Here is a 72,089-nt window from a genome sequence, read left to right as displayed (position 1 = left end):
TAGCAGTATAAAATATAAGTACACATATCCAAATCATGTTCACTTAACTTAAACAAGGCCGCACCCACTTAGGAAATCAGTATACCATTTCATTCCATTGGCGCAGCCTGAAATGCCCTTTTTTTAGTATCCATAATCTATGCCTTATCTTTTCAAGGATGCTGGAACCTTCCCATGATGCAATTTAATTACATCTTTCACTTGCCCCGCCTTTGTCCATGTCAATGCCCATTTCTTTCATTTGTTCTTTATTTTAAAGTAGCAGAATCAGTAGCATCTTGGGAAATTTAGGGACATATGATCAAATGCAGTATATCCTGTAATAGCTGTGTGTCCTATGCCCAGCAAAAAAAAAAATGTTTCCCTTAAATGGACTACTCACACATCTTCTGATCACGCAGTGTGCAGCAACACAGTCAAATAATGCACTTTGTAATCCCAGAGCAAACATGGTCAAAGGTCATGAGTGAAGAGTGTTCATCTCATAAAGCTTAACAACAGTCTTCAATGTATACAAGCAATTTCTAACTGCAACATCATGTCTATAATCAGTTTACATGCCTGTTTTTGTCTTTTATGTAAAGGAATGTCATGGGGACCAGATGTACACCAAGATTAAAGCTGGAATACAGTGACAAAAAGCCCAAAAGTTATAACTGGGAATCCGTTACAATCAACACAAAATGTTCACATAAATGTGAGCAGACTTCAACATGTTTCTTCTTCATGATATCAAATGGTCAATATCTGTATGCTCGGCATGTTTGATGGCCAGGGGTGAAAGAATGACTGATGACATGTAAAATATGACATCATGCCAGCAGGCAGCGTCTTTGAGCCCTGCACCAGTGAGGCCACTGGTCTCCTAATGACTTCCTCGGGGTTCAGAGCCGGCCTCCTCTCCCCATCCACCCAGTGCATGGCCCTCCATACTTCTGCTCATTGTTCCTTATCAATAGTTGAGAGTAAAAAAAAGTGTGTACATTTATGTAGTAATAAAATATTACATTTCCTCTTAGGATTACCTATTTCACACTACATTGGTTGAATTTCTTGAGCTTTTATTATCTAATGTAATGACATGCATCCTTGTATAGGATTAAATTTCCCATTCAACTTCCTGTGAGATACAACTATGATGGTGTTTGCTAGCCAAAACTCTGGTTGCTGGACAAATATGTCCTCAGTATAACCGCCTCACATCTGTATTTGTTCTGCTCTGAATCATAGGTGGCCCAAAGCTGTCTTGATAAATAGCTACTCCAGGCAAGTATGGTGTATGCTCTCTGACACTGTAGGTCACATAACCTTGTTGTCGGGACTAAGACTAATGCAATGTGAAGTGTCAAGTTATTATACTGAAACTAGACTGTGGAGCGGAACTTGTGGTGATAGCAAGTAGGTGAAACAAGGCAAGGTGAATGTAAAAAGGTCATAAAAGGAGGAGATGCTGAGCAAATGAGAGGGTATGGAGGGGGAAATATTCAACACTAAGTGGGTCTTGTTGGTAGTGAAAAGGGGCACTGAGGTTCTTGGTAGTCGACGTAAATCATAATTGGCTGCTCCGAGCTGGAGCGATGCAAAACACAATGCTGACTTGGTAGTCGCACATGATGCCAGGAAGGGAATGTGTTTGTTTATTTCAGGAGAACTAAATAATGCAGTAATAATCCTCCTCACCATGTCTCCTGAGCAAATGCCTCAGCACCTGTCAAGAATTTGCAGTATGTTGTCTATTGAGAGAGTTGCAAGAAGAAAACATGTTATTATTACAAAGCCAAGTAAACTAAAGTAATTGTCTGCAGATGGCAAAAACAAGCCACAGCTGTTAATACAGTGTGAGACATAAGATATGAAATATAAATGTAGCAGCGAGGGACTGAGAACAAACTGCATCAGACCAAAAGCTAATGACTTCCCATTACACAATGTAGCCTATAGCCACACTGCACTGGATAGTGCATGGAGGAGGGGAAATGTGTTGCAAGAATTAGTTGCAATTTCAAGTAATTACCAGAATCAAAGCAGCTGGGTGGTGGATTTCAGGTTTGGATTGATTTCAATAAAATGAACAATTTTACTATGTTTTCTTGCCGCGATATGAATGAGAATATTAATTCCACTCTCATTTCTGTCCTCTAAACATCAGCACCTCTAACGCTTGCATACTATGTTGGCATGTTAGTTTAAAATGTACACAAAGTGTGTAAAAGTGACAAGTTGCCACTTTGAGTTAATGCAGTGTAATGTTTCCACTGGTTGGTTGCTTGGCAACCTAAAGACAACTGTGTTTGCAATGGTCATATGACTGGCTCAAGAGAAAATGGCTATTATTGTTAGTTGTTATGGGGATAGCAAACATCATTGGGGCTGTACAGTTTGTCACAATTATTAGATTGAAAACTTTACTTTGGCCAATCATTTAAAGAATAGAGTTTGATGATTTACCAATGGAAATCAAATTATCAAATCAAATAAATCTAGCAACCCTCAATAACTCTCTAGCAGCAAGACAATGTACGTACTGTAGTGCACATTAGACGCCTCTCCATGCTTCGTTCTACTCAACTGCGTGTTTGAAGTAAAACCTCACCTCAGTGAGTCTGCAAATTGCCGTCAGATAGATAGATAGATAGATAGATAGATAGATAGATAGATAGATAGATAGATAGATAGATAGATAGATAGATAGATAGATAGATTGAATAGATAGATAGATTGGATAGATAGATAGATAGATAGATAGATAGATAGATAGATAGATAGATAGATAGATTGAATAGATAGATAGATTGGATAGATAGATAGATATATAGATAGATAGATAGATAGATAGATAGATAGATAGATAGATAGATAGATAGATAGATAGATTGGATAGATAGATAGATTGGATAGATAGATAGATAGATAGATAGATAGATATATAGATAGATAGATAGATAGATAGATAGATAGATAGATAGATAGATAGATAGATAGATAGATAGATAGATAGATAGATAGATACTTTATTAATCCTCTCAGGAAAATTCAGATATCCAGTAGCCAACACAGTAAAGACATAAAGCAGGCAATATAATAAAATATGGATAATACATTGAAGCAATAAATACTTAAAAAGAACCCATTAAATAACTATTAAAAGTGCAAAGCATCCCCATACAGCTTAACGGTCAGTATTATAAAATCTAATGGCTGCAGGGGTGAAGGATTGCAAGCAAGTCGGTTGATATGGAAGTTAATGCAGAAGTTAGCCTGCCACACAGTTCTTTGCAATGGTAACAGTACACAGAAAAGTAGCATCGCCATCCTGCTATGAGTCCAGCATGTAAACCATTATTAAACCACAACTTGTTTCGGTCATAGCCTGGCTAGCTGGTTCCTCCTGTTTCCAGTGTTTATGCTAAGCTAAGCTAACTGGCTTCTGGTTGTATTCTCGTATTTAGAGTATGAGAGTGAAATCAATCATCTCATCTAATACGGAAAGAAAACAAAGAATTTTTCTAAAATTGCATTGTTGCATCCCATGTTTATTCGCCCAAAACATCCAATTTAGCAGCTGAATTTTCAGCTTTTTCAATTGGTGCATGCAATTTTTTTTGTCATTCATGCCACCCTGGTTGAAATTGGGTCTGTTCGTTTCTATTCACCTGCTTTCATTGAACGGTCTGAACACACAGTAACACACACCTTTTGCAAATTTTTGGAGTGATCAATAAGGTTCATTCAGGTTACAAACCTAAAATATAACTCTGACATACAGTTCCTTTAGCAGCTAATTCAGCAGATGCTTGTGATAAACTTTCTCAGCATGTTGTCATCACTTTTTGAATCATCCACCTCCAGGATGAGAAAATGTAGCCAATGATACTAAAACAGGCCATTTTATGTTTTCAAAAACAAACATCAGAGGCATCTAGTCACAAACATGTTGTAACTTTAGGTAGACTTGTCACTTTAATATATATATATATATATATATATATATATATATATATATATATATTTAAGGCTTGTACATGAATTTAGTCTGTTGTCTGGTATACTTACTTAATGACCCACTTGCCAAATCTTGGATAACATGTTACATCTTTTTTCAGTTGACAAGTTGACAACAAGATCTTTTGTTTTTGGATGTCAGGATGTATAGACACTGGGAGAGAGAAGAAGAAACCATGAGACAAAAGTCTGGGTAATATTTGAACACATTGAATTTACATATTACACTTAGACATTTAAGCCAGACAGTAGATACCCGGAGCACCCATTTCCAATGGTAAATTATTTTGTCCTGTCTAAGCACTTTCACCCCACAGATCACAAATCTGTGTCCCATTCTTATGTCGTCAATGGATCATTCTCTAAGCAACAGGCCTTAGGATCGTTTTTCATGCCAACGCTGCTGCCCAATCATAACTTTAGGGTGTACCCTTGACTCAGCCCTTGTTTTACTGTGCCCTGCCAACCTAATCAAGTTTTTCCATCAGCCTCAACAGTTATGCAATTGTCCATGGGCATGGCCTGCCAACTCCAACGCTGACATACCATGCACCAACGCCAAAAATTCACAGTTAATACCCACGGCCTTCGAGAAATGCTGTCCCTGAGATTTCTTTACAAAAACCTGTGCAATATATATTTATATAAAGAAATCTAAAGAAATATCAGGGACAGCATATATATAAATGCATGGATAAACAATTCAGTTAGTAATGGTTTATATGATTCAAACAACCATTGAAAGATATTTGTTTTACTTGTGTCGATTAAGACAATACCAGTAATATATGATGTCTATTGTATATTGTGGACATGAAGATGAAAATGAAATGCTTCTTTGCCAGGGTCTTTATGTTAAAGGTACCTTAAAACAATGAAAACATGTATCTATCATCTTACAGTCTTCTTTTTCATCGCCTTTGTTTGCACATTGTTTCGTTTTTTTGATGCGTTACTGTCGAGAGTGTGCATGTGCTTCATTGTGTGTGCATAATACAAACAAATTGGGGACCCACTAATATACAGTAAATACTACTACTAAAAATAATACTGACCCATAGCCCCGCAAGTGGTTCAAAGTAAGCAAGTAACAATTTCAGTATGGTTTCCCTGTAAAACTCATTTGAACAATTAAAGCTTTCTACCTCATGCATGGCAGATTTTATTAAATTGAGCAATATATGGTACTGAAATATTAACATCAACACTTATTTTGCATTCTTCCCTTAAAAGTCACATGTGTAGGATTCAGTGGTTCACTGGCATCGAATGGTGAGGGTGCAGCTGGCAACCAACTGAAACTTCTCCCGTGTGCCAAGCGCGTATAGGACATCTATAGTGGCTGACGTGAAAATGGAGAAGCCTTAAATGGGCATTGGTTTGTTTAATGAGTTTGTCTGTTAAGGGCGACTGTAGAACATGGCGGTGCAACATAGTGGCTCCATATGTAGATAGAAGCAGCTCATACATGATCTAATATGGTTCTTATTTTCGTGTTTTATACACTAAAACCTAGTTATTAATATTATATCAACAATAGACCCCCTTTAAACACTACACACTGGACCTTTGAAATATTACATTTTTTCATGAAAATTAGTGGGTTATTGCTGTGGATAATTCCATGCTTGATATTTATTTATTAAAAAACAATGCAATGAATTCAGCTGTGGGAGAATACATCTTTATGAGGTAAGATTTCCAGTTGTTCCAGTCACAGCAAAATGGAAACATTAGTGTTAAGCGTAACTGGCACATGAACCAGACCGAGTGCCATGTTCACATTATGACAATGTATTATATCCCTGCCTCTAAAACATATCGTCCTTTCATTGCTCATTTAAAGAAATGCCACACGAATTAACATATTTATTCCTTAAATAACAGTAAGGATTAAGTATGAATGAAACACCACTATTAATCAAAAGCAGATCCTGCACCTCTATAGACCAAATTAATTTAAGAGCTGTCACCACAATCAGTTTTCTATTACAATACTTGAAGCTTTAGTGGCTTTATATGAAACTGTGCTCCATACCGTAGGTTACATCTGTCACCTGCCTTGGTGACTTGCACCTGCTATGTAAGTTGTGCAGTTCAGTGTATGATGATACACTCGGCTCTGTAATGAAGTGTATATGAAGCCAAAGTGGAAAGGTCCAAACTTTAAATAGATACAGTCATTGATTTAATAAAGTTGCATGATATAATGATTGAATTTGTCTTTTGCAGTTTGTGCATGTGTGTGACAGAGAGAGACAGACACAGACCAAGACAGATACAGGTTCTGTTTTTTGCTGTTTTCTATTTTTTTGTGTGTCTTGGTGTCAGTGTATTTGAGCTGCACAAAGGCAGCCCTTGCTTGCTGACACGCGTCTGCTAAGAGGTATGGCAAACATCTGTCTCCTGTCACAAGCCTTCACATGCTTGCCTTTGCCCAACAAGCTATGATAAGCCACCATCAGCTCAGAGATGAGGCTGCATGTGATCGTAAAGCCATCTTTGAGCACCAAAATAGGTGAATGGGCTGAAATGAAATTGAAAATGAGCTTCTAAGGATGTAAGGAGCTAGGTGGGATCAAGTGTTAATTAACTCCACTGTTTTAAGCTCAAAGGCCACTCAGGACTCATCTCGTAATAGAAGTCAGTAGTCTGTGGTCCATTATACTCCTGCTGAGTAAATCAACCACTGTACACTACTCTCAAGCTCATGTCTCTGGCTTTATGAGCATCTCATGAAGCAAGCTCTAGAACAATCATTATGCAAAGGGGATATTCCAGGAAGAAAGGAAAGCGCATGTTAACCAGTGCTGTTAAATCAAAATTAAGCTGAATCATGGGTTTTCAGTGTCAGATATATAGCTCCAGAAAAGCCCCTGTTCCAGAAAAAGGGTATGCCGCACAAATATATCTTTGTAAAGCCTTGACACAGCACATGAGTCAGCTAAAGTACTTTTTCAATCAATCGTTCAACCTTTATTTTACCTCGTATGACCAGTGAGTTGGTATCTTCATTTATAATGGTGTTGAGATGTAAAACAATGCTTGCAAACAAGTTAAATTCACAAGTTAAATAAAGTTTATAATTTTTAGATAAGCCTCACAACATGAAAGTAGCATGTCACCATTAACTCTCATTGAATAATAGGCACACACATTAAAGGGAGCAGACAACCAGTCTGAAGGGCTTAAGTCATTTCCAAAGTCGTCTCACTGGCAGTGGACACAAATCATAAAGGACAGTTAGATTCAAAGTTATTACATTAAAGTTCTTAAATGTATTGGTAACACTTAATTCAATTGTATTTATAGAGCCAAATCATAACAACAGTTATCCCAAACTCCATGGCTTATTTATGAATAATGAGACCCAACAATTCCTCCATGAGCAGCAGCAATTAGCAATATCTATATAGCTTAGCATGGATTCTATGCTAAGTGTGTGTGTGTGTGTGTCGGTGTGTGTGTGTGTGTGTGTGTGTGTGTGTGTGCGTGTGTGTGTGTGTGTATTTTTTAAAAAGTCACCTGTATTCTTCCATATATCAACGATTTGATTGTCAATTTTCCAATTTTAGATAATACTTGGATATTGATTTTACCTTCAGAGGTGAAATTGCCAAAATATAAAGAGAGCTCAAAAATGTATTACTGTCATATTGTCTACTAAAAAAATGCCCAAAACAAAAACCAATAAATGGCTGTAACTCTGTATTTGCACCAACTTCACATGAAGCTCCAAAACGAGTTATTAAAAAAATAACATGTTGTTTCTTTTTATATCATATATGGTATGCTGACACAAAGGTAAAATTAAGAAAACACTTCCTACATCCTTATATCTGTCTTATAGTGTGTTAAAAAGCACGTAATTAATCTTCATATATTGTGTTTATAAATGCTAAATAGAGGGAATTGAATTAAAGGGTGGACAAGTGTTTTAATACCTATACAGTAAGTGAATCAAGGACACATCACACCCAAAGGATGCTAGAAATAAAAGCCAGATTTGAAGAAAAGTGCACCAACACACGTACCTAAGATGGCATCATCCTGGCTTGAGTTCTGCTGCAAAAATGCCAAATTACAAAACTAAATTAAACCTGAACATTGCATCTGTCTCTCAACATGTCTTATTCAAGTTGTGTGGGATCTCAGATACAATATGTGTTTTGAAACCAGGTGCATTAAGTGCAGAAATTGTTGAAATAATCTGGTCTTGCTAGGTATTTGGTTGGAGATGAAGTCTATAAAATCAGCCCTCTCAATAACCTGCTTTCTGGAATATTCCCTGTTTCTACGTTCCCCATTCTGCACATATCCTAATCTTTGATCACGGATCAAAGCTGCATCATATTGCATGTTGTCTTGAATTCAGCGAGGGTTTTAAAAAAGTACTAACTATTTAGTGAAAAACAAAGTCGCAGACACTAATGGTGTTTTAAGGGCTGTGTGTGTGTAAATAGAGTCACATTTAAGAATGAAAAATACATGTGTGCCAGCTTGTGAATTTCAGTTTAATTTAGCGATAGTGTGATGCAATTAGACCTTTTTACATTTTAATATAAACAATCTCTCTGTTGAAATGCAGTATAACATGGGTCTCTGAACAATACGCTATACGCTATAAATCAAACCGTGAAAGAATTACATTTTATGTTTAATCTAATATGAACTCTACCTTAATGATATAAATGATATCTCTCTCTAATTTAATTGGCACTAGCTATGTGCATATTGCTAATACAATTCTGGATTTCCATATTTAATGATGCATGCTTTTCATGGTGATTTTTACTTAGAAAATGTCATCTTTAATGAACCTTAGAAAAATCTCTAATAGGCATAATCTCAGAAAATGTAACTTCTTTATTTAAAAGGTTCTGGGGCCAATTTTGCTGAGTGCAGTACTTAAAATCCAATAGTTGAAGTCTTGGGAAAGCAAATGTATCTATTTGTAAAGGAAGAATGAGCAAATGAAGTAGATTGTAATTCAAATGGCGGTGTACATCTGTGCTGGACTTCAACCTCCAAATGCTTTCATAATTCCTGTGAGAGGAAATATACATGCGCATACACACTCCGTTTTATTAGTAAAAAAAACAACAACATTAAAATGGAGCAGACTCGCTTGTGCAGATCGATGCAATAAATGTTAAATAAAACAACAATGCAATGTTGCAAAATCTCCTTCAAGCAGAATCCAATCATTATTAATAATCATAACAAACATAGTGGTATGCAAAGTTTAAAGTTCCTTTTTTTAAATTTACCTCAAAGGCAATGCTATTTTAATATAAATCGCAATGAAAAAAATATCTCCAGGCATTTGGACATGTGTGGCATCGGTGTGTGATAGCAGGATAAAGATATGATTTCAAGAGAAAGGTGTTCAATGAAGTTCTTCACTGGTTGAGTGGACAAATATGCTCTCCCGGGAAACCGTCTGTGCTTTGCGCTTGAATTAAACTCTTGTTCTTACATCTCTTTCCTCTTTTTCCTGTCTATCTACACTCGTCTGTTGAAATCAAAACAAACACCAAACGTGCACGCTCACATGCACAAACATTTCAAATTAGCTGCACGTTGTGAGTAGCTATATTCTCTATATTAGCTGCAGTGTGTGTTTCAATGGTATTTACACCGTATTCCAGGAGTGTCCATGACTGAGAGAGACAAACACAGGACACAAGCACAGGAGAAAGACAGGAATGAAGAACTCTGTTGAGAAAATGAGAATAAATGGATGTCAATCTCCATGTGGAATTGGTAACCAATGACCCATTAAGGCAGCCTTTCCACAACAGACAGACAAAATAGCCTGAATTAGAAGTGCCTGACATTTCAGTTAATTGCGCTAACCATGTCAGCTCCACAGTAGCTGCAAACCAGGTTAAGTCTTAACCTTCTATTCACCGTATGAAACAGGAGCAAAGACCTTGTGCAGGGCTTATATATGCAGGGATCACTGCATGCAAATGAGGAATTTATAAATGCAATATTAGAGTGAATTTATATTTTATAAATGGGTAAATAAAGCTCATTTAAATAAGCAAGGAATTGCTTCGAGCCATGAAAACACATGAAGTTGTTTCACTGATGGGGGGGGGGGGGTATAAGAGCAGATGTACAGGCCTAAAGGGGACATATCATGCTCATCTTCAGGTTCATACTTGTATTTTGTGTTTCCATAAAATATATATTATTTTCTGTCTGAATAAATCTGTATTCATGTTCTGTTTTAATGCCTGTCTCATCAAGACCCCCTCCTGAAAAAGCCCAGTCTGCTTTGATGGGTACCGGGTCATCTGTATGTGTGCACTTTGAGTCTGCACTGTCATTGCAGCCGGGGGAATGACTGTAATGGCACTGTAGCAGCACTTTCTACCCATTTATAGGGTAATATAGCTTGTTTGAAGACGCAGTTTCTGAATACATTCTAATATAAAATAACCATTTAGAACTTTAAAAACTTGATATCTGGGAAGAAGCCACTGTTGTACAGGCCTAAATGAAATGGCGGTCTGTGGTGGAGAAAAGTGCCAAGCCTCTCCCGTGCACTGACTGAAAAAAAGAAAGCACACCTTGCTGTCATGAAAGCAAAAGGTTTATTCATGTTTGAAATTACACAACTACCACAAGGAAGACTTTTCAGTCCAGGGTGTAGTCTGGTTAGAAAGTAACACTAAACATTTTAATACATTAGAATCACTGCCACAAATCATTTGTCATGACTTTTTTCAGGTTCAGAATCACATACAATAGAAAAAAGAGAAAAGAAGTTTTGAACCCCGTTGAACAGAGCTAGAAATGTACAGTTCTGAATACTGAAACCTCTATGCATTACGGTTTTTATAGTGATTTTTTTCTCTTTTTTTCCCGTATGATTTAGTAACAAGATGAGCAACATTCAAAATGTTTTTTTTCTTCAGTATTTACAACAGTTTCACTGTTCGGTGTTTATTTATCAACAATGTCCATCGCACCCCCTCGTAAAAGCCACAGACGAACAACCCCCCCGCCCAACCCCCCCAACCCCCGTCTCTTTTTCATGGTATTAATATTGTTATCATTTTCATTTTTTATTTTGTCATTTTAAGTTGCGGTACAGCAACATCATTTTATTAAAAGATTAAAATATACATTAGATTACATAGAGGATGAAGAGTTTACAGTGTTACAAGATGCAATCAAAATAACAACATAAAAACATTAAATAAGGGCAAAAGAAACTATGGTGGCGAAATTGTTTAGAGGTAGTAAGTGAGCACTCTAAGCTACGGAAATGTTGGAAATGATTGGTTTGTATGAATTTGAATGAGGTAATAAAGCTGTGTTTTGATTGGTGGGAGGTATAATTACTCTTAATCTATATTATGTACAACTTTTGCTTTTGTAACGGGCTCTGCTCCTGTGTTTCCATGAAGGAATGATATACTGTGGGGGACATGTTGATAAGCAGTACAAAAAAAAAAAATGTTTACATATGTACATACTAAACATCAAATTATAAAATATGGAACGGTGTCATGTTATTGTCAAGCAATCAATTACACTTCTTTATGTTCCAGAGTTTGAATAGCCATTTCCTTCTACTAATGTATACGGCTGTAAGGCAAAAATAAATCTTGAAAGTAACTACAAAGCTGCCATTGAGCTGTCAACAGTAGCATTGTTGAGTTGCTGGACAAGACTGCAAGCACATTACAGTCAAAGAAACAGCTGCTTTAATCTATGTATTGTAGGAACTGAAAAGAACGCAATTATCAAAATGGAGAGTTGTAATTAAATCAATAATTAAACAAATGGCTGCTTAAAATGTCACATTAGACGCACGAGTGTCATCCAGTATTTAAGTTCTGAGGAGCTAATTATCCTGAAAGTTTATTGAGTGTCATCTGAGAGCTGTTTTCTGTTTGTACATAATGTGTGCTTACCCCTACGACAAACAAATAAGAGCATGGTGATCACATCTGATTTATGTAGACGGAAAGAAAACACTGAACGATCAGGAAACACTGGGTATTAATAATGGAGGATGACATTTGTGTTTGGCAATGGTTCGTGGGAAATTTGAAGGTACAGGAAATACCAATCTGTTGTGAAAAGTTTTTTTTTTGTATGTCCTCTGCAGTTGGTCAGCCAGTGAAAAGAGTCCATGCCCAGCTTGAGGCGAAGATGCATCAATAGCGGATCAATTCGAGGTATCGGAGTGCACACTTCCGGGTCCTTCTGTCGGAGATATTACAGAAGACGGAGTCGTTGCATCTTGCCATCCCCCATTAGCCTGGGACACAATAGGTTGAGATTACAATCTTACAATTACATACCCTGCAATATGATATTGGAACATTTTTAGACCCAAAATGTAACACAACACTCCAAAAATGGAAGAGGCACTTATAGATTTTTGGTTGCACTGATATGCCAGTTGCTATCAACATGTTTTACATACAACTATGTGATTAGTCTTTGCATTACACTAGCATCAGCATCTTGGAAACAATTTTGTCTCGTGTCCCGACCAATGGGAGCAGTCCCGGAAATCAGTGTCTAAGCAGATTTCAGCAACGGCAGACAGCTTGTCGCTACATATTCTCCTGTCAGTCAAGAAGAGGGAGGGCTCAGGCTGGGGTGAGGTGGAGGGAGCTGAGTGAAAGTGACAGGGCAGGGGCTCTCCGAGAGACTTTGCTTTGCTCCAGGCATGACCTAGCCTTTACTGAATCCTTCTACGTCACCACCAACAAAGCTAAAGGTTAGTCTATGCTAATATATCTGTGGACGTTTAAGGTTTTGTTGCCACAAAATAAGAGCTCTGCCCCATTTTGACTTATTCAAAATGTTTTATTACTGTCATTTGTAGAGGTTCTCTCCTGTCAGGGTTGCTCGGCGCTGCTGTTTTTGTAGGGATCACGCTGAGCTCTGCTGAGCCAGTAGTCACAGGTCTACACTTCACGAGGAAGTGAGAAACCTTGTGAGAAAGTGAAAAATGCTTGATCCTGGTAGGAGTTGACATGTCTAAAGAGCTTATAGCAATAAGGCTTCAGCAAAGCCAACATGACACCGAAATCACTGAATGCTTGCAAACAGCCCCCACCATTTGTTTACATAAAATGTGCTAATTCTTTTTCACATAAATATATATATTTATATATATTATATTAATTTCAAGCAACACTGCTGTAAATCTAATACCTTACTTTTGATGTTTAAGCTTTAAATAATATTAGATTTGAATATGCATGCATTTTACCCAGCAGGCATAACAATATAAAGGGAGCAAATACTGAGATTGTGATACAGTAGTGAGAAAGAGAGAGATAGAGAGAGAGCTGTCTGATGCTATTTCTCTCTCTCTCTCTCCCTCTCCTCATCCTCCCTCATCAACGAAATTAATCTTTACTCTGATAGCTTCAGATTGTGTGCTGCTTTACAAAAAGGAGCCATATCAAACCTCATCAAGGAAGATGGAATTCATGTCTGGAAAGGGCTGCGGGCGATCACATGTTCAAATTTTATCATGAAGATAAGGCTATGGAAAATTCTGTGAAGCGTTTCAAAAACAGCTAAATGCAACAGATACTGTGCAGGGAAAATACTTTTTTTTTCATCTGATTTTTGGTTTGAGTGAAAAAAAATATATTAAAAGATGTTTATTAAAGTAAAGCCGGAGATTTCTATTCCCCTGCTGTGTAACTTGTTTTATTAAATGCAACTTTTATACATATCAGGTGACAATATACTATGTGTGGGAAGCTTAATTGCATGCGATTGTATGTCTCTCTGTATCTACCATGAGAGTGTGGTTATGCAATAGCGGCACTTTCTACCTATAGCTATAGTTGTGACATCACAGCTATACAGAAGTCCTGACGGCTCGTTTAAAGTCACAGTTTCTGAATATGGGCTGTGTGCATTGCTCTGTAGACTGAGTGTTTTGATACTTTCACAGTATTGATACAGCACCTCTACCTGCCTTATTATAAAAAAGGCATGGAAATCTAACTTTTGACAATATGGGACCTTTAAAATATAACTTTGCAGCATAAACTGTACTTAACCAATTAAAGCTTTACTTACATTTAAGCCATGTGGACTATACATCGTGTTCCTCCCAAGAGCATCATTGTATCCTGCCGTCTGACTGATAACATGGCGCAGGGTATCCACCTGAGGGGACAGACAAAGTGGACAAGCTGGTCAACTGAGTGTCTCAAAGCAGGTCAACACTAACTGTAAACATGCTCAGTGAAGCAACAGATACTGACACAAAGGGACCCCTGAGACAGCACGTTTCTAACACAGCTAATATATTTCCTAATGAAATAACAAAAGCATACTGACATTACTAGCATGCTCAAATCTAGTACACATTGCTATAGTGGCTATGAGCTAACAAACAAATGACAGTAACGTAGGGGCTGGGTGATATGACTAAGATCTTCCATACCATATTCGTATCTCGATAGCAATATATATACTGATATAGCATGTTACTTGTTACTTGTTACTTGATGTTAAAAAAGTCTATATGAATTAACCAAGTCTATTTTTGTACACTCCTGTGTGAATTAAATACTTGACAAATTAATAGATACTGAGTATTTTCTCATTTTATTAAAAATTGTAGCGCTAAAAAAAATAAAAATGTACAATGTTCAGAATGTAAAACTTGTCCAAATAAGATAAATATGCTCAAAGGGAATATGAGAAGTTGGAGTTTATGTGCTTGCTATTGCCACTGTAGACAATGTAATTGCATATCACAAAATAATATATTTTCACAACCTCGATTCCACTGAAAGATGATGAATTATCATATTGATTTATCGCCCAGCCCTTCAATAACAAATACACTATGTATGTGTTGTTTTTTTTTTTTTTACTTTAATCATGAATAAGCATAGTTTTGTGTGCACGGTGAGTCGTTTGTGCAGCTGAGTCTAACTTACAAAATGGAAGACATCAACAACAAACAATAACAGGATGAGACAGGAAGAGAGCAATATAGAATACAGGAAAAAGGGGAAAACACAGTACCAAAAACCCAATACCAACCCAAGAGTTCAAGTCAAAGCCAGATGCATTCACAAAACGTTTTACTTAAAATGTTTCAAATAGTAACCAGGAAATTGCTTTGCGGCATGATAGCAGTGGGGTGGGATTATATTTTGGCTGGCAAAATATTCCATCCAAAGCGAAATAGTCAGTAAACACTTTAGTCAATCGGAGGTTATAGGAGGCCTCGCTGTGGTAATTTGAACTGCCCCTCGGATGAGCAGCGTGTTTCCTTCTTATTTTCTATTTTTGGTTTAATGTGCTTTAGACTGCACTGTGGATGGCTCAGTACACAGGCAAGACAAGGACAGCTCTCTGCGCTGGTAGTCAGGAACTGTCCCTGATTGTTAATCCTACCTGTGACTGTACATTGGCTCCGACTTGTGCCCCTTGGTAAGAATCCCCATTCAGACTCTGCATGCTCAAGAACATGTCCCCAGAGTTTGGGAGGTTAAAAGAACCTGAAGAACCTGGAAAGGGAGGATGTAAGTAGCTGAATACATGAGAAGGCTATAAAGGGAATGCACACACACACACACACACACACACGCACATGTCTGCATACTCAGACCCGACTCAAGCAGACAAATACACAGAAGAAAGACTCCCATAAAGCAGGCAACTACAAGGGTGAAGGAGGGAAAGTAAGGGAAGCAAAGAAAGGAACATAAGAGGACGATATGCAGGAGGACTGAAGAGGGTCTTTTTACGAATGCAGGAGACACACATTGAATGAAAATCACACAACACAAGGGGGGGGGGGGGTTCTATATGTGGTTGGTCGCTTAAGCTCCCAATTGTTCCACATCACCTACTTCCTATCTAACGTTGGCAGGGAGGTATCACATGGTAAATGACAAGGACAATAAGAAGCTTATGAAAAGACCAGTACCAGTAAACATGTTGGTTAAAAGAGTGTTTTTGCTCTCTGCAGAATCCAGCTGAAACTCTTCATCTTTCATCTGGAATCCTGGGTGCAAGAAAAAGGGACCACTTCATAAGCTTACCACATCCCGACGCAGGTCAACCTAGTCCAAACTCAGCATTACATTACTCATTAATCCGGACTAAACATGCGTTCCCTTTAGGCTTCCTGTTTTCCTTATGACTTGTATTCAGTATGAACTGCATATAACGCCATTTTGATATAATGCTGTAGGTTAAATGCTCCCAGTAATTATGCGTAATTTTATTTATCAAAAAAAACAAAACCCTTCCATTCAGTGGGACTATATACCATTACATTACAAATGACAGGAAGTTGAGTGAAAGTCAAGGGAAAACAAATCCCAATGGCATCCTTCTGAATTTTTTTTTATTTTTGCCAAAAATACATGTGTTCTCGGTTCACAAGTCAGGAACGCTCTCTTTATGCATGAGTTTGCTTGGCATCAACTGTCTTATAGACAGGAGACACTGTGATCCCCAAGCTGGGAGCAGAGCCTGTCACTCTTGCCTGTGTGAATTGTACATGAGAGAGTGAGGCAGGTAGGCAGCGGGGTAAAGGGCTGAGGTAGAGGGCAGATCTTTTTTTTTTTGGTCTATATGCAGGAGTGCCTACCGGAGTTAGGTGTGGTAGGGGAGTTGGCCTGGCTGTTCTGCACTGCAGCGGCTGCAGCATGTGCTGCATTTACAGCAGTCTTGGCGGCATACAGGTTGGCTTCTTCCTGAAACTTGCCGATATTTTTCTTGTACCGGATCCTTTTGTTGCCAAACCAGTTGGATACCTGTGTGGTAGAGCAGAAGGAGGAGGAGCAGAGGAGTCAGACGTCAAGCAGCCACAGCACCGTGCACTGAGCAGTGTGATTGTTTCAAGATGTCATGTTTGGGTCCATCAAGTACCCAATTCCCAGCCCCTGCAGTAATGTCCGCCGGGTACACAAGCTAATTAAGCCATAATCAGGAGCCACTTGTGTCTTCTCATGGATGGGAGCATGACATGCTCTCAGATCTGTCTCCTGACAAAACTAACACACAAGGGGCTCCTATCGCAAAGACACTTAAGTCAATATATTATATTTCTCATAGCAGGGCTCATTTGATAAAAAATACTATCATTTCCCTCAGTGAAATATATGAACGTTCATAATTTACCCTCTGAAGGATGCTCACTGATACCAGATCAGTGAGTCTAGGTGATTGACACCTTATGTTAATACAATTACAATTAGCTAATTTAAGTGATTTAATGTTATTGAGTTTTACATGAACAGTAAGATAAAAAAAATGTATATCTGTGAAAAAAAAATTAACTAAAAGTGTTAATAATAATCTAAAAAAACAGTCAATCTTAATTAATGGCTGGCCTGGGTTGCTGCTTTAATTTTAAAAATGAGAAAACATTAATACAGCAATGAAACCACAACCTGTGTGTGTGTGTGTGTGTGTGTGTGTGTGTGTGTGTGTGTGTGTGTGTATACGTGCATGCTCAGTGATTCTGGAGGCAACTATTGTTTGTAATTATCAAAAACAAGAGTTAGAGGGTAAAAACCTGCAGACGTGAAGCAGTAAACACAGATTTTCGGGGCAGTCAGTGTTAATTGATGTGTTGAAACAAATAAATAAATATATATTTATTTATATATTACTGCAGCAAAATGGGACTTTAAAGGCAGAGGGAATTTAAATAAACGTCTGAATTGGGTATATTCAGATTTAGAGCAGTTGAAAATGCTAATTTTGTTCAATTGAAATGATGACATCCAACATCAGTCAGACACTGAAAAGTTGTATGAGCGGTGCACCTTATGTGTGAATGCTGGCTCTGCAATAATAGTGGAATAATAATGAGATGATGCTTGTTTTTAATGGTTCTATAAATTAGAGTGTCGTGTCGCTGCGCTGCTGCCCCCCTCTCAGGCCCTGCAGCAGCCCTCGGCTGGACCAGCCAAAGAGCAGCTGCCCCTAATGACGCTTTATTTAATTTCCACCCATGTGCTTAAATTTTAATATCCCCAGCAGCCCGCCAATGCTGTGGCGTAAAAACGGACTGGATTTGCAGGACATCAGATCATTTCTATCCTGCACGTCTCTGTGCTCTAAATCTTTAATATCTAGGCAATTAAAATTAATGACCATTCAGGCGAGGCCCACTGTTGGCAGGGTTTCCTTGACATCAATTGTTTGATGGGTTTACCTAGAGGTTAAACTAACAAGCAAGGTTTAATTGGAAGCAATGAAAGCCCTGACCATCATCCTTTTTACTTAACCTGCTTATAGTGGATTGTAGAGCTGAAGACGATGCAACATTCTCGCTCTTTCAGACAGCTCAAAGTGCCCACAAACCCCTGGAAATCATTGAAAATGTTTTCTAAAGCTCATCAGTCTGTTTAATTTAACAAAATGTTTGTGCAATCAGTGTATTACACAGAACTACATTTGTTAAAATGTCAGTTGGGTTGGTGTCAGTGTATGCGCATGAAGACACATTTGTATCATTAAGTCTGAAAGTTGACAGTGGTAGATAGACACTAGTTTACTTTTTTACCAAGTATGGCAGTGATACATGCAAATTCTACCATTTTATATTGAAACATTAACTTTAATTACTCTATCTGCTCTTGTCCTTTATGGTGATGAAGTGTGTTATGACTGTATTCCACCACTATATGGTGTTACAAGCATGAACAGATCAAATCCTCTGGATGTCGTTGCACAACCCTTCTCCACTCCACACGCACATTTCTCTCCTGCCCACTGAACTCTGGCTTTAGTGATTCACAGGTTCAGCTAAATATTGAACAAATGCATGGCACTATAAGGTGTGGAGCACAACCCAATCTACAGAACTAATTCCCTTTTATCTTGTGGCAGGCCATGCGTTCAATTGACTCATATATGTGGTGAGAAACTGGTTGTGAGATTGAATTACCTGACATCAGCAGCCTCAAAGGTAACAATTGTATAATGACCATGCGGACTCCTTGCAAGAACACAATACCACTGCCCGCTAGAGAGGCCGTGGAGCTGTAGTTAATAATTCAAACTATTTCACTCTATTTCAGGTCAATACTATGATCTCAATATATCTGAGATTACAATGCCCTAAGACTTAAATACAAATACAGAGGTGGTCTCACTAGCTGTGATACCATCAATTATACAGGCCGCATTAATAATGAATAAGAGCTCAAGTCTTAACTTCTCTAAATTCACTGTGATCTGAAATATTGAAAAGTGTCACTCAGGAGAAAAATGTAAAGGAGTCCCTGCAGAGGAATCTTCCTTAAATGTGGAATCATTCACACACATTATGTCCAATATGGCCTTAGTAAACCCTTAAATAAACCACAGCCATCCAATCCCATGCCTTCATTCAGGGGCCCAGCACAGAGCATGCAGAGTGACAGAGGGAATAAGATGGGATCCTGCATTTAAGAGAGCCACTTGGGTAATCGTAGCTTATTGTTCTTTCTGTTGTTAATAAAATCGGACACATTGACATTGTGGGTTTTTTTTTGTTCGAGATTATCACTGCAGCATTTAGTTATAACTGAAACACTGGATTTGATCTGCAGGGAACTCCTGAGGTGAAGGGAAGATGACTGTGCATCACTTGCATTTTAAATCATCCTTGCTGAAACGACGTGGGGTGTTTCGTCAGCGATGATGCATCGAGCATAGCCGTGGACTGATATTGGCATACCATTCACGACGGATGGTTTTTTTTCTTAATGAACTGCTTTGGCAATCAACAAAGCCTGCAAAAAAGTATTTTGCGGGTGTTTGAGAAATGACTTGGCCTAGCCCTCAGAGTGGCCACAGCGAGCGGTTTGCGTCTCTGAAATGCAGGGGCACGGTGAGGGATAACACACTTACGGCGCACTCGGCATCATGTCGAGCCTCAGACTTTGTTACTCACTTAAAATGAGCCAAAGCACTAAGAATAAGTCAATAAGAATGTCTGCAGTGGCCTCCGCCAGTCGAGGAGTACGCCACTAATGGGGCCTGAGATGAGTTCAAGTGAATTTTTAAAAGCCCTCTAATTTCTGCATAGACTGATTTGTTCTCATGGGAACTGGAACGGTGGCCTGTTTTTTTTTTTTGCGAGGCACTCAGAAAACAGAGTGGGGTTTCCATTTGTGAGGGTCGGTGGCCATTTCTTTAACCGCTATTAAAGCACACAGCGATCACAGGGCAAGCGGGGGGTTAATCATTTCTGAGCGCAGTTTGAAGGTTCAAAAGACCACACAAGTAGTCAACGCTCTACAACAAACAAAAATAGATAAATAATGGGGTAAACAAAAGCCAAAAAGTAATGCGACACATTTGTACAGACATAATGTGGTGATAACATGAGTGTAGCTTACAAAACAACAAAAAAAATTCTCTGTGTTCGTGTGCTATTTAAAGGTGGGATGTCAGTGCGGCTTATCCGATCTTTAAAAAAAAATGTCAGTTTGTAATACTGTCATTCATGATAACATTAGCATTGCTCCAGTAGTGTGAGGGAGGGAGGTTCTGTGCAGTGGAAAACTGTGAGGCTATTACATACATAAACAAAGGAGGTACAAAAAAATGAAAACAGTGGATCAGGAGAAGTTATGACATACCTGTGATACTGTGATGGTGCTTCCCACCCCCTGAAGGCAAAAAAGAATGGGCTTTTACAGTATCTGACTCTTCATGACTACACTCAATATAACCCCTCAACACCCCCTCCCCACACAGAAAAAAACACTGCAGATTATTGTATAGATTCATGTTTCTGTGATATAGTGTCTCATGAGGACAACCATAGAACAATAGGAAGAAAAAAATCTAGATAGTAGTCACAATCATAGCAGAAAAAAAGAGAGCACAGGATAATAATACTGTGGATGTGGGGGTTAGGTGTGAGAGATATTGCCTTTCGGGTTTACCCAACAAGGAGGCTGTGGCTAAAGGGGAAAGTCTAAAATATAACTGTGAATTAGCAGAGTCCTGCAAGGTCACTTGAACGACAAACATACAAATAAATTGCCAGTATCATCTAGTGTTTTGAAGCACCAGACTTAACTGCTTTTTTTTTAAAGTAATGGATGATGCCATTTGTCTTCCCAGTTTATGACCTGAGTGACTGACCAGGCAACAGAGAGAGCACACATGGTAGATGGGAATGAGAGGGAAAATGGCAGGGGACTCAGCGTTGGGGCGGCTAAGGAAGGACAGCATAGTGCTTTGATTGAGGCCAAGATGATATGGGCCTCCCCTCCCTGTGGCCCTGCTCTGACTGACTGGGACCAGCCTTGACTGAAGCATCATTAGGCAGCCACAATGTCAAGGTTAGCTAAGGACATTGTGTCTTGGTGGTGTGACCTACGGTAACTATCCCTCTAGGTTTTAGCCTTTCCCACCCTGATTATTACCCCACCATCTACTGTTAGATGAGCGCTACCCACCTGGGAAACTGTGATGCTGCACTTCTTGGCCAGCTCCTCTTTAGCCTCCTCACTCGGATACGGGTTGCTGAGGTGCGAGTAGAAGTATTCGTTCAAGATTTCCGTCGCCTGCTTGCTGAAGTTTCTCCTTTTCCGCCTGAATGGGGAGCAGAACGAGAGAAAGGCAGAGCAAGCCTATTAGCGGGACCAGCATTAACTCATCCATTTGGATCGCACAAATTGCACAATCAATCTCACACATAAATGGTGAAAATAATGAGGAATTGGCTCTAAGGGCCCTCAGGAGCAGGATATTGTGTCCTGCTCCAAGAGTCTCGTCAACACACAGAAGAAACGACTCCAACCAATAAAGTGACACGCACACAAACACACACACACACACACACACACATACACACACACATACACACACACAATCACAAAACACATACAATGTTTAATTTGGTCTGTTGGTCTCCAATCTCCAGTCCAAGCGTGTAATGTGTGGAGTTTAGTGCAGCGGATGGGTGGGCTTCGTGATGGAGCGCAAAGCCCAGTCGGAGTGCATCTCGGTACATTATAGAAATCATGGCATGCACAGTTGAGCATTGTTCCTGAAGTGCCACAGCCCCAGGGATCTCCAGTAGAAACAAGCAAACTCTAACTAGATCTGGGTCCCCTTCCCTCCCAAGGGCACTACTTATCATGTTGTTGAGCATTTGCTTATTTTGCCTTGTTTACTGTTTCACACAGGCAATGGCCAAGCAAAATGTGCTTCCACTTGGCTTGTTTGGCCTGAACTTGTGCTGCTCTCCTCCACAGAGCGCCACACTGCACCACACTGTTAGTGATTAGAGTAATCCACAACACCTGCTGATGACCTCCCCTCCATCCATTACACATGACTCTGCCCCCATTTCATTTGGTCTTAACTGTTCTCAGGTGCGGGGCCATGATTGTCTTGGAAATGGATAATGCATGGGACATGGTCATAATTAAAATCATGCATCTCTGCAGTGCTCATACTGTGTGCTGTGCCAGAAAAGTAAGGTGAGAAACAAACTTCCGACCTGCACGCTGTCTAAAAATGACCTCGCCCACTGGGTTTGCCTATATGGGTCATACAAAAGCAATAAAAGTTTCTAGATACCAAATACAATCTCTCTCCCCCCCACACACACACGCACACACACACATATAAATATATATATGCACTACACTATCCACTGACCTGGCATCAAGGAATCTGGAGCGCAGGATCATGACAGCCTCACAGGTGCTCTGTTTCAGTTGCATCTGGATGGAGCTGAATTTACGGTGGATGATTCCCACCATGCGCTCAATCTCTTTGGGGGAGATGGGCCGCGTGCGAGACTGTTCCCTCAGCAGGTTCATCACATGGGTAGTGAATTCGTTACATGCCTGCCAAAAGACAAAAAGTACAGCCAACATGAGTTCGGTAAATGTCCCAAATCACAGCAGTGAACTTACCAAAGCTCTTTGTCTGATACTCTAAAGTCATGTACATTTTTCACATAGGAAAGGAGTTTATTAAATGCACGCTCTTTCTGTTAAAAGCTGCAACAGAGTTTATACATTACTTTGGTGACAAAATAGGTGAAGTCATCTTTGAATATAAATGCAGATTTGCAATTTGGCTCGGCCCTAATGCAGAGCGAATTTAAACAGCTTTTCGTTAAACCACTAGTTCATACATGATTAATTAGAATAACTCATTTACGTAGTGCACACTTTAGCTCATTACTCTGAGTAAAATTCGTTAAGTATTTACATTTAGATAATTAAAACCTGGAAACACCCTTAAGAAAGATGCATTTACTCCAGGCGAAGTGTTGTGTGTGCCCCCGCGTACCCACCTCCTCTCTCAGAGAGCACAGAGTAAATTAGTCTAATTTACCTCACTGGTTTGCTGAGGCATCACTGTTACACCTTCTATTTCCGCCCATAATGCCTGTGCTTAATGGCAGGCTCAAAGTGCTAGGTGAAGGAGTTGATCATACTTTCATTTAACACAGATGACTAAGGCTCTCCTTTGGATCTCTATAATCAGCTACAACACAGTGAATAATACTGCCATTTTTTTTCCCAAGATGATAACACAGTCTCTCCCGTCATGCATAATCTCTGCAATTTTCTGGCTAATGCAGGGAATGAGCTGTTCTGGGTGTTCTGAAGCGATGTGAAGTGTGAAGTACAACTCAAACTGAATTTCAAATAGCCGTTAGACAAATTTGGATGATGAAAAAAAGAAGAAAATTGATGTTGTTCACCTTTTCTTGGCAGTAGTACATGAAGAGGTGGGGTATTTCAAGCAAAAAATATAAACTGAATCCTGAATCTGTTCTTGGGAATATCTTAACCTCAAGACTCCTCACCTGCTCGTATTTCTCCAGCTCTGTGTGATAGATCTGTCTGATCTGGGTGAGTTTGGCTCTGTAGTCGGAATGTTCGATGGAGTTATCGGCTGCCCCGCCGGAGGCTGCGGCTGCTGCGGCAGCGGCGGCCGATCCGCCGCCTTTCTCCGGTCCTGCCACACCCTCCGCCAGCAGCATGTTGTCTAGACGCATGAGCTGGGGGTCCGGGGGGTCCTCCTCCTGGGCACCACGGATGCTGAGACCTGCAGCGACACACATACAGGGACAGAGGATCAGCTAATGTGATTCAGGGACATTAAAACTGGAACAAATAATACTAATACTAAGATCAAATAAGACCAGACTGAATTATTAGGAGCAACTAAAAGTCTTATGTCTGCATCGTCTTCTCTAGTGTGATATTTCCCTGCAGGTATGAAGTGGGTGCCTCCTGCATGTGTACTGTGTTCCTGTTGCCCATGTCTATGCCTGTTCTCTTTTATTTACACACTGCACTGCACACTGTGTGTACGGAAAGGCTGACATGACAGCAACATCTATAAACTGACAAATGCTCAAGTGGCACTTCTACTCTGTGAAAAGGATGCTAAACAGAGAACTATACCTCTTGTGAGTGTCTCTAGATTTGACACAGTGAATGCTGGCAACTCCACAATGTAACCTCATTTCTATCTGCTTATAAGTTTGAACCCTGTATTATCTTACTATCCATATTTTTGCAACATTCTAACAAGTAATAAAAATGTGCTAGTGAAGTTAAAAACAACATACAGCAAAATGAGCGAGTGAGTCAATTTTATGTAAAGTGCTCATTTATGAATTCTGTTTACGCTCTCAGACCCTGCTGTTTATTTCCCCTGGTTTTCTGTCTTGCTGGTCTGTCAGCAAGTCGTAATCACCCAGCAGATAGCATACATGCACACCTTGATGCACTGACAATGCAACCACAACGCCAGGCTTTACTGAGAATAAACAAACAAAAGAAGACTGGGGGTCAGAATTACAACAAAAACAAGCTGGAGCAATCCGCTCTAATAAGTGGATGAAAATGTGGCTCAATGGGCAGTAAATACTGAGTGGCTACTCGAATGTTATGATTACCAGAGTTGTTTCAATTCAATAATCCCTCCCGCAATTCAGGGATTTTCAACAGCTCATTACAGCTTCATTAAGATATGGCCAGCCACTGGATTCCAAATAAGAAGATTAGTGGCTCTATTGTGTCAGCCAGTAGGCATGCAATCAGAGGAGCCCTTTTAACACGCTTTGACCGACTGACCCTGCCAGCATACCATCCACAGGAAGAAATACTAGAGAGGAAACGCTCTTTTCTTCTTTCCATCTTTCTTATAAACAAATTCCTGAATAAAACAAATTAGGAAGCACATCATATTGTAACCACTCCTCTGATGTTTTCATCTCTGTTGGTGTTTTGTTCGACTGCGGTGCCACTGAAAAACAAATTTGCCTCTATTTGTGGATCGGCTGGCTTTGAGTCTTTTAGGTGTAATGGTGTGAGAGGAGTGGATGAATGTGGCTATTTGTGTTGGAGACATTGAGATGCTGGACAAGGCTCCATCAGGCTTGCAGAGCCAAGCCATCCATGTGGACAATATGCCACTGCTCCACTAAACCTCGTCCACATCACACTGCATCTGCGCAACTCCACCCAAAGCTCTCGTTCTGGACAGGCTCGACTGTTTCCATTCCAGTTTGTGCAGCATGAAAACGAAAAATGATTCAAATGTTGACTGACCAGATGCCCGGCTACATATCTCAACATGCTCTAATAGCCAGTGGTTTGTAATTCAGTATTTACTCCCACTCTCTGATTCAACTGGAGCTCAGCAGGCTGCACTTTGTGCTGCGGGTGGTGGTAAGTAGGTAAGTATGTTTTTCATGTCAGGTATATTAAATATAACTCTGGGACGCAGCGTACATTTCCACACCAAACCCAGTTGTCACTTTCACTCCAGTCACTCTTTATCCAGGGGAAATGCAGCTATGGGAATTTACAGGGCTTTTCAGCTAAATGGGCATAAATCACTGGTTTCATTCAAACTAAATAATCACAGGCCATAAAGAGCTACTAGTCTCTTACCATACATTACCTCAAAGTTCCTGTGTGCAATAATGTGGCCATTCACGGCAAAGCAAAACACAGCGAGACATTAGAAAGTGACATGTAATCCTGTTAGTCCACTGACATGCGGAGTGGCTGTGACATTTTTATCATACGTGTCCATTTCTATTTGGGAAATCAGCAGGATAAAAATGATTACTGTGCTGCACTGAGAAGCAGACGGCCCTGCAGGAGTCCACCAGGGTGTATTTGTGCCACAGCAGCTATAGCTGGCCATTCATAACACACATGTTGGGAGAGAAGGAGCATCCGTCTCAAGCACATAAATACTAAAAATTAGAAAAATAAGAAAACATAGCCTACAGAAAGAAAAAATATATATTTTAAAAAACAGGTGCAATGTATCTCTGGATCGCTGTGCACCTTTGTTGGACGAGCTAAAGATTGCGGATTCACTTTTTAAGCTCGGCATCATCACACGACTTCCACAAAATAGGCTCGAGCGAGATAATATCTTTAATTTGCTGTGTGGTTGACAAATCTGTATAGCAACTTGCAAAGCCATAGTCACATTTTAGCAGTGCAATGCTGCTTCCCTGCTCAAATCTTTATCCTGTTTTTGTCTGATGATATGGGTATTAAAACAAGTTTGGGCACCCGAGTTGAGCTCTAATCCACCTCCACAGTCAAAGTGGGATTAATCTCAGTGCGGGAGTCGTGTCACCTTGGTAAAGCCTGCAAGCAATTGGAACTTAAGAATGAAAAATCTATATATGGTCTGGTTATTTCACATAACTCTGATGATTCTGGCTCACTTAATTACTAGAACGCATTTAATGATCTAAAAAAGAAAAACCTGAAATTGTTATAATAATGTAACATGTCCTTAATCTGCCTCATTTGTCATTCAACAATACAGGTGGAGTAGCTGGGGAAAAAAACACTTGCCTATATGATTGTTCCTCATTTCTCCTCTGTGGCTGAGACAAAAGGAGACACTGTGATTAATCCATCCCTATCAGTCAGGGGTGGTTCTCCTTTTCATTTTTTACAGGTTTCACCGCCGGTATCAGATCCGAGGAAGTAACAAATTTGACAGATAAAGACAATGCAGCCCTTTTCTCTCATATACTCTCCCCTGTTCTCTGTTTATAATCATTTCCGGTTGTGGGCTGCTGTCTCGTACATCATTCCCTGCTTGAAGCCCTGACAGTGATCTGAGCACTGCCTCGGGCCTCTCTCCTTTCCTCCCACCTCTTTCCCCCCTGTGCCCTCTTTTATTCTGTGGGCTTAGCTGACCTTTGGCCCGCTGCTTGTTTACTCTCATCACTGAAGTGTGAGCAGGAGAGCCATAAAGGCAGAGCCCTGCTGGGTTAATGTGGCCTGCTGAAGAGGGAAGGGGTGGCTCTGGGCTTCTACACCTCATTCTGCTGCACTGCATACTGTCAGATTCCAGATGATACACTGGAAGAGCAGTGATTCTTGCAGATAAAGCCAGAGATTTGTATTTTTGTTTTTTGGGGGGTTTTTGCACAGCTTTTCTAAGATGCTAAAATGTTACTGCTTGCAGAATGTGGTGCTGCCTGTGTGTTTAACTTGTTTGACAATACACACTGTGTCTTTGCAACTTCCATCATTGTTTCCAAAACATCCTATTCATTACAAGTAACCCTGACCTCTGCAGCTCCTCACCTACCCAGTGCCTCCAGTGAACAGCCACGGCCACGTATCGACACACTGTTCATCTAATTGCATTGATTCGAAAAGGTCTCCCAAAGCTAACTAATCGAAACAGAATTTATTTTCTGTCAATATTCGCAAAGGTCATCTCTCTTAGAGCCGTGGAGTAGACGCTGTGAGCGGAGAGGCGGCTCCGAGCAGGAGGAGGAGGAGGAGGAGGAGGAGGAGAAGGGCCGTGGCATCTAGCCTGTTACTGAGGCTCGTCCAAGGTGAGCTTTAACTCTGGCTTGGCACTCAGGATCCAAGGCTTCTAATCCACCGTGTTATTAAAACCCGCTGCCAAAGCAACACACTAGAGACTACAGAGGGCTTAGAGTATCCATTTCACAAAGAGGCCAGTGTCACTACAGCCGCGTTCCACGTCTCCTTTGACTTCATATCATCTCCTTTGTCGTGGCGCCTGGATCAGTGACTTTCAGCTCCAGAAGCGGGGAGCTGGATCAAATTACCATTGAAAATCTTTTGTTCTGACAAATGAAACATAAGGATCCTCTTTCATCAATGTTCTTAAAGGCTTTTTTAAGCTTGGCCTACATCCACATGGCACAAAGAATCTGAGAGAATGCCTGCGGGCTCTCTGTCTAGCATGTACAGTAATTAACATGCCATTAACACATTAATACACATTAACTATTCCCAATGTTAATGGCAGAGTAATTACCATACCTGATACCACACTGTGGGGAAGCCAAAGCACATTTGCCACTTTGTGTGTTTCACTTTCTTTGTTGAGTAAGCTGAAAAGAATAATATGAGAAGATGGCTCATTCGGCATATCCTCCACACAGAATATACCAGTGTGCATGCATGTGTCTGCAATGTAGGTTAGCGCTGTTCTGATTTCACTACAAGCATACCTGAAAGGAAGAAAGTTCTCATGGAAAAGTACTAAGGATGGGCTGTAGAGGTGAGGCGGAAATACAGGAGGGGACAGAGCGTCTGGTGATTAAATGTGGAGTAAAAGGAGGCAGGAAACAGGCCCTAAACTGGGGAATCCCTGTCTAGGATGATGATGTATTTCCTCCCAGTGCAGTGAGTGATAAGCTAATCAGCCACGCTGACAGTGAAGTGTTACAGCCCCTCAGTGCTAGGTCAAGACTTCTCCCATCATACACCACCAGCGCTCACTAAACAGACAGCAGCATGGAGGTGGTGGTGGGGAGTGGCTCTGGTCAGAAAAGAAGATCTCTGTCAGTTCAGGTAGCCTTTGTCCCTCGATGATGATGAGCCCCCCCCCCCCACTCTCCCCCATAAGAGAAGGCTGTGACAGTGGGGGCGAGGGGGCGTGAGGGGAGAGGAGGAGGAGGGGGAGCTTGCCACTCTCGACCCACGACTCCAAGACATGCGGGGAGCGGGGGTGGGCGAAGGGGTGGGAAAAGACAACCCAAACAAACATCTTGAAGACATTTTGCCAAGCACACCAAAATTAATCACTGTCCCATGGTGGCACTGACATTTGTGGGAAGTGACACACAACATGACAGACTAGAAGGAGAGGATGAAAGGAGAGCGAGGGAGGGTGGGAGGGCTGGGTAAACAAGAGCCACCGTCACTCGCTGTGATCATGTGTGTGATGTGTGTTTATATGTGAACGTGTGAGTGCCCACTTTGTTTCCTGCCCTCTAAGACTTAATGTGGGCAAACGGCCAAGTGGTGTAGTGATGGCTGACCAGGCCTGGCGTTGGGGGCCACACGCAGCGGTTGGGGAGACCGGCCAAATGAGTGGACAGGACCTCCGCTACAGATCAGCACACTGACTGACCCTACAGGACACATACAGCATGGGGCTCCAACATAGGGCTCTCATGGTTCACATGGTCTGCTGGTCACAGAATGAGCCTGAGATGCTGGTGTGCTACTCAGGCAGACATCCCAAATTTAAGATGAACATAAAGGAAAATGTGCTCAATAGAATAGTCAAAGAATATTTTAATATATGTGCTGTGTGTAGACTAGGACCATGTGTGACAGTTATTGTGTCTCATGTTTCAATATTTAATTTTAGCCCCCTATATTGTGTTAGCAGGTTTTTCTTATTTCTTTTCCTCACTTTCATTTTATATTTCATGTACTGATGGTCTTTAGCTGCTAGCCTCAATTTGCTGCAAAGGTAGGCTGATTTGTTATTCAGACCCCAAGCAAATAATGCAAATGTGGCACTGAAAGCCACTTATGAAATACCCAAAGGCAACTAATCACTCCTCCTCTCGTTCCAGCCTTTCTGCAGCCTCCTAATTAGAAGATGGAGATTGCATGAAACCAGGTCACACAGCAGGTCTTGTACACACCGATAACCAGGCAAATACGCAGGCAAAACTTCATCCAGACACCAAGCCAAGCATGCATTATTTTAAAGGCTAGAGGTGAAAAAATAATGCTATTCACGTTATTAATCCCATATATTTCACTGTATGCTTCCAAAGAAAGGATTTAGGCTTGAAGCAGTTTGTGTATGCACTCTGTATTTGTGTTTTTCCCGGTGCTTGCATGCATGCATGTGTGTGTGCGTGTGTGCGTGTGTGTGCGTGTGTGTGCGTGTGTGTGTGTGTGTGTGTGTGTATGTGTGTGTGTGTGCGTGCATGCATGCGTGCGTGCGTGTGTGCATACGCTCATGTCTGCATGCGTGCGTGTGAAGGCTACATGCTTGCATAAACAAAGAAACGGCATTGGTAGCATACAGCCAACCATGATCCACTGCCAGAGAGATTATTCTTTGCGGTGGCATTTCTACAAGAGAGTTGACAGTCCATCATTTAGATTTTGCAGTGTATCCACGAAAAGGCTGCATTGCCTGAAGCAGAAGGAGCTGCTCTCCCTCAGTGTCTTTTATAGAAGAGAATTCAGTTTCAAATTGTAAAACCAGAATCCTTTGCTAGCAGTGCTGTAGCGTGTAAGGACTCTGCTAGGAGGCAAGTGAGGTAAGACCGGAATAAGACAGCGGTTGACGAGACGATTCTACGAGCATCTCTTGGTGAGGACTGCCAAAGCTCACAAAAAGACATCCACCTCCAGTGTCTTAGCACGCACTTGAATAAGAGCGCAGTTTCTGCGAGCATCCGCAGCCTGATGTTGTAGGTTACTGCTAGGTCTGCAGAGTGCAGTGCAAGGAGTGGCTGTGCGGATCAGGTCCAGGCCAAACAACAGCATGTGACAGAAGCAGGCCAAAGAGGATGTTGAGACACGCAGAGACTTAACAGGCAGCCGGCCTGCCATCCACTCTTTTTCAGCTCCCCTTATACTCAACACATCACTTCGGATCCATCACAAGTGTCTTTTCAAAGAAACACGGCGAGAATAGACTCTCATATTACCATAAGAAAGAAGCAAAATACCTGTTTTCAAAGCAAAAATGAATGATCACTGGGAGACTATCATGTCCCTCATTTCATCGGACTAGCTGAATAGTTTTATTGTACACCTACAGATGATATCCCGCGAAAAATGTAGCAAAGAAAGGGGTTATTTGGCGGTAATTATTCCCAGCATGTACTTTATACACCATTTAATGGGTTTGACTGCAGGCGTGGCCATCGCCTGTGACTTGCTCACCCAGTTATCCAAGATGAACCATGCAATCTCCCTCACGTCACCCTTGTCATGTGTACCAAGTCCCCCTCCGCATTCAATTCCCTGCCAGGGCTTCACTGGAGCAGAGAGAAGGCGCCACCGAAGCAACACAACAGCTCCCGTAGCGTCTCCGCACACAGGCAAGGGAAGGGAAGGGAAGGGGGGGACTGGAAGCGCTCTCTCATAATTACAATAATTAACAGTTGCAGATTTAATTGGAAGGGAAGGCATTAACAGGAGGAACATTGTGGCGGCGCATGCAGAGGGAACCTTTGCTGCAAAAAGCTTTTGTCTTCTCTGTACCTAATGGTGCCTTGGTTGCGGTTGGCGAGTGCTGACACAACATAACACAACACAGCCGAGCTGAGGGTTCAGACGTTGGGGCTTGTCAGGACTCAGACTGGAGGCAGATAATTAGGTGCCAGGTTAATGAGAGCACAGGCACTTGATGGTATTTGGTTACTGTATGTGGACAATTAATGACTTTGTTTTTGTGTTTTTATTGCCCACTTGAGTGGAAAACGTAATACATTATTCACCTCAGGCCTGTGTGTGTGGTGTTTGATGGACTGACTCTGGCCAAAGAATCAGTTTCATTCATCGTGGTTTATCCAGAAAAATGCAGTGTACTATACAGAGTTGGCAAAATGAAATCTCAGTCCAGTCATGGCTACTGTGACCTTTTTAGAGTATATTGCCTCATGTCAAGCAAACATTGAAGTTCAAGCACGAGACAACATAGCCACAAAGACACACCAGAACAAAGAAACCCGACCCTGTGGCCATAAGTGTTCAGTTAATTCAGTGTATCACATTTCATAATGTATTTGTGAAATCCCATACCCCCCAGAAAAGCCCTGCTTTCATTCTAGAGGATTTATTGGCAATGAATCCACCGAGAGGTCTTTAGACATCCTCTTCTTTAGCCCAACCGCTCGACGCCTCCTATTTTGGAGTTAGTTGTTCTCTTGCCTGTGGTGGCCAATTAGAGTGGTATAAGATAAATGGGCACCCACAACTTTGATGTCCATCTTTTTAATAAGCTTTGGTTAAGATGACATCTGTGTGAAAGAGTTCAATATCTTCACAGTGGGAGAGAAAAGAGGTTTATTCTAAAATGAAATATCATCTAAATACTGCTGGAGGTTTAGGCTGGGTATGTTGGCTGCGACTCTGGTGCTGGCATTCATTATCTTCCGCTGCAGTTGTGCAGATTAGTCAGCGAAAGATGATTTTTTTCCGAGCCTCCTGGAATCTACACTTTTATACAACAGGATCAGGTTCGGCATGAACAGATTTTTAGAAATGTGGTATTCAAAACATGTTTGCTAGATTTATTTATACACTTTTAAAAATAGAGAAAGCCATTTAAGTATACAATCACAAGCAAAAATGATTCAATGTTGGGGATATGAAGCAGTAATAGAAAGTATATCTAAAATGGTGGGGTAATAAAATGGGGCATGAATGTAAGAGAGAAAGAAGTGGAAAGACAGCATATATCTAACCTAGCCTGTGGACGTGCTCCTTCATATGTGTGTGTAACTCAGTCAGGAATAATGTAAATGTCTAGAGAGTCTTAAGACTGAGCAGGGCCATATAAAAGCACCCTGTTTCAGGCTAGTAAAACAAGTCAATAAATACAGAGGAGAAGCCTGTGCTGTCTGCTGCACTCTCCTGAATGAAAACAGAGGTGAACTGCTTATTTTCAGTCTGGCATCAGAGGTTGACAGCGGCATAATGGGCGCTCATACATTCTGACTATCACTCGTCACAAGCTATATCTGTCAACATTACACTCAAGTGCATTTTTGATGTAAAACAAGCATTCCCCGGGAGGAGTATTTATGACTTGATGTGGTCAGCTGTTCAATGAACTCAGTCCTTCCTGCAGGCGCCACTGACCACAGTATGACGTTTTTTAAAAGACTTCTCTTTCTCACTCCAATTCATCAGTTTGTCTCTTTGTTGATTCTTGCAGACAGAACAAACACTAAGCCTCACTAGGCCGGCTCTTACTGTATAAAAAAAGGCAGATCCTTTCCTGCCTGCGCTCCAAATGGGAAGCCGATGACACAGACTCACACAAAATGGAAACGCCATTAGGTAGGCAAACACTTTCGCTGCGATAACTGCTACCTGATTACAGCGGGGAAAGCACAGCCGTGGTTCTCCTTTTTTTCATACTGTGTCAACACTTTGGGAAAGCAAATATTTCAGTGACTACCCTCCCTACGCTTTAATCCATATGGTGCATTCTGTTTGTCACCACAGATGTTACACTCCCGGGATGGGTTTTTGAGAATAGGAAGAACTACTCTCGTACAAGCGGTGGCTCACCTGCTCCGTGCTACACAATGAATACACAGAGGTCACACACCGTATCACACCAGGGCCAGCGTCAATCCTTTATTAAATTACCGAGCTATCTTACTTTCTGTCACCGCACTGATATGAGGGTTATCTTTTTCATTTATGTAGCGGATTTTCAAGGGATTATGCATTAAAGATTAAGGGTGTGTATACCAAACACCTCAGCACAATAAAATGCAATACCTCAGACAGTGCATAGCTGATGTGTGTAAGGCAAAAGGAGGTGCTATAAAACAAATCTTCAGCAGCCAGAAGCAGACAGGGTTTATTCTCCTCAGACAATACAAGCTGTGACTATACAGAGTGTTTCGACCCTAAAATACTGTGGTAAGCAATACAAATCCCTTGGACAAAATGAAATGTATTAAACATGTGGATTTCATAAATCTCCCTTTCCTCGGTCTGGGTCAGAGGTATATTCACTGTAGAGCTCAGCAGGCACTTTTCCCTCAGCATTGTTACTCAGAGTTGCAAGTGCTCCGAGTGGTTTTAAAATGAATGTCAGCAAAAGCTACACATGTATGGCAAACAGCAGATCCTCACAGTAAAACGGTTTAAATGACTTACCCCTGCCACTTTATATGAGTATTACAGCAGTGTAGAGATTTACAGCTAGAATAGTGAACTAGGATTTACATTGTAGATGTAAAAACGCTCCAAAGATGAACAGTTGTGTATAGTTCTCTAGGTTTACTCTCCACAGTGCAGATAGTGTCAGCAAATGGGGTAAAAAAAAAAAAAGCCATTCGGATCCGAGCACAACACTCCTAAACACCCAACTGGGATGGCTTTAACCTTGAGTAGCATACCAAAGGTAGAAGCAGCCTGGGGCTATGGGGGGGACTGGCTACCACAAGTCCCAGTGCCATGCTGTTCCTCAGTGGGGGCCCAACGTGGCCAGATTGCCAGAGAGGCCGGCAGAGGTGGTGCTACAGAGTTAGCAGGAGTCGATCATTCATCCACTGCAACATCAATTCAAGATGCGCCATTATCTATTTGTTTTGTTTTCCACGACCATTCTTTTTCCTGGCCACCACCTCGCTGAGGAGAAAGGTCGCAATCGCGTTTCACCTTGTGGGTGTTGGAGCATCTGTTGGCGGCTTGTTCATGAGGCATTCCTGCTAATTATTTAGCTGTCGTGATGGATAATCTGTAACCATTAAAGATCAGAAAAGAGCTAAGAAAAGATTGGGAGCAATTATCATTGCTCTGTGGTTCTTACTAATAAGTGAAGGGCTTTGAAAAAAGCAGCAAGCAGGAAGGATACACAATTAAGTGCCCTATCTTTTAAATACTCCACCAACGAGCTGTGGTATTTTGATCTGCTTTAAAGTAAAGCTAGTAAACAAAGTATGAATGATGTATGAATGTTATACATAGCACTGCCTCGTGTTGGGGGGGCCTGGGATAAAAGATGAATAAAGATCGAAGATAAATTAGTGTGCGGAAGGATATTCTTTCCCTCAAGCTCACGTTAGAGCTGAGGTAAAACAAATAATGAAGCCTACAACCTATGAGTCACTTCAATCCCATTGTATAATTCAATCATTCCTGTGACAGCTGACTATTACTTCATCATCACATAAAGACAGATTAAAAAGTTGTCAAATTAAATATTAAAGAGGGACTGCAGGCAGCGGTGAATTTTTAAAGGAATAACACAGATTGGAGATGAAATGAGGCACCTATATGCATATTTTATGCCATAGGGTACAAATGCATATATTTTCCTCTAGGCCACCTACTTTGTAATAAAGAATAGCGAGTGTATAGATGTGGTAATGCAGCACAGCGGAAATGATATGGAAGAGAAATTGGTTTTACATAATGATGTCAAAAGGAATATGGCTCTGCATGGTCATGCGGAATAAAGATAAGATTCTCTTTCTCCGTGAGTGAATATTTCGTTAATGGTTTCTTCATTTCCTTAAAGAATAAAGAAGTCAGGCTTTGAGTGAACCTTGAATGAGGTTTCTATTGAATGAAGTTAACATTTATCTTTCAATAGCAGGCGAGATATGTTGAAAATACCCATGTGTGGAGCAGAATACTGAATGTAAAAGCTTTGTCATCTGTTGAAATAAAGAGAAAGTGACAAGTGACAGTAATGCTATCACATTTTCAGCTGAAGGAAAGGTTTGAAGAGGAGAACAAAGCAGTGAAAATGCGACGCGAAGAGGGTTAAATTTCTATGAAGAACAGAGAGGAGGGCGCATTTCACAAAGTCGGCATCGATTGGAGTAAACAATGACTGATCAATACACACATAAAAGCATCCTTCTAACAAAGACTCGCATGTAGATTTCATATATCATATCTCACAAACAGATACTGCACTGAGATTGTTTTCTCAAGCCTGTTGAATTAGCAGCAGTGACCCTTTTTATTAACACTGGTTTTTTTCTTCCCTATTCAGCACAGATACACTCCTGTGTCCACACACACTTACTCATGCAATAAGCATCATTGTCACAGAGGCTTCCTTTCCAAATGGTTCAGCCTCCACCATCTGCAGGCGTTCCCAGACACACCGCTTTGAGTCTGCCATAATGATGCATGACTAAGTACAGTTAAAGTGTTGCAGTCTGTTGGCAAAAAGCAGTCAAGCACTTTGCTATAGTGTCACTACGGATAAACCATACAGCTGAAGGTTGACGATGGATAAAAGGCAGTGACAGGCCTGGTGATGTGACTCTAGCTGTGTGTTTGTGTGTGTGTGTGTGTGTGTGTGTGTGTGTGTGTGTGTGTGTGTGTGTGTGTGTGTGTGTGTGTGTGTGTGTGTGTGTGTGTGTGTGTGTGTGTGTGTGTGTGCGTGTGTGTGTGTGTGTGTGTGTGTGTGTGTGTGTGTGTGTATTCACAGAGGTTAGAAACCATGGCACAGCAGATTTGTAAGTGTACTTAACTAGGATGTGAAATAGGGTTGGACACAATGAAATAAAATGTTGTGCTTGAGTCTGCTGGAAACTGGGACACGGTTTAAAAGTTATTTCCTCTGCCAATAAGCAGGCATTTCCCTCTACTTCTGTGTTTTAAGGGAATCATAACTTCATGGATATGCTAATATTGTTTGTCAAACATATTTCTGAAAATTGTTATTAGCCAGCACGGTATGACATCTTCAAATGCAGCACAAATTCAAAAAGAACATCTTATTTTTGGTTCCTCAAAGGTCCCATATTATGATCATTTGTTGTATTTTGGGTTTCTACTGCAACTTACAGTATATATATACTTTAATCTTCAAAAAACACATTATTTTTCTACTGAATATGTGCATTCACCCTCTCTCGTCTCTTTAAATCCCCCTCCTGAAAAAGCCCAGTCTGCTCTGATTGGTCAGTGTTTCTGGTTCTTCTGAATCTGTGCTCCTGGCATGTCTGCACCACCATTGCAGCCTGTGAATGACTCTAGCAGCCCTGTGGCGGCACTTTCAACCTGTTTACAGTAGTTGTGACATCACAACCACACAGAAGTCCTGGCGGCCTGTTGAAAGACACATTTTCTGAATAAGGTCTGTGTGCATTTCTCTTCGGATAGAGCGTTTAGATGCTTTCACAGTGTGAATACATCACCTCAACCAGCTTTATAATAATAATAAAAAATGGAAATATCACTTTTTACAATATCGGGCATTTAATTTACTTAAGCTTATTAGACAAAGTGTGTGTTCTCTCAGTTCAGCTCTTGCAGAGTAGCTTATTTGGCCTGGCACACCCAACTCCTTTGACTGAATTCGGCAATGAGGCGTTCAAGCTTCCCTCTCAGCTCTAACCCAGTCTCTCTCCTCATTTCACTGTCTGCCCAACTACTCTTCAGTGTACTGTGAATACAGAGGAGACAAAGAACTCTCCATTATATTGTACTCTGTTTGCCAAAGTCTTTAGTGTCAAAACGCTCCACAGACTTTGTTGCTGCTTTGTCGAGTTCACCGCTGCAGCCGCTTTCATGTAAATGATCTTGAATGTTATTTTCTAAAGAATGCGTTTTAAAGAGAAATTCTCATTTCTGCCTCTGCATCTTGTCACAAACCCTTTCTCTCCTACAACCCCCCCATGCACCCCCACCCCCAACCAGCCCCCCGCCAACACCGCCCCCCTGCTCTCCCTCCTGTCGCTGCCGTAGACTGCATAATTGATGCAAATACTGTCACATGTGTCAGGAGTGGAGGCTCTTCTGGTTTACTTCTGTGCTACACTTTATCGGAGAACATTAAGTGGAGAAAGCAGCCTCATGCCAGGGGTGGAAAATCAGCTTGTCAGTGGTCTCATTCACACAGCCATTGCTTCGGGATTGTTTCATCAAGGTGATTGAGAACAAAAAGTGCAGGCGGCAAATTCCAGCTTATGTTTAGCAGGCCTGCCACATACATTATTTATATTTGTTGCCCACCCATAGTCTTTCCAACCATCTGAATACATCATTGCCTAATTCTCAAATATTTCTTCAGATTTTCTCCTATTTGCGCTACATCCTTTCCACATCAACCACGCCAGACCATTAGGCTTGTAGAGCACGCTTTTTTGTGTGTGACACAGACCTGAAATTATAGATAGCTGCTTTCAAGGAGTGCTAGGGTCTGATGGGAACGCTGTAATGGCTGTGGAGTGACTGGAGTGCAGTCAGAGACAGAAACAGGATTTCATTTACAACAACGATACAGGAGGAATTATGTAAAATGGTAACATTCCATGCCATTTAATGAGCCATATTCACTAATGTCTAAGTCTATGGTCTGGCGGTAATAAAACGCACCGCCTGCCAGAGCTCGCCTGCTACACTGTTTCTGTCTATTTCAAGCTCTGTATGAAACAATGGTGCATAACAGAACAGGCAGACATTTGCAGTTCTTTACCCTGCGCGCTGAATGCTCTGCCCTCAGACAGAGTGAGGCGCTTGTCTACCCCACTCACCCCCCGTCCCTCCTCCTCCTCCTTCTTCTCCCTGTCCTCTATTTTTCTGGCCCTAGTCTGTGCTACAGATTAAGTGACTTGATCCTGCAAACATCTGAAGAATTCAGCCCCACAAAGGGGTCAGACAAAGGCCAGGGGATAGCCTTACGGTCCTCCTCCATTAGCAGATCCACAGAGGTGTCATCAGGAGGTCTCTGCAGGCAACAAAGACGCTTCAAAAAGAGCAGATTACCAATTGATGTTTATCTCTGGACTCATTATTAAGACACTCATAGCCTCAACTACTTGGACATTACGTCTCTGAAATTAATGGGAAAAAATTGATCAGCCTTGCACCGTGCATGGAGAAAAAATATTATTGGACTGGTAAATGGGATGCTGCATCTTTGCTCTGTGTGGAATCTTCACAAAAAAAATTTTCCGCAAAACTATATTTTTTGCACAAACAACTTCTTGCTTGTGAACTGCAATACTAATGCCAAGTAAAGCTGCAAATGCTGACTGTCTCTTTGTTCACATGTCTCTTGATATAGACAAACAAAAAAATACTCCATATTTTCCAGCATTCACAAAGAATATCTGGGGCTCCTCGAAAAACATTTCAACTGTAATAAGCTTTCTCCATGAGAGTCTGAAACATTTCAGGGGGCTTCTTTGAAGCTTTCACTATGTTGACTGTTCAAATATAGACAGTGCTTGGAAAGCCTCAGCACCATATCACTGTAACCTCTCAGTGCTTCTGCATTAATAATTAATTGCCAATGTGAGTAAACACCACTGTAGATACAAGAATGCCCCGAACAACACAAACTCTGCTGCTCCCACTTAAAGCTGTACGCTCAACAAATTTGGATGAGTCTCCAGATGCATGCTAATGTTGCACATTCTGTCACATTCATCAAGAAAAAAAAATCTAGCAACTTCTGTGTATATATTCAGATTTGCGATTTTACCAAAAATGTACTAATGAATTATTTGCTGAATTCTGTAAAAACCTTTATACAGGAGTTGAAAAGTTTTTCCAATACCAACACCAGTATCAGAAATGCCTATGATACTGCCTGAAAAACTTGGGTATAAGATAGTCTATGCACTAATCCGAAACCATGTAATGTATCCCAGAAAAAAAAAACACATTTGCTCCGTGCTGCTATTGGGAACTACTGTTTTAGAGCGTCAAAGAAGGATTGATTTCCAGTTTAGTCTGCTGCAACATTAGTAAGAGCTAACGTTAGCGAAATGTCAGCATTTGGTAATATTTTATACTGGAAAATCCGTGTGCAGTATGCAAGACTTCAGTTTCGAGGGGTGGCACTAGTATTGCCAATTTCAGTTGCTGTTACACTTCTGTTTTCCAATGGTGATGTTTTATTTATCATTTTAAATGTCTTTTATTTTACTAAATTGCGGCTACACTTTTTTTTAAAGGATTTGTTATTTATTCTAAATGTATTTCTTCATGTTCTTTTCAGTAATGACCGACTGACAAACATGTTTTAAACTCGTATAGGTACTCAGATTCCAGTTGGTGGCTCTAGATCTGTCATTCTGCAGACTCCAACGTAAAGTCAGACCTGCAGGATGATATTTGGAGGCGTTGCTGTTGCGCAATTACCCTTTAGCTTACAGGCAACATGCTGTGAGTTTACAGCTAACGCAACCTCATTTATATTACTTATAGTGAGGAAAGTATGTGCGGGGCCTGTAGAACATGCTGACCTTGTCTCCGTTAGCATCATCTCCCCCCTCGTGCGAGTGAGGAGCCTTGCTGGTGTTCAGGTACTGTGGCTTCCTGCTCATGTTATACATAAAGGAGAAGCTAAGGGCCTATGAGTGTGACAGCAGAGCAGTTGCTTATTGAATGGCTGAAGAAGATGACATGCCCATTGAGCTCTGATTAAAAGATTTCATTACATATACAGTATGAGTGCATATCATAGCAAAAGGCAATATCTGGTTGTGTATGAACACAGGAGAAATGAGAGGAAATGTAATATATAATATAATGCAAACACTAATCATATCACTGGGGTTGTGTATGCATCACCAATGAGCCTCATTGAGCTTTTGGTGGTGGAATATGAGCGGCTATTCAGAATTCAGGAGCAAGGAGAGCGTCTTTTATCTTACTATAAATCCTCATTATTTCTAATAGCACTTCTGAAGGCTAAAGAGTAGAGCAGAGCATGTTCTCTTTATTCTGCAGTCACTGACAGACATGGCCAAGCACTATGGGTTAATGTAATATCACAGTTGGATGCCTCCTCAACTCACTTACATTCCCTGTTAGCTTAAAAGTCCTTCTGTGGAGAAAAAAAAAAAAAGAAAAAGTATGCAATGCATGAGAGGAGGTGACAATTGTGGGAAGAGCGGAGGGCTCACAAAAAGTCTGTATGAATGACTCTAAAAAATAATCTCTCACGTGGCCCCATAAGAGAATAGGTGTGCTAGATTAAAATCACATCATATTCAAATGTTTTCAATCAAGCAATACGTTATCATGATGCTGTAAAATAATATCATGAGGAAACAAAAGGCTAAGAAATTAACATCTGTGATATCCATAGTCCCATTTTGTCATGGGGAAACGTTAGTCTAAGAATAGAAAAATGGACTGTAAAAAGTCCATGGTTCATCTACTGAGACTGGCATATCAATTAGGATTGTGAATAAGAGTGTAATTGAAAGCAACAGGAGCAGAAAGAAGCGGAAATTCATCAAGGCAAGCATGGAAAAGCACAAATGAGTTCTGAGCGAGACACAGAGAGCCTCGTCCCAATTCTTCTGCTCCATCTTTGCCCAGAGATGATCCACCTAATCTCCCCGCCATTACCAAACAATGAAATCAGCAACCAAACAACTCTGCCTGCTGTAGTTTCCTTTAATAATTCTAAGGAGGCTAATTGTTTTATTGGAGTTACAAATAGATATTTCTTGGAGTGTCTCTCCTTCTAGCCACAGCAGTTTCATAAACTTGGTGTTAACAGCACATTGGGTGCTAAAGTCTGCAGCCCCGGGGGCCCCAATAAGTGGTAAATCTAGTTTTATAAAAGTGAGAAAAAAAAGGAGCTCAATGTGTAACCAATTACTGTTAGCTCATCAGTCACAAGCTGCTGAAGTGGTTCACTACCTCTTAGCGTGTAATTCTGAGCAAACTCGGAAATTTAAGCGGTGTTGAGGTCAGAGGTCACCGTGCTGGGACATTTATAGTTGGGTTTTATTGGGTGTGTTGGTGCTCTGTGCCTGTGATTGCTTTCCAGGCCGTGCTTACCACTGAAAGGTTCACTGGCCAGCAGCATCTGTGTCTTCCTATACTCTTATCTCTGCTGGCAAGCGAGCACACTGGTGCAGGCCTGCCACACAATCACTGCACCGCAGCTCCACTGTCACTAAATGGCACGTTCTCTCAGCCCCAGTCCTCCCTTTCCTAGGCACAGGCTTCTCCAGCTGCAGCCTAATTTCCTGTGACTTGCCTAATTACTGTAATTAAGGATTAATTGCCATTAATTATTCACACATAAGCTCATCGCAAATCATGGGGTAAATGTCTTATGAAAGCTGCCATACAAGCCATGTATAAACACACTAGGATGCTCCAGGCTGCTGAATCGATCACCCAGCCCTCCAGCAAATCTCCACGCCACACTTAGGAAAACAGCGATAACTCTCCCCAAAATCAACAGCCTATCCAGGTGATGGAGGAATCAATTCACATGCTTTATCTGTCTCAGCTACGTTCAGTTGCTTCCAGTAAGGCTTCTAGGATCTCCAAGACATGAAGCAGACAGAGAAAAATGTCTATGGAAAATGCTGTAAAGTTTGATAAAACAGGGAGTGGTGTCTCAAAACATAACATAAAGGAATGGTTAAGGGTAAGTAAAGGCTCATTCTGCTTTAATCTACTCCTGTAATCTTATGTGACATAGCAAAAGAATGCATTGTATCTGCTATCGAAGCAAAAAGATGAGGAACATGAAACTCATGCCCTATTCACATGGCACTTTATTTGTCACCGTTTCTCTAAATTCTGGGAAGTCCACTTAAACCTGAGAGATTGATTTTGAGTCAAGGAGAAACATGTCATTAACCCTCACTGGGAGAAGCTTTTATCTCTTTGAAAAAGTGACTGGGGATGTCTGAGTCAGGGACCTTCCGGCTTTTGGTGGGAGAAAGAGTCAGACACAGCATAGGCAAATATTTACACTTGCCGATGCTCTGATGATTCCCAAGCATTTTTTAGGGAAATAGTAGATAATAGAAGGCTTTGCCATCATAAAATCATAATAATGGCCATAATGTAAATCTGCTGAGTATGAAATGTCTTCCAGGGGCCCACATGCAAACAGTATTTAAAAAATTAGACACTTTTACAATGCTTTAAATCAGCAGTGGAGCCATGTGTTGATAGAGAGAGAAAAAAGAAGAAGTAAACTGTCTGGTGCTTCACCCCAGGTCTGCAAGACCTCATAGTAACGCCGCAAACTTCATTATAATATACAAGACTGACAATTATTTTCTGAATCCTGGTGGGGTCTCTTGAAGCTGCTGCCTCAGCAGTGACATTGGGCACCACATGTCTGCTACTCTATTCCTTTTTTTCTCTCCCTATGAACACTGGTCACTGAGTGAGAGGTGGATGGGATTAGAGGGGACTAATTGGCGGACCAAAAGCAGATGTGCCAGATTAATGCAGGAAACATCTTCATTTTTGGCGCATAAGTTTGTGTGTCTGATTTAAACATTTATGTTAATGGCCCTTCTGGCAGCTCTTTAATGCTCTACACTCTCTTGTAAACAGCATCTTTGCAAATCCATCATTGGGCCATCCTGCAAAAAAAAAAAAAGAAATTCCAAGCTGCATATTGAGAGGGGAACAGATAACACCATTCCACATCAAGACAAGGGGATAACAAGACTTCAGACATGCAGAGGCGGCTTGAGCCAATGCTGGTAGAATTTCCCCTGATCAGCATTATTGCAGCAAGAGTTTAATTTATAGAGCTGAGCCAGTCCTGTTTTATGCGTTTGTTAGATTAATGTTCAGAGCCTTACTTTTTTTTACTGCTATAGTTTTTGATCAAGTTCAATTAATTGGGATTAACCTGAGGTTCAAGCATGGTCTGCGATCCATTTCAAGTCACTTTAGAAAGCCTCTCTTTTCTCCAGCCGAGGTTGAGTTTCCCATTCTTATAATTAAACACAAGTTTAAACTGTCAAATATGTCCTCCAATTGTGACGATTCTGTAATGACCCTTTGCTGTAACATATTCATTTCTTCTTATTTTGAACTTTTAAACCTTTTTGACTTATGCCCCTTAATTTAGCATGTGTTAATTGTTACCTTATAAGCAGTGCATTGCTGTGATAAATACTACTTTTCACACAGAGACAAGAGAGGTGCCTGATTGTGCTGTGGTGTTAATGTGGAAACGTGTTGTACAGTCAAATGTGTCACCGCGCTGTGTGAGTTACAAGACCCCACAGCCTGTGCAACTTTCTGTGGACCCTGCTGCCCCCACACATTTCACACTCCCACCTCCCTCTGCGTGACACCTCCCAGTACACACATGCATCATCGCGTCATTGATGCCTAATTGATACTTCCTTATTTATTGTCACCTTCCCTCTCTGTCAGCTGACTTGGTTCTCCATGTCGCTTTGCATTTATGGACTCCCGGCTGCCTTGATCTCGGTAATTAGAGTTTATGTGCTAATTGGTGTAAATACAAAGATGGGAGTTGCAGGCGAACACTTCACACCGCAGCTATAAATTGAGGCTCTGATAAGTGTGGGTTGTGGTGCTGAGGGATAGAAGTGTCTCTAGGAAACTGATATTTCTGTCACCAGCCCTCGTCCTTCTTTACACATTCAAAGCGCAGTACAGCTAGAAAATATTTGGACAGCTTAAGACATCTTTGCATGATCTGGCTTTGAAAGTCTTGTTTACCTCTGGTTGCCGAATATCACAGTTACTATTTCAAGCCCCAGTTGTCACCTAATTGTCAAGATTTTTTCCATCATGGATTAAATGGGGCTACGGTTCTGCATTTCTATCAGATCTGTAACTATCCAATAATATATATTAAAATATCGTTTGCAACTGCTTCAAACTTGCAACCCATCAAACAGTGTTGGGTAGTAACCAATGCAATATAGTAAGAGTTTTACTAGTAGTAACAGGTAGTGTGATGAATTACTGATAAAATATCCGTTATAATACAGTATTACAGGGACATTAACAAAAAACAATGCCAGGATTCACTTGAGCCAGGTGTGCTTTTCACCCAGACTGTAACTTTTATGGATCGATAGGCTGCAGGAAAAAAAATTGCTAGTCTGAAACTTTAGGCGATTACCAGTGATTACCCTGGCATTCAGAGGCACAAATACAAAGTCAGAATTTTGAGGAGAAAGAAGGTGATAAACACATTTCTTTTTAAAACTGGATAACTTGTTCTTGTAAGTTTTTCTTTGCTGTTTCTGGAATATGGGTATGATGGTTTGCCGCTTTTATGTTTATTCTGCAGTTACTTTAAAAACTAGTCTCTAAAACTCCTACTTGGCTGTAATAAAATATAAATGTATTGTAGTATTGCTGAGAGAAAAACCTGAAATGAAGATAACAACAACTGGATGATGCTTTTGTGTTGTAGATATCTTCAGATAATGACTTGATGAGGATTACCAACAGGGAACTACAAATTACTGTAACATTCCATTTTGATATTATTATTGTTATAATTATCATTCACATTTTTTATATTAACAGCATGAAAATGCAAGTCACATGCAACTAGTTGCACTGTTAAACCAACAATGAGCAGTTGTTTGTGTATCAGTGTCACTTGCTCTCAGCACAGTATGTGAAAAAACTGTGCTGTTGTAAACAGTGACTTACACCACTAAGCCACTCTGGATAAGAGGACAACAGACAGATATGTTGTTTATGTAGTTGGTAAAGCCAATAATACCAAAACCAAATCCCATTCTACTTTCTAGGTATTTCTGGAAAGTTTTTACAAATTGCACCCTCAACGTGTAAACAGCAGATTAAGACAACAGTAAATTATCTTAAAAGTACAATATTCTTGATAACCGTACAATAGAAAGCCGTAGCTGCTTAGAAAAACATAGCAGTGAAATTTAATGGTTTGTGATTAGATCCTTTGACATGACACAAAAAAACAGTCTGTGAGTCCTCCCTTTACTATATAATATGTTTCTTAAGCCATTTGCTTCAAAATGCTCCCTTCCGCTGAAATGTAAGACACAATTATGCAGATATCAAATAGCAAACTTTTGCACTGATTAGAATCACGATTGAACCATGTGCTTTTCAAATGCAAACACGCAGATGTATATTTCTTTCCTCGCTTTTCATTTCCAACTTGGTTCCTTTTAAACTCCATGCTGTCAGCAGATGTCCTTCCAACGGAGACAAAGAAAATGAGAGGGGGCTGGATATCATCAGCATAGAAATGAGCCTCCTCTCGATGCCCCTTCTAAGGCACAGCCACAGCGCCGCTCCAGCCACTGCACTACCTTTTCAACTTGCAAATGACAGTGTCACCAAATGCTATCCTTCCATCAATCAAGTCGAGGGGGTCATGAATATACAAAAGGCAAAGCGGAGACTGGCTGCCTCCCGCAGCTCTACTTGGCCCAATTATACAGGCTCAGCTTTCTCCTGTGAGCTTCCACTTTTTGTTTCAGTCTAAAGGGTACAGTCCTAGGCAGCCCCAGGCTTAATCAAGGTAGGTCACGCATACTGGACCTCTCAAGTGGACTGCAAATGCAAGTTAAATGTGGACACCAAATGTCATCTTTCTTTTACATCATTACTGCTGCGGGGCAAAGACAGCAGGGGTCAGTTCGGCACCCCTTTTTCCATGCACACTGCCACATCCCATGTACTGAAACCCTCCTCTTTACCCAAACACAAGACCAGAGCACTAGGCCGCTGCAGCCCCCTCCTCTCCACTCTCTGTGGCAGCCTGCTTGCCCCTTTCTTTACCCCAGCTGTCAGATCATAGTAGTGAATTAGCATTCTAACGGATACGCCTCAACCCGGGGATGAATTAGCACACAGGAGTAACTAATGACCTCCCTGCTGAAAGTGGACCTTATAGTCCACGGCACAGCTGATCAATACCACTGCTTCGGCTCAGCTTATCCTCTCTTTTCTTCTCTTTAGGTTTCAGTGAAAGCCTTTCACAGCCTTAAAAAAGATATTAAAAAAAAAAATGAACTGAATTATCACAAGAGTAATATGTGTCACTGCTTATTTAAACAAAATTAAAAAAAAAATGAAGCTTGAAACTCATTAATACACCTGAATGGTGACTGCTGAAAACAAAGTGCATCAGTCAATACCGTCTCATTGTTACGTATTCATTGTGATGGAGAGTGTAAACAAGGCAAATCCATGTGTTAATGTAAGTAATGTTACCTGATAGCATCAATCACTGAATACAGCAATTGTGTTCTTGCTCTGTGTTGACAAAGTATTGCGAGAGCTGACAAATCAATCATCTCATTAAAACTGATGATTCTAAATGGTTTTGATGAGTGTGGCACTGATGCAAAGGTTAGGACCATTTTGTTACATTGAAAGCCGGCTGGTTGAATGAATGTGTTATGAATTTGTATAAAAGTGTGACACTGATGAAGCAGGACTGGACTTGAAGAATGACTGATTTCTGAATAAACTAACTATATAATAGCCATTTTCCACCTAAGTCAATGACAGTATATACTGTAAAAAAAACATGAAAAGAACTCGCTGTCAGTTTTGTTTATCAGAATTTAAGACCTGCTGAAAACAAATTTGCAGATAAAATATGTTCACACTCGAAATAGATGCGACAAGCAGTTTTGAACAAGCTTTGATCAGCTTTTTTGATGTGTTAATGTGTCAGCTGAGGCGCAGCAATCAAGCCACAATAAGTCTCAGAGGAGTGTGAGAAAGCAGAGGGTTAATGTGGGCCTACGGCTGAGAAAATAAATTACTCTAAATATGTAAGTGGACGTTGGAATGGGCCCTGTAAGAGCAGAGTGGGTTTGGGTAAACCAACAGTCTGTCTGCGGTAATTTATAGAGAGCTATGATAAATACTATTTGTCCATGACAGTCACATGAAATAATAAACCATGGATGGCGATAAACATTACTAAATCCTGACACTATTGATTTATAATGTCTAACAGTGACATCCAACCAAACATCTGACAGAAACAATGCCAGGGCTTTAGGAGCAGTTTGTCAACTATTAATTCTGTCAAAGGGGGTTTCGCTCTAAGCCGAGTGAGCTTGTCTTGCAGTTGTCAATCCCTTTGCTGGAAACGACTGCAGCACGTCCAGGGGAGGGGTAAGGGCCCTAGGCACTGCTCCGTTAGCCCTAATTACCCCCATCCCTGCTTTGGCAACGACAAGACCAGCGTCTATTTAAAATGCATGTTAATTATGCAAATTATTAATTGGGCTGGTGCTTGAGGATTTGTGTTTATGCCCGGATTAGAGTTAATAACTGTATCAAGCTAAGTTTTAAGCCTGACCTATGACAAGTAATGCTGAGGTGCTGAAAGGGATATTTTCCAATACATTACCCTCTCTTCTCTTCCAAGTCCATTCCCCATTACAGCAGGCTGAATAAATGACACACAGATACTCCTACATCGCAACAAGAACCAGACAGCTTGGATCCACACCGTGCACTGTACAACATCATACTACACTGCTGCACCACAGTGCTTTGTTTAACACTCTCATGGAAGTATTATAGTTTATATTTGCTGGTAACTACTATGCACACATGAGCGCACAAAACGCAGATCCCAAAATACACACACACACACACACACACACACACACACACACGGTCACATAAACAGTTGAGGGTCTTATTTCATGACAATCCAGGACTGGCTGTCAGGCTAATTGCACACACCTGTGATGGGGACCACACATGCTCTGTCACCACCTGCCATGGAGAAGAGTCAACAACAGTCTGCACTCTGGTCAACCAGTTATCATCAAGTTCAAGTAGATATCATAGGAGAGCCAAATGTTCTCTGTTCCAGCCATAAAAACCTTTACTGAACAACATGCACAGTGCTCATACCTACTCATACATCCTTACTGTACATAAACAGTACTGCACATACAGTATCTCCAAATTCTCCTTATATATGCATATGAGCTCTACATGTCCAATATAATTGTGCCTGTATGTTCATTAAGGATTTGCCTCAGCTCCACACAGTCCTCCACGTCCTGTCTGAGCTTGCCAAAACCTTTGGGAGCTCTGGGAGTGCTCGCTCGATAGGGTTAAGCTTGAGTTTGTGTGCCGACAGTCATGCATGAACGAGGAGCTGCTACACAATACCCAAGAGGTATGAAAGGAGTATCAACTGCCAAAACCTTGGTATTAGAAGAACAGATAAACACTTCATGTATCATTGTGTTCTCTCTCTATTTTCTTTTTTAAAAAAGTTGTTTCAGGTCAAGCAACCCTGTCTACTAGAAAATTACGTTAACATACAACAAACTCGCATTTTCAACGTATTTCCCAGCTACAGGCACACATTGTGAAATGGTTGCTGCTTTACACATGTGGTTATGGTTGTGAATTAAAACAAAAGTAATTACATAACTGTGAATGGGTATAAGAACATGAAGGGCTTGGTCCAGGCACAGTGTTAGCACTAGCCCTTGATATGATGATAGGTTACTGTTGAAGCTTTGTAAACGTTTGCTTCATTACCATTAGGTTAGCTAGTATTATTACGCCTAAAATATACCTGAATGTTGTGCTTATGTCACAGTATAGAAATAAAGACTAGAAGTGCCTTTCTGCCTCTCAGCATGCGTCGATACAGCCATTGTGTCGGGGTTCCAAGGCAGGTCAAACTGCGCTTCTTTGATGGTCAGAACCAGCGAACGAACAAAGACGACAAAGAATAAAGGCATAACTTTTCATAGGTAAACTTGACTAAGATGACGGCTCTGTTGATGCATTCGTTCCCATAGGCGGCTGTATTCAAGGGCACTTCTAGTCTTTATTTCTATGACGTCACAGTGCGAGAGCTAAAACGTCACAGTGCGAGAGCTAAAACAGCTAGTTTGCTGCTAGCTTGCTAAAACACCTACAAATTCAACTCTGTCATCTAATTTCCATCAACTCTGTTTTAAAATCCTCAATAACTGCTATTCTGGAGCATTTATTTATTTATTTGTCAAATCTGACGCACTTTATAAAACAATAAACAGACTGCAGAGCCTCAATGTCAACCAGTCAGCAGTCTTTCCACTTCCTGCCATGACTGAAATAGTTTAGGGCGCATTAAGCTGTTTTGCTCAATGGCCCTTGACCAATATAAAGAAGTACTGAGATAGCATGTTCTGATTTATGCCCTGTGAAGACATTATGAATGCATGCAAGCACATGCATGAACACCAACACACACACAGCCGCTGAAAAAATAAGTGAATGTAGATAGATAGATAGATAGATAGATAGATAGATAGATAGATAGATAGATAGATAGATAGATAGATAGATAGATAGATAGAAAACATCATCTGTGAGGCTAACAGGGACTAAGGTAATAAACCTTATAAAGGACAAAATCCTTAAAATTGCACATGGACCTCCCATTTATTTTCACCACAACCTTTTGTTTGTTGGATCTAAATTATAGCTTGATTAAAGTCTAACAGAAGGCTACAGTAAATCCTGTGTGAATGTTTGCTGCAGTTCCTCTAAAATGGGAAATATTGATCAGTATGATTTCCCTGGGTACTAGGGAGCTGTAGAGGAAGAGTGAGAGACATTATTTAAGGGACATGGAGCCTAAGTTGAAAAAAAGGAAAAGGGAAGAAAAAAGCGTGACATTATGGTCTATTCCCTGAAACATGACTTAGTCTGAGTGGCCTTTGATGGTAAGGCGAAAAGGTAGTTCATCATTGTCTTCATGGGAACCAGGGGGGTGGTTGTCTTGTGTTGATTTTACATTATTAATTTGAGGCACACAAGGTCATTGGGGGCGCTATAGTCATGAGAACCAGTTGTTATCTTAACACAGCTGTCGGGCTGAATCTGCATTGACTGATTATGCCATTGATTGGTAACACTGTGAGAAGGGAGCCTTTAGGATACTGCTCTGAATTCACAGCCTTTTCGATGCCATGATTGCATACAAACTTCAGGCTTCTATTTGTATTTTACAGTCTCTGCTGTGTTAACAAGCACTGTAGCTCCAAGAGTTTTGTATAAACATGTCTCAGACACCTTCAATCTGCTATAAGCAAATCAAATGTAAATGTCAAATTTTTGCAAACATATGCTAATGCAGGGAAAACCTCATGTGTGCGAGGGGTGGGGGGTAGAAACTAGAAACTAAATAGAAAATAAACATTACAAAAAGTGTGAAATCTTAAACAAAGGGGGTTGAATCCTGAGCAGCTGGCATGGAATGAACTCTTCTGGAGAGGGAATGCCAGTTTCAGAGCGCCCCGAGCATCGATTTGGAGCCAAGGCAGTAAACAGCTTTTATCAGCAATAATGATGGCATAATCCCAGCTAAAGAGGAAAGTAGCATATGGTGCAAAGCTTACAACTGCAATCCCAACAAAGTAGGGGGGATTTTCATCACTTTGTCCACTTGAAAGACACTCTGCCAATTCATTTTTCCCCCCCTTCCAAGGATAATAACCTACACAGTAAAATTAACATGACAGTGTAAAATACAGACATTTCCTCATCTGTTGACTATAAGGTCAGTATGATTTATGGATCTCCACAATGTCAAATTGTACTGCAAACACTATAATTATATGTACACTTTATAGTACATATATGCTTTGGTGACAAGTAATTGCCCTACAAGCTACTAGATATTCACTGTGGTTCTACACATATGTATGAAGCATGGTTGTAGAAAGCCATCGCCCAGCAGCAAATTAAAGATGAAATGAAAACAGGGCATACACCTGCTGACACCTATATTGAAGTCAAACAATCTTTGCTGCAATGTCTATATTTCAATTGTCAGTTCTATCCTCTTTCATTAAACCTATCAAGTCTTTCTTTTTGATCAGACAACCAAGGCTAGAAGACAGCTCTTTTCCAGGAAGAGTGCAACGCTGCCAAGTAGCATTCTAGACTGGCTTCAACCTCTGTCATTGATTTTCCTCCAAGCTGTGACCATTCATTGTTTGTGACATTCTCCTGTCGGCTCTTTAACACCCTTCAACCAAATCAATTTCATATTTTTGTCAATGCCTTGCAACTGGATGAGCCAGATGGGAAGGGACGTCACATGATTTAGGATGTCGATTTCCTGGCAACAATTTTATCTACAGTTTTTACAAGACTTGGAAAGCTGGCACGGTGGGGTTTATTTAAAGACATATAAGACAAAAAAGCTGGCATGCATTGTTGCAGAGCTGAAACAGTTAGTGATTAATCAATCAACTGATAGACAGAAAATGAAAGGCAAATATTTTACTAGTCCATTAATCATTTCAGTCATTTTTTAAGCGTAAATGCCGTACATAACCCTGCTCCAGCTTGTAAACTATGAGGATTTGCTGATTTTTCTTGTCTTACATGGTAGTAAACTTTGCATGGTAACACTGTTTTTCTGATATAAATGAAAGAAAAATCATGCTTCCAAACAAATATCTGTAGCATTTAAGTTTACAATAATCAAAGCTCAGAAAAGCATTTATTTGTCAAAAAAATGGTATTATTGATGATGATGATGGCAATGTTGCTATTGGTGCTGATTGTTTATCTAACATTTTTTTTTTCTTTTTTGAAATTACATATTTATCTATTAAAGCCACAGTAATAGTCATGGACATGCCAAAAGGAAAAAAAAAACTCTAATAAATGACTAAATGTATTCTTTGTGTCTTCATAAGTCTAGCAGGCCATATGGCTTTGCCCTCTATTATACTCCCAATAACACACACTAACAATGACAACAATAATAGCACCAGTGACCTTGACTTCCCGTCTGGACTCTAAGAATAATATTTGATAGCAATATTAAGTGCAATAATAATGAGATGAATATTCCCCATTTAGTGTAGACAGCTTTAGGACAAATTCTGAAGGGAGAGCTGCCTGCTGCAGCTACATGCTGGTCACTCTTAGTTGTCAGAGCTGATTTATTGCCTCCTAGCTGTTCAATTTCACATTTTGTCCTCGTCATATCCCCGACTCATGATCATTCTGCACTGACCCTTGTAGGGCAGGCAGGGAATATTGATAAAACAATTATCTGCTTGCCGTTCATTTGATTTTCCATTTCAATTACGGATTGGAGGAGGCAAAAAGAAAAGATTGCAGCATTGATTTTTTTTTTCTACCTTACAACAGGAAGGAGGCAGGCTTTGATGGGATGCTTTGGTGACATGGAGTAGAGGCAGGGGAAGTGTGTAGTAGCTGTAGGCGCCATGCCTCTCTTTTGCTCCTGCTTTGCTTTATGGTCCGTTTGTGAATTAAGTATGATTTAGCATGGCCGATCATTAGCACTTCAAAATGTAAAAAGACATACACACTTTGCGCCCCCACTTTTTATGTTATTCCAGACACATGCATCCAATTTGACAGAAGGTTATCTGACTGATTATTGATTTTCCTGATTCAAATGTGATGAGTGCAACAGGCCGGGCTCTTTCCCCATGCGGGCCCAGCATGTTCACGCTGCTGCTGACCTGAGGTAAACACTGTATGTGCCTTGCACTCTGGAGGCCAAAGGACCCCAAAGGTCATAGCAGTTTGTCAGTGACACCATTCCACTCTCTCCCCCTTTCTGATGGTCTGCCACTGTCTATTTGTCACTCTTAAATGACAACACAGTTGCATCATACTTGTTTTTCCTGAAGCACTGACACAATGCTCCACCACCTCCACATTGTGCGATATTGCACTGTGATGGAAAGCATAGTGGGGACGATCTGAAGGCATATATGAGACAAGTGCCACCATAACAGATAAAAATAGCCAAATGTAGAAAATACAGTAAGAGATTCAATTTGGAGTAAAGTGCATGTTAAATGCTGAGTTTCTGTAGAGCAAGTCATGTCAAATGAATCCATTACCACATAAAGTAAATAGATTCTTCTGTAAATGATTTGGAACATTGGTAATGGGTAAGGACCTAATGGGAATCCTGGTAAAATAGCCTTTGGGGAGCCTGGGAAAATCTGCCTCAGTGAAGTGGCCGGCTCTTGGCCAAAACCCTGTGTGGAGGGGAAGGGGAGGGAGATGGGGCATGGACTTCACACACATGACAGAAAGCATGGGATGGAGAGGGAGACAGACAGAGAAAAGTAAGAGAGAGAGAAAGAGAGAGAGAGAGAGAGAGAGAGAGAGAGAGAGAGAGAGAGAGAGAGAGAGAGAGAGAGAGAGAGAGAGCGCAAACTCTCAAGGAATCTCCACCCATGGATGATGCTAAGTTCCACTGTTGAGCATAATCGTGAAAAAATGCTGAAGACTTGAAAGGGCTGATGATAATGCTATTGCTGTCCAGTGATCCAGCACGGTCACAGGCAGCAGCAGCAAGGCACAGTGCTGTACTGCTTCCTATACACGGCAGTCCGCTTCGGCGAACACAGCGGCTCCCAGGGGATTTCACATGGCTGACCTTAAATAAGTTTGGCTTTGATCAAAGTTTAGCTCGATCGGCCTTGCTTGCTACAGATCAGGGGATCAGGGAGATGAGACCTGGGCTAGGAGGTCCTGGCAAAGACTCCTTCCCAAAGCTCCAGTGCACCCTTCCAACGCCGGATTATGTTGGGCAATTAAGGTAATGAACTGGCTAACGTAACAGCGCATAATGATCCTTTTTATCCTCATTCTCTAAGGTGCCTCTTGTAGTCTGTCCGACACAATTTTTTCTGTATCACTTAGCTTTGCATTCTATGTTGTATCTCACTGGTCTGTGTGTCCCAATGTAGTAAATTATATGTCAGGTAATTTAAGACAAAAGATAACCGCGGCTATAAGTATGTCTGTGCATTAAACAAACAGTGATCAAGAGTAAACATAGAACTGTTGATGTTTTTCGTATTTTTGGCAGCAAGGAGGGGCCAGAAAGGTGAGCACAGGCTTGATGTAGAAGTAGAAAGCACCTGTGCATACCATGGACATGCTCGTGGGCATTCAGCTGCACTGGTGTTCATACGAGTGAGAGACCAGGCCTCGCGTCTCTCTGTGTGGCAGTGAGAGTCTGCATTCCAGTTCCCCCAATCAACCTCCCACCCCATCAATGCACAACTTGTCTGCCTGCTCCCTTTTCATTTGAACACATTTTCTAGCCAAAAATTTCACTTCAATCTCACCTCATCTCTCCATACTACATTAACCCCTGGCAATTGCCTTCCAAATGACCCCATTAAGCTGTAATTGCCTCAGCAGGCCTGCTCCCTCGCTTGTAATTCTGTGCAGCGAACCCACCAGACGTTCCCCCGGCATTGTTTCATGTTCTGGCTCCCATCAGCCAGTTCAGACACTGACCCTCCCCCTACTCCCCCCCTTTACTCCTCCACCTCCTCTTTGTCGTGGCCAGAGCTGTTGGTGCTCGCCACAAGCAGTGCCACTGGCAGACTCTCCGCGTCACCACGGTGAGCTCACGCAGGAGGCGCTGTGCCATCGCTTCCTCCTCAATAGCTACACTCACTGTCAGTCACACAAGCACATACAGTCACTACAAGAAGCCCTAAACAAAATAAACCTCAACCTGGCTTTTGTCATTTCATAAACAGTGCACAGTGCACTTATCTGTGTGATTCATGATAGCAACAAAGCAAGATATTTGCCGTTCAGAATTTCTCTTCACGTGTCAATTTCAGGATTAATTGTGGCACAATATTTGTATGTTAAACCATGGTTTCTTTCATCACTTGTCATTAGGGTGCTGTTGGGTGCAGAGAGTACAGCCGGCGATGACACCCGCCGTGGCACCTCCCAGCACAGCTTCACCTTTTCTGTTCCCACTAGGGAGCTGATGTCAAGACTGCTCAACTTTTTGACGAAGGCCTCCGCGGATAACTAACGCACAAATGCGGATAGGTGGAGAAAGCGATCCTGACAGTGATGTATTGCAACTAGTTGCAGGTGTCAAAAAGAAGATGCTCTGCCAGCCACTGGCGTGCATGCACTGTATATATGCATGCATGCACACATCCGTGCCCCTGCATGTTTTTTTTTTCCTGAACGTCGGTACCTCTGCATATCGTGTATGTTGGTTTGTGCGCTTGCAGACATTTGATGTGTGTGCATGTGACTGTTTATGATGCCTTTAAGCCTTTACATGTGACCTGCTAGGGGGGGAATCGGACTAATAATCCATTCAACACTCCCTCCATCTCAAGCAGCACATCCTTCCTGCCGCCCATAACAGATTGGTTAGCTCATAAAGGCTCTCCGCTGCCACAGATTCACACACTGCCTCTGTCTGCTAGTCACCATATAGTATAATCACACCATCTTCTAACATAGCCTATATATTTTTTTTTATAGATTTAAAACACTCTTTAGGAGTGTGGAACAACATACATCAACAAAATACAGTTACATCGATATTCTCTCTTTTACACGTTATTTGCTATGATTTGAAATGTGGTTTCTAAATGAATTTTAAGCCTGAGATACACAAGCTTTCTCTGAACACATAAAGCTTCAGAAATGCTTTAGATCATTTCATTCTCTCGCTGCCCGTTTATTTAAATTCATTCTTTTTCCTAAGCAAATGTTCCCAGGAATATCAAGGTGTTTTTGTTGCAAAGCTCTAACTGATCCGGGGGGATTTGCTTCCAACAGCCTGTCTCTCCCTCGCCTTTCAACACAAAACTCTGCGCTCCAATCAAAATGAACCACCAGGGACCCCCCTTCCCTCCCCCCTGAGCTACGCCTGCTCCGAGTGCTGTGATAGCAGCCTCTCTGCCATTGATCGCGGAGTTTAGCACAGAGCACGCATGCCACTGTTAGCAGAAAAACAAAGACCTCTCTCCCTTTAATAGTGGCGCACGCCGTTAATGCAGCTAACGTCTTCTGTTTTCCCCTGCCCTGAAGAATGAATGAAAGAAAGCAGATAGCAATTAAAAAGGTTAACTAGGGTCCGTGTCTAGTCACAACTCATCTTTTTCACACAAATCTTTTTACCTCATAAACAGATTGATATCTTTTGGGGGGGTTGCACATATTCACTTGCCACAAGTGATAAAAGCACACATTCATGTCTTACTCATAATTGTGTTCCACGTTGCAAATCTAATTGTAGACACTGCATTCAAAAGGAAACACAGCTTTATTGATCCACCTAACACAGACCAGGAGGATCTCATGAATTAGGAATGAGATAAATCACCATTAACCCCAGAGAACCCAGCTTGTGGTCGACCACTGACATACCGCACTGATCTTTTTTTTTTAATAATCGGGATAATTCTTCCTGGCAAAGTATAAATATAACTCTTCAATGGATACAGCATGTGTCTGTTTATTTAATCAAGGGCTGATTTACTTGTGACAGAGAATAAATTCTTCTATTTTCTGTGAGCCTCTATAAAATTGCCATCATTTTTAATTAATTCTTAATTAAAATATATTACACCACAGCTTCTACCCATCTCTCTTGATATTCTAACATAATCAATTCAGAACCATTTACATATCATTAATTAAAAGCTTTCCTCTCTCATCCTTAAAATCATAATGAGGGCCGATTCCTCATTAGTAACCTATAAGGGAGAAAATAACAATACAGTAGAGAATGGATGGCGCATTCCACAGTGAGTCCTTTGTCTCGGAGTTTCTGAAAAGCATTTTTTTTTTCCTGCTCCTCAATTGGATTTAAGAATTACTGAGTCAATTTTCTAGACTCAATGAAAATAAGTGAAGCAACACAGGCTCCCTTAGTATTTATTTGTGCCTTCGTGCCGCCTTAAAAAGTAAAACAAAGTCAATCAGTGTCATCAGTCGTATCCAATTTGGACTAAATTTCATTTAAACTGCAGACAACTACAAAATAGAATTTATCATTACGTGTTCGCAGCTTTTTTTTTAACAGTGCAATATACAGGAAGTAATTATAAATGAAACGTTTTGTCCTTTGAAAAATAAATTGATCTTGTACACATTAATTTGAGCATGTTCTCTAAATAATACACCTGTGAACAATGATGCTGGACTAGAATAAATAAACATCCTAACCTTGGATGTTGTTTACAATGAGCCTGCAGGAAAAAAAAACAAAAAAACATAGCTGTTTGATTAATAAACGATTCCACATGAACACAATAGCCAGTTCAGTACTTGTTGATATGCCATCGGACTGCATAATTCAAGATCAGCGTACACTTTAAGTGCGCCTATGCAAACGATGGCCTGAGATCATTTATTATCCAGACCTCAAGAAAGCCCAATGGTTGTGCACTATATCTTTCCATCTTGAGCTCTCTCTTAAAGAAGAGTAATAATATCAAGTAATGATAGGTATTGTTATGCCGAGGATCAGGCATATCCTGATTTTTATCGCCTGTCTCTCACAGGTGCTCCGGCGTTACTTGTCAGGACTGCATGTCTGGGTCTTCCACATGTCAGATAAAAATCGCTGCACTTGGTGTTTCGGCAGCCTGACAGCAATTTATTTGAATGTTTTGTCACACTGGTGTTGGTGCATTTTGTGTGGGCTGCTCACCGGAATGGCAACAGCTCATAGCTTCCTGACACTTGTGCACACACACACACACACACACACACACACACATACTGCATGTGCTGCATGTCTACTTTGGATAATTAAAACCTGTGTATGCAAAAAAAAATAAAAATAGGCTGTTGTTAAACTGAATGTGTTCATTATTCTTTAACACTCAGTAGAGCAGGTGACACTGTGTCTGTGTTCGCACACTTTTAAAAATATGCATTTTCATTTACACCTCCGTGACCACACATACTACCCTATATGAACCCAAGATAAAATGTCACACCAGCCAGTAAACAGGATATGCTGAGGTGAATCGTGACAAAATACAGCATACATTTATAAGTAAATCGACTTAAAAAAAAAAAACACATCAAAATAAATAATGCACTCGATTCAAAGCGTGTTAAGCACAAATCTTGCTGTGATTCTCTGAGCTGACATAGGATATCGAGTAAGTTAATGAAATCCTCTCAAAGACAGGAACTCTATTTTTACACCATGATAATTAAAGTACGACAGAGTTATAATTTACATCCCTTGCTTAATTGCATAGGAAAAGTAAAATGGGAGAGGTCTATGAGAGGAGATTAAATGTGTGTGTGTGTGTGTGTGTGTGTGTGTGTGTGTGTGTGTGTGTGTGTGTGTGTGTGTGTGTGTGTGTGTGTGTGTGTGTGTGTGTGTGTGTGTGTGTGTGTGTGCGTGCGTGCGTGTGTGTGTGTGTGCGTGCGTGTGTGCAAAAATGAGCGTGTGCGTGCTCCTCTTCACTCAAAATGAGTGAACGTAAAAGAGCTTCCTGTGCATCTAAACAACGGGATTGTATCTTTTAGCATCGCGGAACATATCAAAGATTAGGTAATGAAATATGCACTGTCCTATTTTTCTGCTAGCAGGCCCTTTGACAAATCGAGTACAATCCAAAATCTCCATAAATCACTATTAAAGACAAGTATATCATCACCAGCGCATATATCTTCCCCAGCCTGACCTGTAGACTAATGAGAAAAGGCCCAGACTATCTTGTCTGATTAATTAATTCAAAATGTCGGCTGTTATTCAAATGTGAGGCTGGTGTTATTTGAATAACACTTGACAGCGACGCCTGAAGAAATAATTTCTGGTTTGCGAGACTGCTGCGGCATTACTGATGATGGCTCATGGAAATGTTAGAAGCCGAGGAGTATTTTTCCTTCTTCGCCAGTCCTCTCACTTTCCCTCCCTCACCTTCTCAGTCATGATAGCTCCAAGAAGTATTTCATTACTTCACCCCCCCCCCCCTTCACAATTATGGCTCTTACCGTTTTTTTCCACTGTCTGTCCTTTCTCTGTGTTTGTATTCCCTCCCACAGCCAGCCCAGATCTACAGGGCAGCGCTTGGCTCTGCTAGAGACATGCTGGCAAAGAGGAAGGTCATGGTTTTTACAACTGCAGCTCCCCAATGCTGACAGCCTGTGCTGCCAAAGTGACACACTCTGTTTGGCTTTCCCACGTTCATAGAGCTCCACAGCACTTTGTCTTTATCACAGAGCATGCCACACACACACGCACACACACACAAACACACGCACATGCACACACGCACGCACACACACACACACACACACACACACACACAAACAAACACACACATTTAATCCGCCTCAGCAATTCCTGTCAATGTGTAACAAAATGATCACAGGAACAGACGTTATCACAAAATATCCCAACAGATAGAAGTGGAAATTATCCTGAAAGGTGGTGCATTTTTCCCTTTTTTATTTTTTTATTTTTTGCAAAACCCAGTGGATTGGGGGTAGGGAAAAAAGACACCGGAGAAAGAAAACCATGGATGTACGTGCTAGGGCCGTGGGGCAGTGCACACCCCTCTATCGCTTCCCTCATCAAGCATGGATTCTAATCAGGGCTGGGGAGATATAAGACGCTCAGTCATTAAATAAATTAACTCTGCCACTCCATGCTCTCCTTCAGCACCCGTGAGAGGCCCGCCGTGCTCTGCATACTTACAGAGGCTCTGAGCATCACGCACCTCACCTTCACACCACAACCTAGCAGGCCTGCCATGACGCACACACACACACACACACAGGTTAAGAACTAATCTTGAATATTTAGAGAAGGGGAGAAACCACACCTCCTGTCCCTTAACAACTGATGTTCACATTCACGTGGAAAGCTTTTACATAATTGCATTAAAAACAACCTTCGGGATATTTCCTGCAAATGATGCAGGTATGTCCCACAATTTTACATGAAGAAATCTAAGCAACTGATAAATAATCTCTGAAGGCCAAAGCTGATTCACAGGAGCGGTGAGACAGCGTAGACATGAGGTTTTTTGAGGATCTGTGCAGTGTGCTGCCATTCATCAAGAGGAAGCAAGTGCAGTGACGAACAGTAAGAGAGCTCAGTGTCGGCTCGGATCACTGACACAAACAATCAAAGCTGACACAGTCTTCGTATAGCACCTGCCACTCCGGCAGCACAAATAGATCAATATGAGGGGAACTCGTTCCCTGTTTAAAACTCATATCCTTGCACCCACATCATCTTCCAGATGTAAAAAGTGCATGCTTAACACATATCAATCACTCCAACAGAGGAAATGCTTATTTGAGGGGCCAAAGTGAAGCAAATTCGCGGTGTCAGCAGAATGTCTGTTGTCAAAACTTGCCATTTGAATTTTCAACGGCATAGTGCAGAGACAAATGTCCTTTGAAATTCCTCACTTTGCAATTTATATCATTTTAATGCATGCTTTAATTCTCCATTACTAAGAGAGGAAGTACCTGGGAGGTTGGAAACACATTAGAGAAAGTAAGAAATGAACAGAAGGGTCTGGGGATCTCTCTCTCGTGCAGACACAATTAAATATTCATGTGTCTCCTCCTAGGACACAACAGATACAGATCATTATCATGGCAACAGCACACCACCATTTTGTTCACACATTTTGGCCCTGATTCAATGTGTGTGTATAAAATTCCATATGAAAAGAAGACACACAGGCAGATATTAACTCCATTGTTAAAAATAGAACTGCCTCTTTTTGCGTACGAATGATCACTTCAAATGCATAAGTTATGAAAAAATATTTATCCGTAATTATCAGTGTAATATTCCGGCTATTAATTATAACAGATGAAATTAGGAGCAGTGCGGGAATGACACGTAGGTATGTCTCGACATGGGACAATACACCAGCGCCCCGCGTTAGTGAATCATTCCAAAATTCATTACAAGTGCTCGGCCCTACCTGCCTCCTGCTTGAGGAAAGAGCATGAAAAGAATAGCAGTAATGTACTTTGGATGACCTCCACTTTCTAAAGAGAGGAGAAACCTTTTTTTTTTTTCCTTTTTTTGCTTTTCAATCCCCATCAAAGAGGAGCAAAAAGGAGGGACAGCATTCCCCTGCTCGCCGTCATTAATCATAGCTTTCTGGGAGCAAGCGCATATTAATTTCTGTCATCCCAAACATCATTTGGTATTGTTATGCCCCGGCTTAGTCCTCATTCACCAGCAGACGCCGGTCGCTCCTCCTGGTTTGAGGGAAGACAGGGCCTGTGTGGCTGTGTTTCAGAGCAAGAGGCCTTTATCCCTGGGGCTCTGACACCAATTAAGCCATTTCACGAGAGACGAAAACAGGGCCCACCGTTGCACTGTAACATGAGCCAGCACCTAGCTGCTGGCCCCTCACCATCTTTCCATTACATCAGACACAAAAATGAACTTCAAGGACTTAAGGAAATAAAAAGATGTTTACGAACGGTCATTCTTTACTGACAAAATTACAAAAGGGAGGAATTTTCAGGTGTTGTGCACTGATCACCACAGTGGCAGCCCAGCAACCCCATCATTCGCTCCTTAACATGATTATTTAAAATGATTCTAAATATATATTTAAATTCACAAACAATGAGGTAGTGTTTTACCACGGTTGATAAGAAAAACGCTCAGTGTGCAGTTCCCTTTATGTGTCTCTTTTCCCTATAGTTGCCTTTTGGCAGGCAGCAGAGTGGAGCTTGTCTTTGGGCTAAAGCAGAATAATGCAAGGTTTGTTATGAATTAAATATTAGAAATCTTAACACAGCAGCCAATAAGAATTATTTGCCTTATTAAAGCAGCAGAAGACTCTGATTAAAATTTCATTGCATTGCAGTCTTTTTCCCATTTCTGCCGACAATATATCATTGTAATGTATGAAACATGTGGAACAATGGCACATAGAACAATGGGAAGAGGGGCTTGATTTTCAAGCTTGCAAATGAGGGAACGTCTTTTTTTTTTCTCAAGGAAGAGAAAGGTGACAACAATGCATCATTCTGTTTTAGTCAAGTAACAAGCCGCGGACTGCTGCAGTGTCAAACTCTTACAAAAGAGATTCAAAATGTGTACATTTACTGACTTCTGCCTCTAACTCCTTCGTCACTTCATCGAAAGAAATCCATCACCTGTAGGAGTAACAGCTCCACACAAACACACGCACGACCAAAACAGTCTAAAGCACAAGCGTTTAAGTGCCTACAGAAAAATGTAAGTAACAGTATATCTGTCAAAAAGATTAAATACAGGAAAGGGTACTCAAGCTAAAGGGAGAATAGTGACAAAAGCAGGATTGTTTTCAGTGTTCGTGCACTCACAAATGATAGGTCATTTAGTTGTCCACATGTAATGTGTACAGAGTAAATGAACATCATGGTGTCTGCTGTCTCATGAGGAAAGCTCTTCCCTGAAACACTAGAGCTAATGAAATAGGGACCTATAAATAGCAGAGTCATTACGGAGAGAGGACTTGCTTTGCACCAGTCTTTCACTCTAACCCTTTTTACACTAATAACCAGCTCTATGGCATTACAAAGATTCGGCCATCGGGTGACACAGTAATGAACACCGGGACACAGGAGACTTGGGAAAAAGTTCATGTTTCTTTTTTTTCTTTTTTTTCATTTTTAGCTGTAAATAAATACCGGTTGTAGCTGGAAGCTGTAGTATATGCACTCTAACCTTAACGCTATCAAACAAAAATACACACACCTGTATATTTTGCAACTGTGTGTTTCTTTATCACAGGTTTGCGTCTTGATTTAATTTTCCTTATGGTGCCAAAAAAAAAGATTAAATTACTTTTTTTTTTACCTACCTCATTATATGAAAAGTGTGAAATATCAAAAGCCTTTGTTGTTGGCATTTACTTCATTTAAAGCAGTGAAAGGTCCATATTGCAACTTCTAAAAAAATAACATTTGGTTTAACTGTCTGAAAGGTCAAAGGTCTTTGACTATTCTGACACGAGTGCAGCTCCAGTGACAAGAAAACAAGTTGTTTCGTTCATTTTTAATCTGCATCTACAGGGGGTCATCGTATGAACTAGCGTCTCCCTGTCTGCTTCAGGTTTATATTTCCACATTCAGCGACAGACAGATGCCTAAAAAACAAAAAGGGCATGCAAAGAGTCTCCGACAGCCACGCTCCTACTGCTGTAAACTCATTTCAATCAATCCTTCCTTTTTGCATCCCAAGCAGCCTCTGCTGGCTGCCACCGCCTGAAGATAACTATTTCACCACCTCTGTCATGCCTAATTAACAACTCAGATGTACAATTCAGAAATTTCGCAATTAACCTACTAAAATATTGTTGGAGGATGCTAATTGTTATGCCAGTTGCCATAAAGACTCATTTGCATAACGTATGTGCAAAAAACAATTATGAGCTGTTGATCGTAGGAGCCCGGCAGAAAACGCTGGGAGCGATGGAGGGGGAGCGAGGGAGACGTTTGCAAGATGGGTGCTCGTGTGTGCAGATGGAGGGACAGTACTGAATCATTGTGCAAAAAAAAAAGAAAGAAGAAGAACAGATTTGAGGAGCCGTGTGTGCAGACACCAGGCAGCACCGGTGCAGAGGCATCTATCTCCACTGCACAAAAGCATTTACCCTTCGAAATGAAACTGATGTGTATACTCTTGTTTTTCCCCCCCTTTCCTCTTTGTCTGGCTCTCCTTCTTTTCATCTTTGCTGATGGGGAAATGGAGGGTATTTGGGAGCTACTCAGATAATAGCCACATCTTCTCCGGTCCCCCTCGTGCTTTAGAGGAGGAAGCACTAGTGGCCCTGCCATTGAGCCAGTCAGGAACCCAGCTGTGCTCGAGCTATTCGGCACAACACTATCTAGTCACTGCAGCCGCATCACTGGGGCTCTCTGAGACAAAAAGCAGCCAAAGTCAATTGTCTCTCCTGCTGAATAGCTTTCTGTTCTCTGTTGTGCATTTACTGGAGCTTTTTCTAGCACCAAGAAAAACGGTAAGGTAGAAAAATCAAGTCAAATAGAATATATTTGTATGTTTCCTGGCGTGAAAGAGGAATTATTTTATTTTAGCTGCAGATACTATAATAATAATAATAACAATAATGATGATAGAAATATTATTATTGATAATAATAATAATAATACATCTGTATTAATAATAGCAACCCAATTGGAATGAGAGGGGTCATTAACTTTGTCAGGGAACATTGAAATAAATGCTTACCTCCTCAGTCCTAACTCTATTTACTCCAGGTAATGCTTTTAGTCTGCCTTGCATGTGGTTAATTACAGGCTCATCCTGAACTGTATTTAATTAACACAGTCTTTCCGAGCTGAGCATTACATATAGCGCAGGCAAACCGATAAACATATATGAAGGCACGTTTAGCAATTTTCAGAAGCCAAATCAAACATGTGCAACAAAATGCCGACATTGGCTCGGACTGTGAGGGTAGTCCCTCCCTAATCCACTGCTTTAAACACTGGATCGCAGCATTTATCAGTCGGAATCTGCCACACACTCTCTCGCGCGCTCTCCCTCCCCTACCTCTCTAAACCCCCTGTTTCTGAACCTGATGAGTCAAAGGTCAGGAAAACAACAAGTCAATACGCAGCCAAAAGAAGCTCCATGCAGCTGAGAGAGCTGTGGAAAGGGCTAAGCCTCTCTGTGGCACTCCGTGATTTAGCCTGTAATAGTTTTCTGTAATCTCTTTCTATTGATTAAACCTCACATCAAAGAGGAGTCTTGCTACAGAACCTCTCTTTTCCTGGTCAGAAATACCATATGGAGGTAATCTTTCACCTTTGTTATTCTAGCCGCTCCCGCTGCTGCTGCTGTGAGCCACTTCTAAGCATGAGAGCAGGACAAGGGAGTAGCCAGCAGGATAAAACAAACCAAGCACTGAGGAATAACTGCAGAACTCATCTGAATCGCAGGCAATTTTCACTCAATGCTTTCATTGTCTTCTCACGCAGCCTACAGGGAAAAAGGTACATGAATGTTTCCTTTGTCCTGAAACATATAGAAACATGTGAATAAAAAAAACATTTTAACTGCAGTTTTTTTTATGTATGTTCAAATAGAAAAACATCCCACACTGAAGGACAAAGGACTCAAACCAAATCTCACATTTAGCTTATCTAAATGCAACACCAAGAAAATTTTGGGGGGAAAAATCCCTCCTGCTAAAAACACTCAATTTAGTGACAGGCAAATGACTTCATGCTGCCACTTAATCTCATTTCTTGCATAATGCTTTCTAATTAGCATATCAAAGTGAATTAATACTTCTAGGGCATTAGCAATGCAGAAATAGGTTGTAGCTCTAAAAGAGTGCCAGAAACTTTCAAACACCCTGAAAAGGTGTCACAGGGTCTTCTTAGAAAATGCACTTCTTTACCTCCACAAGAAAATCAAGAGAACGACTGTTCTCACCACTTTGATTCAGTCTCAAATAATACTTTTCATATAAACACGAAAAGCTTTGAAACCGAACCCTGAACTCACCATTCATCTGCACATGAGACAATAAGTCTGGATAATATGATACATGTGTGCAGTAATTACACCGATGATTCTTGGATCGCTTTCAAATGTATTATTAAAAGTCACTTTCAGCCAACGGTGGATCACATGGCTATAAGACAGCGGCAACCGTGCCATGTGAACGGACATGAAAGGGCCAAGGAAGCCCCTGTGAACGATGCTACAGGAGCCAGTGAAAGGCTCACTGTGTGCTGGAAAAACACGCCGGTCAACAAGGCCACCAGACCAGCTGAGCTCTGTCAATGGCTAAGAGGGGGAGGCTGTGACTCTAAACCACAGGTTAACCATGCACACACACACACACACACACACACACACACACACACACACACACACACACACACACGCTTGTTCTCCCTCTGCTCCGCCGTTTCATCTCTTCCTCACACACACTCATTCCTGGACACAACTCTCTCACACACACGTATGTTTATTTACATTTTTTGCCATTTTCATTTACTTTTTTATGCGACTTTGAGTGGCTTATTAAAACTTGCTTCACAGCAGAAATATTCAAACCGGAGCCATACTACAAGTTTCGATAATCAAACTGGTAAAACATCTAATTAAAGTTACTCATAGAGTCATTGGAAGAGAATTTTAATATGACTTGTGTCTAAAATAAAATCCCTTATCTAATATTTTTCCACTGAGGTTTACATTCGTCATTCTTCAGCAGTGAAAACAACACTTTCACGTCAAATCAGTGGTCGCGTACAAATAAAAGCTGGCATCTTGTGTGATGTGCGATCTGCAGCCTCTGTTTTTTCCTTGCTTTATCTCTTTCATTGTCTAAACTCAACAGGCACACACACACACACACACACACACACACACACACACAGAGCAAAGCTGAGCACCTCGGCCAGACTGTGGACCCTCAGCCTGCCTGTCGATGCCACCTGTGTTGGGGAAGTTCATAAACTTTTATGATCTCTCCCGAGCCAATTTCCTCATAAACTGCACAAAGGTCACAAATCTGACAAGGCATCATGTTTGCTAAATTACACCAAACCCACAGCTTTGTTTTCTTCACATCGTCTCTTTGACTGAGAAATATACATGTTACTTGGAGAGCAAATAGTGATGCACAGTAGTTTGAATATTTGAAGCATCTCTTGTTTCCAGTTCAAAGAACGATCACATTAATATACTGAGCGTGTTTTGTCAAAAGCTCTTAGCAATAAAAATCAATTATGTCTTAATTGAAGAATTTAAGGGGATGCAGTTTATGATTATGTCCCATGAACATTATGTCGGAAAACTGTAGAAACAGAAATCTGTCCGAACAAAGGTGACTTAAATAAAAATGTACTACACCAAAGTTTCAGCTATACAGTAAGAAAAGTTATAATATACAAAAACATGAGCAACTTTTCTTTTCAAATAAATTCTTTCAATGATTTTCTTCAAGCAGATTGTAATATTTGCAAGTTATCCTGATTAACTGTCCGCATTTGTAGAACAGGAGTCTGCATTCAATTGCAATACAATTATTGATTGAGAGTTTCATTTCTTGAAAACGTGGCGTTTTTTGCCAGGTTATATAGCGTGAATGCAGTGTGATCTCAGCTATGTAGAGCATATGCTACGGGCTTTCCCCGTCCTGTTCAGTGCCAGGGTGATGAGGGTGGAAGCTGGAGCGCACTTTCTGTTTAAATCCAAGCAACCACTACTGGAAAAAGATGCTCCTGTAAACAGAGAGGGGGGAAAAATCTACCTCTGCTATGACAACAGGACTGTTTCTGTGTGGCACAATGACATATTTTTTAACAAAGTGATTGATTCATTTGGGCAGAGGTCCCCTGTAAACTGGATGCAGGCTGCCATCGGATCACTGGGAGGCAAGAATGTCGGTGTGCTGTTGTGTCGAGGCTCCACTATTTTTTTTTTCTTCATATTCAAATATGTTTATACGCAAAGATCTTACCTGTCTTTTCTTTGATTTCACAGAGAACGCTGAAGAGTGCTGGTTTCATTCTGTGACAGTTCAGTCCATGTTTCCTGTTTCAGTATAAGACAAGATAAAATGAAATAAATTCACTGATGTTAGACATTAACAAGTAAATAGATGATTTGAGATATTTAGTTAAGTTTTCACTGTCATGCTTTGCAATGTCCCAACCCGAACATGTCTCTCAAAAGTAATTTGCTACTATACAGTAAGAAAATATATATAATAAACATATCTGACAATTAGGTTACACTCACACAGTGTTCCATTATAAATATAATGCCCAATGACAAGTCATTTATACAATGAGCCTGCTGACATGAATAACATTTTTTTCAGGGCCAGTTATAGTTTTGCAGATATGTGAACATTCACTAAAGGACATGTGTGCACACAAACTTTTTGAACAACACAAGCTCTCTGAGGCTGTGTCACAAGCAGTTTAAATAAAATGCTGTTGTTCCCTCAGTGACAACTTTCTCATGTGTTAAATCTTTGCGAGGCAGTAAATACACCTCAGTGTATGATTATCATTAAAGCCACTCCAGCCTATTGTTATGCATGGGGGAGTTAAGTTAAGCGGGGCACATCTCAATAATGATGCGTTCAGCAGTGTTTTGGGGGGGTGGGGGGGCGAAGTTAATAAAACATATAAATCAACCAACTTTGCTTGCGCCTCGTCCAGACTTTGATCAGTTATGGTCATTATTTGATGGAGAATGTCACCAATGTCTTGTTTTCTTCCGTCTCCGTCTGTCCCATCGTGTCCATGTGGAGGCGGCAGTGCCATGCCTCCTTGTACCGAGTGGCCAGCCAGACTGACACCGCCGATCGACTGCATGATCCGGGCTTGATCGTCCATAGTAGCCGCTAAAGAGTCTGTGCACTGAGCCACACAAATTGAAAAACTCATATACGAAATCGGTTAGAGCATGTGCCGCAGACAAGAATGATGCACAGCTGGTTCTTCAGCGATACAGAGCGCACACGTTTAAAAAAAGAAATAAAAGCCTATAGCGGTGATGTTTTTGCGTAAATCTTGTGTCCAAGTTCTCGTTGTCCTCTCGGGGTTTTTTTACGCGCGGTCCAAAGTGCCAAAACGCGTGGCTGTGTTTGTAGAAAAATGCATAAATGTTGTTTCTTCTTCTTAACACTTCTTTGTCAAAATTGAGGGTCCATCGTATCCCGCACGAATCCTCATGCCAATCTGTCTTTTCTCTGGGAATTGACGGGTGGTGTAGACAGAAACGCGTCTTGGTGATCTCTCATTTATTAGCGCTCTTCGTGGATTTCCCGGCGCATTCCTTCTCCAAAATGTCCAAATCGTCCTAGTGAAGCACCGGCAACAAAAAATATCCAATGTTGAAAGGTGTAAACAAATTTAAAAAAAAAATCTTGCAGGTGTTGCCAACTATAAATGTGCAGAAATATTTCCCGCGACAACTGACAGTATTAAAAAAAACATACACAATCTGCGGCGTAAGGTGTCCAAATGTGACTATAAAAAATATGAAATATACAAAAAAAGTTGTGAGATTTCTGTTTAAAAAAAAAAAAAAAAAGCAACCACGAGAGGAAATTAATTAGGACACAACGCTGTATAAAGGCGATGCGCAAAAAATATCTTGCCCTGCTGAAATTTATGAGCTCCAGCCTCTGCCTGTGTGTGTTTTATGTTGTTTGATGGCAGCGGTAGTGAGCGATTGACAGTGTGCCAATGCCACTCACTCAGTGCAGACGTGTCAGAGCAGGGAACAGGGGTAGGAAAAAAAAAATACAAAATACGAAATGAAAATGCACGCTCCGCCCTGCAGAGGAGGGGTCTATATTCTTGTCACTTCTCGCCTGAACACCGAAAAACAAAATGTTAAGAGCTAGTACTTAGGATGGTGATTATATTGATGAAAGCACGGCAGAGTCCCTCTCTCTTTCTTGCAGCAGCAGCAGCAGCAGCAGGGTATCCTCGTTTCCTCACGCGTGCACGTGCAGCTATGTGCATATCTACCAATAATCAAGATTTAGCCCTGCAACAACACCGGCAAATGCATAATGAGAGTTTTTATACAGTTTGATGTGGAACTGCATAGTCCCCTGTAAGCCTTGGTTCAAGCCAGGCAAGCAGTAGACATGTTTATATTATTGGAAAGTAAAGCTCCTCGACCAATCACAGCCTAGAATGACGAAGACTGACGACCCGTGTGTCCTATTACTGGCAGATGCATGATGCTGAAAGCCCACCCACTCCATCCCTCCATCTTCACACCGTTCGCACAAAAGGATGGGAACTTCTGATTGGTCGTTGCCACGAGTGACATTCATTGCACAAGCAGGCGGCGCTGCTCTGTGCTCCTCCGCAGTTGCTATGGCAGCAGACAAGTTGTTGAGCTGGATGCAAGGCAGCAAATATACAGTGCACCTCTACAATGAGCATCTAGATTTATAAAAAATAAAGGGGGGAAAAGGAAGGCTCTGACTTCATTTGGAGGCATTTCATGAAAGCCACACTGGGATGTAGAGTGAAGTTACAGACAGGTTTGATTCTCCTACACTGGAGTTCTTTCAAGAGGGCTTGTGCCAATAGCAACAAAGCACAACTTCTTCCTTTGATTAGGGTTTAATGATAACCAGAATGTCACAAAGTCAACACAAGCAGTATTTAAGGGAAATTCTGCAGCTTTTGTGTAGAGCACTGGTTGCTCACATATGAAATTATATTCTCCAGCAACCAAAATAACCTTTGTGGGTGTCATTTCTCCCAAAACTAGGCATCAGAGAAACAATAAATGTGTAAAACTGTATAGAATCCAACTTGAAGAAGTGAAATCTAGCTGGTGACTGTCTGCAACACTTTCCCACTGTTTGGTTTAAATTTTCAGGCTCATTCCTCTCTTTTTGAAGAGGCACACTGACGAGCCAAACAGAAGTCCTGACAAAGTTCAACCTCATGGACCGCAGTTTATTCTGAGGAATTTGATCTGCTGGGGAAGACATAACAGCAGGGTTTTGCAGCCATGCACAGTCTGATGGTGGTGAGCATTTTTTGAGGACCCCCCCCCCCACCCCCCCCAAAAAAACCTCAATGTTTGAGAGATCTTGTTGTTGATGGTAGTCTCATTCAGCCTGATGATTAATGCTGAATGTGGATTTTCTTAAAATTACTGGCAACAGACAGATCATCATATGTGTATCTCTGGCTGCGTCTGTGCTGTAAGAATGGCATGCCTTCTGAACATATTTGGTTGCTTGACTGTTTTACAGCAATAGAAAAAATACCTTTTTGGGACAAATACTGTGTATCCTCTTCAACAACACTGAGTGAAAGAAAACACAAATGCAGGATGACATTGGAATTAGGAGCATAACTGATTAAAAAGAAAGCTGCTGGTTTTATGGAAAATGAAAAAAAAAATGACATGGAAGCTTTTATGTCTTTATGGTAATTATTCCAAGCTATACAGCGTTGTGACAGGGATGTTACACATGTAACCGATATGATACTCCTCTACTCTTTTCTCAGTAAAGCTGATGGACATGGTCTCCAATTGTGATTGACAGTCAAATACAGTTTTCATCTAATTCCATTGAATTTACTCATTGCAAATATCTTATTGCTTAAGATTATTAAGTGTACCTATTACTACTGTCCTGGTATGATCATCTGAAATACTATATGCTCTTCTTCTCAGTACAAAGCATAGATAGATCATTGACCACCTGGTCTCAGGAAGTTATTAATCTTCATTAGTCGGCACTGAGTGACTGGATTAATCTTCAGAAAAAGGGTTTCAACTTTCACTAAAACTTAGATACAGTCAGTCATTACTTATCTAATAACTTCAACTGTCTTACTAGAAAAGGAAGAGAACACACACTACTGCTAATTGTCTTTTTCTTATTTTGATGTCCAGGAACCAGATGAGGATGAGTCAAATAATAATAATAATAAAATGTTAAATAGCATACAGTATTTGTGGTACATTCAATTGGACATATACTTTAATTGAAAATAAGGGAATACATATTGTATAAATGACAATCTCAGCATCTTGTAATAAGATTAAGGTCGTCAAATTGTCATTAAAAG

The 72,089-nt window shown here is 40.9% G+C and overlaps 1 protein-coding gene across 3 annotated transcripts; it reads right to left on the bottom strand.

Moving 5' to 3' along the window:
- Window positions 1–11,812: 11,812 nt before the first annotated feature.
- pbx3b (pre-B-cell leukemia homeobox 3b) lies at window positions 11,813–68,936 on the bottom strand. Of its 3 annotated transcripts, XM_083911919.1 has the most exons (10): window positions 68,671–68,936; window positions 67,982–68,055; window positions 23,813–24,054; window positions 22,648–22,838; window positions 21,438–21,573; window positions 20,610–20,639; window positions 16,619–16,784; window positions 15,415–15,527; window positions 14,080–14,169; window positions 11,813–12,286 (listed from the first exon to the last, which is right to left on the bottom strand). In XM_083911919.1, exons 1-10 carry the CDS (start codon window positions 68,916–68,918, stop codon window positions 12,194–12,196), a joined length of 1,383 nt encoding a protein of 460 aa, XP_083768045.1. In that variant the 5' UTR covers window positions 68,919–68,936; the 3' UTR covers window positions 11,813–12,193. The 3 variants fall into 3 exon arrangements, with proteins under 3 accessions (XP_083768045.1, XP_083768046.1, XP_083768047.1); XM_083911920.1 differs by lacking the exon at window positions 20,610–20,639; XM_083911921.1 differs by lacking the exons at window positions 15,415–15,527; window positions 20,610–20,639.
- Window positions 68,937–72,089: the final 3,153 nt, after the last annotated feature.

Source organism: Echiichthys vipera (genome assembly GCF_963691815.1).
Source record: "Echiichthys vipera genome assembly, chromosome: 4".
NCBI lineage: Eukaryota > Metazoa > Chordata > Actinopteri > Perciformes > Trachinidae > Echiichthys > Echiichthys vipera.
This window is presented reverse-complemented; position numbering and strand designations above follow the sequence as displayed.

What these genes read in the sequence shown, in the direction of transcription:
- pbx3b (XM_083911919.1), bottom strand. Translation starts at nt 68,918, where the DNA reads ATGAGTTTTTCAATTTGTGTGGCTCAGTGCACAGACTCTTTAGCGGCT. An exon ending in GCAGCATCACAGTTTCCCAG is followed by an intron (nt 20,640 to 21,437) that starts GTGGGTAGCGCT and finishes TTTTGCCTTCAG; the next exon opens with GGGGTGGGAAGCACCATCAC. An exon ending in ATAGTCCACATGGCTTAAAT is followed by an intron (nt 12,287 to 14,079) that starts GTAAGTAAAGCT and finishes ATTGTGTCCCAG; the next exon opens with GCTAATGGGGGATGGCAAGA.